Source organism: Giraffa tippelskirchi, chromosome 7 (assembly GCF_054371585.1).
Source record: "Giraffa tippelskirchi isolate mGirTip1 chromosome 7, T2T-mGirTip1v1.2.pri, whole genome shotgun sequence".
Lineage (NCBI taxonomy): Eukaryota > Metazoa > Chordata > Mammalia > Artiodactyla > Giraffidae > Giraffa > Giraffa tippelskirchi.
In genome coordinates, this window is record NC_137281.1 from 27,599,960 (window position 1) to 27,670,819 (window position 70,860).

The window sequence follows — 70,860 nt, forward strand, 5'->3', positions numbered from 1 at the left end:
GGGAGAAGAAGGGGATGACAGAGGATGAGATAGTTGGATGGCATCACCAAGTTTGGGTTTGGGTAAACTCCAGGAGTTGGTGATGGACAGGGAAGCCTGGCGTGCTGCAGTCCTTGGGGTCGCAAAGAGTCAGACACGACTGAGCGACTGAACTGAACTGAACTGGACAATGTTCTACAAGCATTGCACCCGCTAAAGCATGGCACATGCTGCCATCAGTATAAGCTTTCCTCAACTCAGTCTGGAAAAAAGGACACCCCTGCACTGCAGCCTTGGCACTTCCTTAGATCAAGCCACACCCTTACTTAAGCCCTTCAGTAGTTTCCTGTTGCTACAGGGTCAGGTCTACATTAGAAAGGACAGTCAAGATCCTTTCTGATATGGTCCATGCCTGCCTCTCTAAGTTCTACTTCAGTCACTTTCCCCCTCACCCCCTGGGCTCCACCCATCTCTAACATCTGAAAGCCCCCTTTGCAGTGGCTTCTCTGGCTTTATTTTCCCTCAGGTTGAACTGATATCTCCTTCATCTGAGGCCCTACAACACACTTCACATTTCAAAGTGATAGAAGTTGCATAAGATTTTCTTTTGTGTTTGTACATACACGCCGCCCTGTTTGTGAGCCTTTGGAGGGGAAGAACAAGAGTTACTCAGTATCGTGTCCCCAGCTCAGGGTCTGGCCCAGGGCTCCATAAACATATGTTGCACCAGTGGGGTTGGAGCATAAAGATACCTGCAACCGTGCTGGAACAGGGGACTGCCTCTGGAGCATCCTGTCTACGCTCGTGTTGTTCTAGTCCTTTTCCCTCCGTGTCGCGTCTCAGGGTATCTCTTCTAGCTTTCCTCCTCCTTCCATTTGATAGTTATAAGCTTCACAGAAGAACTGTAGGTTTCTTGAGAGAACAGTACCCTTGATTCCTAAATTAATATGCTATATTCACAAATCAGGTTTGGTGAGAATGATTGCATTCTTACCGGGACATTGCTGACCGCATAGCAGTCCTTTAGAAGTCAACCAAAGCATACTCTTTTTTTATTTAAAAAATAATTTTAGGCTTACAGAAGAATTGCAAACTTAAGAGCTCATGTATATCCTTCACCCAGATTCCCCTACTGATAACGAGTTATACAACCATGGTACAATGATCAAAACCAGGAAAGTAACATGGGTACAATATTTTCATTGTATATTATGTGACATTCTCTAGTTCTTACCTTATGTTCCTTTTCTGTTTCAATATCTGCTTCAGGATCCCAACTTGCTTGTAGTTGTGTCTCCTCATCCTCTGCTGGTCTATAACAGTTCCTGATTTCTTTCCTTGCTTTTATGTACTTGACATCTCTGAGGAGTACCGATCAGTTACATAGAAGCATTTTCTTTGTTTCTGGTTGGTTTCCAGGTGATTGAAGTTCCTGGGTGTGTGGTCAGCATAAGTTCTGGATAAGTGCTTCTTTTTCCTTTCCCTTAGCATTCTGCTTGATTCCCTTGGGATTCTCTGGAGCAGGCGTCAGGGAAAGAAGCCATTCTGTGGAGGTGACTAGTGTTTCTTGACCTTGGGTGGTCACCATCATAGTCAGAGTTCCTAATCACATCTGCAGTCAATTATACAGTTAACCATGCACATTGACTTTGGGATGGCACAGACTCCTTGCTCCTTCTCCTTCTCTACACATCTCCCCTCGCCCAGTTGTCCTTGTTGATAAGAGGTGAGAGGAGGAGGCTTCAGGACTGGCACACCTGTGCACACACTTTCCTGGAGTCACGCTCTCTGGGACACCTTTGCCAAGTCTGCTTGGGGACTGGCTGGTGTATAGAGTAAGGGGGACCATGTGCTGAGCCTTATAGCACCCCCTGTTACTCACCAGTGATGGGTTGTGTGGCCCATGAGGTTAGGGACAAGGGCAGAGGCCTGGGAGAGGAGGCAGCTGCGGTACCAAAGTGTCAGTCAGCTCAGCCCCAGCACATTCAGTCACAGCACTTTCAGTCAATCCTGGGCTTTTTAAGGAATGATGAAAGAACATCCTAGAATCCAGTAACTTAGGTCATTCACTCAAATTTTCATCTACCCATTTATTTGAACAGAGTAAGGCCTGGTTCGTTTTTATTGTTATTTTGGTTATTGCTGTCATTACGTAGGAGGACGTAGGGATGAATACAACTCAAGCCCTGCCCCCAAGCCATAGAAGACCTCAGCACCATGTGACAAGGGCTCTGTTGAAGGGATATGTTAAGTTTATGGGAACAAGGGAGAGGGAGTGACTTAATTGTGACATGATGTGCAGTGGATGGGGCAGGTGATGCTAAAGGATTTAGAAGAGTTAGGCCGACAAACAGGGAAGGAACTGATGTTCCAGCTAGGGGAACAGCCCGTGCAAGGGCCTGGAGTGCAGAAAGCCTGTGGCTAGCTGAAGAAATAGAAAACTCCCCACACCTTCACTCCTTCATTCATTCGTCTACCCATTTGTTCTGGGTCAGCTTTTCTGGGAACAAGGCCACCAAGGATCTGGCCTTGCCTAAGGGTCTCACAGCTGGGGTGGGGAGCTGTACAGTTATTGCTGCTGCTGCTGCTGCTAAGTCGCTCCAGTCGTGTCTGACTCTGTACGATCCCGTAGATGGCAGCCCACCAGGCTCCTCCGTCCACAGGATTCTCTAGGCAAGAATACTGGAGTGGGTTGCCATTTCCTTCTCCAGTACAGTTATTATGAGAGCACAAATATACATATTGCCTTAGGGAGGAGAGAGGGATGGATGGTAGGGAAGCCGTCTTGGAGGAGGATATCTTTGAGGTTTGATTGGAGAAGGAGTTGAGCAATAAAGAAGCAGAGATGGTCACTCTTTGTAGAGAGAGTATCATGTGCCAAGGCTCAGGGGTCATCTCTTCATTCACTTATTATATTTGTTCATTCAACAAATATGTATTGAATACCAGCTATGTGTCTGTACTATGCATAGAGATTTCAAAGTGAACAATTATGGATGTTACGTGGAGAGTTTTAGTTACTTTAGGCTAAGTTATGCTTAGGTGACAACCCCCAAATCTCAGTGGTTTATGACAGTCAAGGTTTATTTATTAATTTTTTTGTTTGTTTATTTTTGGCTGCACTGGGTTTTCTTTCCTGCTCTTGAGTTTTCTCTAGTTGTGGTGAGCAGGCTTCTCATTGAAGTGGCTTCTCTTATTGTGGAGCACTGGCTCTAGGCATGGGCCTCAATATTTGTACACAGGCTGAGTTGCTCCATGGCATGTGGGATATTCCCAGACTAGGGATCAAACCCATGTCCCTTGCATTGGCAGGTGGAGTCTTAACCATTGGACCACCAGGGAAGTCCCTTAAGTTTCTTTATTTTTCACTCAAGTTATGTATTCACTGCTGGTGGCAAAGAGGAGAGACGGTAGAACCATGAACTGGCTCTTAAAGATTCTGCTCCAAAGAGGCAAATGTCTCTTCCACTCTCATTTGGGAAAGTGCATCACCTGGCCAAGGTTGACATCAGTGGGTTAGGGATGGGTAAACCTCCCACAGAGAAGGGCAGTGCATATTTTGACCAATAAGGCAACCTGCCATGTAGTCTGAGGAAAGGTAGCTTAATATGACTGGAATGTCCAACATGAGGGCAACTAAGAAAATAAATTTTAAGGAGAAGCCAGATCATGCACAGCCTTGAGTACCAGGCTGAAAAGTTTGGACTCTTATGTCTGGCAGTGGAGAGCCATGGCAGGTTTGAAAAATTCTATTGAGGATTATTAAGCAAAGAAGTGTAAGATCTTATCTGCACTTTAGAAAAATCATTTCAGTATTAGCAGGAGAATAGCTGGCAGGGGTTTAGGCTAGAGATAGCAAGAGCAATTGGGAAATGTGGGGGGGTACCATAGTACAGAGAATGAAGTGGGTTCCAACTAAGGTTGGAACAGTAAAGAAGAGGAGGAGAGGGCTTCAAGAGATGTCAGGACTAGAATCGAGGGAGTTATTGTTCAACAGACAGTTCAGAGAGAAAGAAGGAACGAGTATGTGTTCCAGTGGTGCCTTGTGCACCAATGAAGTAACCAATAAATTAATTGCTTATAGAGTGAGACCCTGATCAAATATTTCTCCATTAAAATTTTTTTTTGATAATTAAAAAAAATTTAATGCTTACTTTTTTGGAGTATATGTTCTATGATTTTGACAAATGCATGGACTTGTATAATCACTACCACAGTTAGGATAATGAAAAATCTTTCTCGTGGAGCTTCTCTTTGTTAAGCTATTCCTCCCCTCCAACTCCTGGAAACCCTGGTCTGTTTTCTGCTAGTATAGTTTTGCCTTTTTCAGAATGTTGTATAAATGGAATCATATGGTATGTAGCTAGAGAAGGGCATGGCAAGAATACTGGAGTGGGTTGCCATGGACAGAGGAGCCTGGTGGGCTACAGCCCATGGAGTTGCAAGGAATCCCACAGGACTGAGTGACTAACATACACACACAGACACAGTAGCCTTTTAAGTCTACCTTCGTTTACTTAGCATAGTGCATTTGAGATACATTCAAGTTTTTGCATGTATCAGTGTTTCCTTTTTATTGCTAAGTAGTATTTAATTGTATGGCTGTACCATATGTATGCTTTTTTAAAAAATGCCCTGGATCACTTTACATTAGTCTCTACACTCTGCGAAATGTTGACTTTTTATGTGATACCCCAGGCAGGGCATTTCTGTTTCTTGCTGAACACCTTGTGTCTGTAGGTCTCCCTGTGCTCAGTCAGGAAAAGCCCTTTCCGGTTGGTTTCCTAGGCTCAAAGGTAGAGTTCTGCTTTCTTTCTTTGGTGTGAGAACTCATTTCCTGCTTAGAGTCCCATATGAAAACAACCCTCCCTTGCACAGCTTCCTGTGTAACATCATCAAACATCCCACCAGCAACCATTACTCAGGAGCATCAGAGGTTAACTGCACTTCCTACACCTTATGCTACAAAAGCATATTGCAAAGTCCTGTGAAGTCCCTGAGAGTTGGTGGACACTCAACTTTCCCAGACATTTCCAGATGGCCTTTGGATGGACTGTGGAAATTGATCTCAGCCTTTTCTCTTATATCTTTGAGTAATATAGTATAAGAGTAATGTAAGATTTTCTATGCATTGCAGAATCCTGTGGGGTCACTTGGCTAGAAAAACCATGTTTTCTTCATCCCACAGATTATAATAGTTCAGATCCAGAAAGTTGCTGGAGATTTGGGGTTAAACAGCTTCAAAGGCTTCAAAGATGCAGCTCCAAAGATGCAGGTCCCACAGGACAAAGTTCAAAGAAATGATTAAAAACAGCAACAACCATTTTGCTGAGTTCAAAAGCAATTACTTTAAAAAGCTATCCATTGCATTAGTAGATAGTAAACTAAAAAACTTTTTTTAAAAGTTAAACTTTAAATGATATGTGGGGACAAACTTTGCTTATCAAATTTACTATTTTTCAATGAGAAGAAAGTGTTTACAAGTTACCATTAAAATAACATTCTTTTCTAATTATAAACATAATCCATGCTAATTATAGAAAGTTAGAAAACATAGATTTAAGAAAAATTATTCATAATTTCTAATCCTGGAGATGGATATCTGCAAGTAAAAATGTTGAGATCTGACTGTTAACAATACACTGGGTTCAGCTTTTTTGTTTGACCTTGAATTCAGCTCAAGATGGCCATGTCACATGATTTAATGGCTGCCCAGTATTGTTTTATGGATCTGCCATAATTTACCTTACTAGTCTTATTGTTGGGTGTTTCTGTTGTTTCCTATTTTTTACTTTATATATGTATATGTGAAATTAACACTGTGGCAGATATACCCTGTGCTTGTCTCTTAGTCTATGACCTTAGAAAGGGGATTGATGGGTGGTCTGGGGTTTTGGTTGTAAAGATCAGAGATTCAGCCTGTCACTTTGAGGACAGTAGAATTTATGGTAAGGTTTCTTAACCTGGGAGATGCCTGGGACCAGGGTGCTCAAGGATGGCTGTTCTTTCTGGCCCAAGAGTCAATACTCCAGGATTGACTTGGCAAAAGTGGGATGCAACAGAGCTGGAGGGCTGAGTGTGGACACTGAGGGAGAGGCTCCTGGTGCATGAAGGGATATTGGGGTGCACATCCAGAGCCAGCTGCTCCCGCTAGTTGAGATTCTCCATGTCATCAGAGCTACTGGAAGTCACAGGTAACCATCTACTTGAGAAGGTGGGGAACCAAGTACTTGCCTTTCTTTTCCAATTAGAGACTGGCATGAGGGGAGATGCAGAGCAGGTTGTGGGGCCAGACCCTGTAGCCCCCTGTCTGATCTAGGCCCCTCAGAACCAGAGGTGTATGTTAGGATACCCAGGTGTTCCATCTCAGGGATGCTGGAGAGTCCTGAGCATGTTTTGAGGCCCTGTGCCCCCTGGTGGTCACTTTTTCCATTACTAGCACAATGGGCGTGGATGAAGTTTCCTGCAGCCTCTAAGCCCCCAGATCTAGGGAAATCTCTTGCAGATCCATACCTTCCTGGGAGCCAAAAGGCATGTGCTACTCCCAACTCTCTCTCAATTTGCTGTGTGACTCTGGCCACTTTTTATTTCACAGAGCCTTCAGGTCGGCCAGAGGGGAGAGCTTAGGGCCTCCCCAGAAAGATAGAGTTCCAGAAAGATCCCTTTCTGGGTCTCATTTTGCATGCATGCGTACTCAGTCGTGTCCGACTCTTTGCGACCCCATGGACTGTAGCCCGCCAGGCTCCTCTGTCCATGGAATTCTCCAAGCAAGAATACTGGAGTGGTTTGCCATTCCCTTCTCCAGGGTCTCACTTTAGTCATCTGTGAAATGAGGAAGTGATGCTGGCCTCATTTGACTTGAGGAAGGGCTCAGAACCTCTTTAGCTTCTGCCCACTTTGGCCTGGTGGGGGGGCCCAGAGTTGGCTGGAGCAGGTACGTGCAGTGTGGTAAGCAGATTCCAGGGAGCACTGGGTTTGTGCCCTTTCATGGCCTCCACTAAAGGCTGCAAATTGAGAGATGAGCTCTCTGGTTTCATGAGGATCACTCCTGCCACCTCAGGGTAAATAGGAGTCAGAGAGAATGTGGCCAGGGTGGCAGCATGCTCAGAGCCAGGCCTCTCTGGAAGGCTGGAGGGATAGGGAGTCCCTGGTTTGGGAGTGCCTGGGACACTTCTTGGAGAAGAAAGTAGTACACAGATCTCATGGGCTTCAGTGGTGGGACAACTGTGAGTTCAGAAGGCAGACACTTCCAACAGGAAAACAGAGCTCAAAAACCAATCTGAGGGGGTGATCTCAGCAGGAATGGCAGAATAAGGAAATCCTCTCTTCCATAAAAGCAATGAGAACACTGGAAAAAATGATCAAAACCAACCTTTTCAGAACTTCGGAAATTACCCAAAGGCTTGAAACAATCCAAGGAGTATTCATCGAAAACAAATAGCTAAGGGAATTCCCTGGCAGTCCAGTGGTTAGGAGTGGTTAGGACTCCGTGCTTTCACTGCTAAGGACCAGGAACTGGTCAGTGAGCCAAGATCCCCCAAGCTGCTTGGCATGGCAAGCAAAAACAAACATCAACAACGAAACAAAAAAGGAAACGGCAAAAAACAAATGGCTAAATTGTGATAAGAATAGTTAACTTTGCAGTGTTTTAACTTGCCTTAGTCCCATTCACTTCTCTCTAGCTGAGTAGTCACCTTGAAACCCAATAGCTCCACAGTTGTAGTGAAAATCAGCAACCTGGCAGCCACTGGAAAGAGCAGAACAGAATATAAACTCCTCCAAAGCTCAGTTCCTAGATACCTGGTGTCTTTTGACCTATCTGGTGCTTCCTTAGGTGAGCTCCCTTGAAAGGTTGTGTTTATTTGACCCAACTTGAAGCTTGCTTAATGCAAACAACCGTGTTGTTTTTTTTTCCTGAGAGCATTTGTTGAAAATGATCAGGGACAGTCTTTTAACATCACAATTGCCTTAGGCAGTGATAACAGGCAGGGTGAATAAGAAGCTGACCAAAAAATTTAAAGGAAAACTTAGGGAATAAGCTGTCCACAGAGGGCTTTGAAAAACTTTGGCATATTCCTAGGAATCTAAAAGGCCACTCATTTGTGTAGGGCTGTGCACATTCTCAAGGAAGACCTGGGAAGGCCCTAAGTTCTCACCTCTGGCTAATTTTGAAACTCTGTGCAATAGAAAGTGAAGGCTAAGACAGACTGCCTGAGCATTGAAAGACAGTAAACTGTCTGCCTGAGCATTGAAGGAGTTCCCCAACACACACAAAGAACCCCTTGGTAAATGCTGAGAGACTTCTTCATTCCAGGCATTTAAGGGACTCTGTCCAGTCACTAACTGACCACTACCAAAGAGAGTAGCATGCAGATGGTGACTGCAGCCACGAAATTAAAAGACACTTGCTCCTTGGAAGGAAAGCTATGACAAACCTAGATAACATGTTAAAAAGCAGAGACATCACTTTGCTGACAAGGTCCATATTGTCAGAGTTGTGATTTTTCCAGTAGTCATGTATGGATGTGAGAGTTGGACCATAAAGAAGGCTGAGTGCCAAAGAATTGATGCTTTTGAATTTTGGTGCTGGAGAAGACTCTTGAGAGTCCCTTAGATTATCAAGGAGATCAAACCAGTCATACCTAAAGGAAATCAATCCTGAATGTTCATTGGAAGGACTATTGCTGAAGCTCCAATACTTTGGCCACTTGATGTGAAGAGCCAGCTCATTGGAAAAGACCCTGATACTCGGAAAGATTGAAGGCATAAGGAGAACTGGGAAGTAGAGGATGGGATGGTTAGATGGCATCACCAACTGAATGGACATGGATTTGAGCAGACTGGGTGATAGTGGAGGACAGGGAAGCCTGGTGTGCTGGTCACAAAGAGTCGGACGTGACTTACCAACTGAACAACAACAGTCAAAGAGAGACTTCAGTAGCTACACAGAACAAATGAAAGTCAATAAACAAACTGTAACACCAAGAAAACCTAGCAACAACAAACTCTGGTTTCCACAGTTGCCATATTGTATTATTTAAATATCTAATTTTCTACAAAAATTATGACACATGCCAAGAAATAAAAATTGGCCCATTGACAGGAAAACAAGCAATCAACAGAAACTATCCCTAAAGAAACCCAAATGTTGGTCTTATTAGACAAATAATTTAAGCCATTTATTTAAAATATGTTCCAAGAACTAAAGGAAACCATGTCTAAAGAATGAAAGAGAAGTTTGAGACTGATGTGTCATCAAATAGGGAATGTCCATAAAGAGGCTTTAAAAAGAACCAAATAGAAATTCTGGAGTTGAAAGTACAGTGAGTGAAATAAAAATTCACTTGACAAGCTCAAGAGAAAATGTGAGTTGGCTGAAGAAAGGGTCAGCCAAATTGAAGATAGGTAAAATGAGATAATCTAGTCTGAGGAACAGAAAGAAAAAAAATGAATAGAAATCTAGATATCCATAGGAAATTAGCAAGTATACTAATAAAAGCATAATGGGAGTCCCAGAGGAGAGGAGGGCTTCCCTAATAGCTCAGATGGTAAAGCATCCACCTGCAATGCAGGAGACCTGGGTTTGATGCTGGATCAGGAAATCCCCTGGAGAAGGAAATGGCAACCCACTCCAGTATTCTTGCCTGGAGAATTCCATGGACAGAGGAGTCTGGCGGGCTCCAATCCATGGGGTCTCAAAGAGTCGGATACAACTGAGCAACTAACACACACAGAGGAGAGGAGAGAGTGAGATAGAATATTTGAAAAAATAATGGCCCCAAACTTCTCAAATTTGATAAAAATATTAATATATACATTCAAGAAGTTCAGTGGATTCCAAGTAAGATCAACTGTAGAACCTATCGTAGGCACATCATAATGAGACTATTGAAAATCACAGACTGAGGGACTATTGATAGCAGCAAGAGAGAAATAATTTATCACATAAAATTTTCCTCAATAAGATTAACAGCCAACTTCTCATCAGAAGCCAGGGAGGTCAGGCGGCCATGGGATGAAATTCAAAGGGCTGAAAGAAAAGGCCTATCAACCATTAATTCTGTATCTAGCAAAACTATCCTACCAAAAAAAAAAAAAGCGTGAAATCAAGTCTTCCCAGATAAAATGGAGAGATTCCTCACTAGAAGACTCTCCCTACAGAAAATATTAAAGGGATCATTCAGGCTGAAGTGATAGACAGTAGACAGTAACTTGAATTCACATGAAGAAATAAAGATCAATGATAAAAGTAACTATATAGGTAGATATAAAAGACAGTATATATATAGTTTGTAATTCTTTTTTCCCCTCCTATATGATTTAAAAGACAACTGCATAAAGCAATAAATGCAAATCTATGTTGGTGGGCGTACAATGTATAACACTGTAATATGCGCAACAGTGACACCACAAAGGAGGGGGAAAGGAAGTGGAGATCTTAGGGGCAAGGTTTTGTACACAAATTAAATTGAGTTGGTACAAATTTTACCTGGATTGTTCTAAGAATTAAGATTTTAGGTATAATCATTAGGAGAACCACTAAGAAAATAATTAAAAAATACAGTAAAAGAAATTGCAGGAGAATTAAAATAGTACACTAAAAGATATCTGTTTAACATAAAAGAGGCAATAATGGGATAACAGAGGAACAAAAAAGACAAGACATAGAAAACAAATAGGAAAATGACAGACATAAATCCTACCTTACTAGTAATCACATTAAATGTAAAAGGATTAAATACTTCAATAGCAGAGACTGGTAGGGATGGATAAACTGCCATGATCCAACTATGTTTTGTTCACAGAAGACACACTTTATATTAAAAGACAACATTGCAGAGACTGGTAGGATGGATAAACTGCCACAATCCAACTATGTTTTATTCACAGAAGACACTTTATATTAAAAGACACAAATAGGTTGAAAAGGAAAGGATAGGAAAGATATACCGTGTAAACAGTAACCAAAAGACAGCTGGAGGGATTGTACTAGTATTAGACAAATCAGACTTTAAAAATTGTGACTACATATAAAGAGGTACATTTTATAATGCTAAAAGGGTCAGGCCATCAAGAAGAAGATATAACAATTATAAGCCTATATGGCTCTAACAACAGAGACCAAAAATACATGAAGCAAAAACTGACAGAATTGAAGGGAGACATGCAATTCAACAATACTAGTTGGAGATTTTAGCGATAAACTTTCAATACAATTTAAATACTAGCAAGAAAGAAGATCAATGTGGAAACAAAAGACTTGAACAACCCTGACATACCACCATAGAACACTCCATCACAGCAGGACACATACTCCTCTCCACTGCACGTGGAACATTCTTCAGGATAAACTATATGTTAGGGTATAAAACTAGTATAAATTTACTAGTTTTAAATCATAAAGTTTACAAAGATTTAAATCATAAAAATTCTCTGACCACAGTGGAATGAAATTAGAAATCAATAATGGAAGGAAATTGGAAAATTCACCAATATTTGGAAATTAATACATTTCAAATAGTTAACTGATGGATCAAGAAATCACAAGGGAAATTAGAGCAAAATTGGAATTAAGATATATTGACCCCCTGAGAGCTCCAAGAAGTAGTGTTTATCCAGAGCACAGTTTGCAAAAATACCATCCCTGAGAGACACACTGCCCAGGAAACCCTGCTGTCAGGGGTAGAGGAGCCAGGGGCCTTGCTGAAGTGAGTTTCATCTCTCACTTCCCCAATTCAAGTCCTAAGTCTGGCAGGGAGGCTTCCTATTCTCATTTCTGATTTCCAGGCAGGACCTCAATGTTGGGGTTCACACACCCGAGTAAAGTGCCAGCTGCTCAGTCACTGTTGTTAGCCAGCTAGAGATTGATTTCCTCCCTCACTGCTGATTTATCTCACCCACTTGGTCCATTTCTCACTTGGAAAAGGTGTGGCAGCTCCAGCTGCCAGAGGCCCTGCCTGTTGTGTAGAGTCAGTGTGGGATTGGGGGCATGTGCAGGCTGAGGGAAGGCATGGGCCTTTGGGAGGAGACCAGGATGGATGAGGTGTCCCTTGTTATTCTCTGCTGCAGTCACTTTCCTACAGCGTGTCTCTGAAATCCTGACTGCAAGTGTCACCTTGCATTCTGGGTTCCTCTGATGATGGTGCTGGTGGTGGTGTGTATGTGCTTGTATTTCTCACGAGCTCACTTAGCTCTAGAAAGAGACGTATTTCAAGATTTTTCTTTATTTAGTTATTAAAAAAAAATACAGTATGTTCCATGCACCAATGTAGCCTATATATATATATATGTATATATATATATATATAGTCATTATTACTAGAGCAATTACAACAATGATAGGAAACAGATAGTTACAGGAATGTCTTGATCCAACTAAAAAACCCAAAATAAAATTGTTAACCTAAATAGCAACCTGCTAATTATGCAAATACCCTTATTCTATATGTCTGTGAGAGCTAGAAGTGTGTTAAGTATTATTAGTATAAAAAATATAAAAAAACTAGTTATTAGTTAAAGATTAAAAGTCAGTGTTATCTACAATCCCCTGAATTGAGGGGCCTTGCCCACAGCAGGAGCCTTGGTCCATGACAGAGGGTGAATTGGAGAATTTGCCTCCTTCCTCCCCTCCCCTCTCCTGTTGAGTGATGCCCCTTCCCCAAGACATGTTTCCAGTGGAAAGTTCCATATGTGGCGGAAAGTGGAAGAGACACAAATGACCACAGGACTTGAGCAGGGGCCTTGCCTTCTGCAGGGAGGGGGCCCTGCGGGGGTTCCCTGAGATGTGGCAGCAATGAGCTGTGAAGACAAAGGGCACGGCTCTGTTGTGCAGTCACGGGTCACATCCTCAGTGCCACTATGCCAAGAGATCAAGAGTAGATGGAGAGAAAGGAAAAAAGAGCATGAACAAGTGACCAGGAGAGATGGGGAGAGGTCTTTTGGTCTGGGAACACCTGCCCTGCTTCCCAGGCAAAACCAGAGGGGTGTCATGAGTCTGAAATTGGGGTCACAGTGACTCCCAGCCCCCTCCGGAGGGAATGGGTGTGAAGGTGGCCCTCACCCTATGATTTGTTGTCACACTTGGTCTCCACTGCTCCTCCAGGGAGAATTCACAGTTGCTTCAGAGTTCAACAAGCCACTTCCCTGACCTTGGGTGGATTTTCAGTACACAGTACAGCATAGTTACAGGCACGGCGGGCCAGCGAGGTCACCTCAGGACCCAAGACTGGGAGCTGTCAAGAGGCCCTTCCTCTCTTTCTTGACAGGCCTGGGGAGAGGCTGAGGAACGCGGGGGTACTTGCGAGCGTGTGAGGAAGCTGAGGTGGGACACGTGTGATGGGTGGTCCCAGTCTCTGGTAGGACAGGGCTACAGAGAGTCTTGCCCCACGGTCATGCTGTCCAGCCTTTTGCCTCCAGGCTGACAGGCCTCCCCAGGGCCTCCCCAGCCTCCCCAGGGTGTTCAGGGACCTCAAGGGAAGACCTCCCCCCATAACCTCTGCAGCAACTGAGCATAAGCTGCTTTGAAGAGCCAGAGAGTCTTTGAGTTGGACCCGTGATTCCAGGTGACAGGGTTATATGGATGTCTCAACCCAGACAGCATACCAGCCTTGATTTTCCAGCATTTAGGGAGTAACCATGGCTGAAATATGTTCTTGGACGTTTCAGGAACTTGGATTTTGCCAACCAAGGTGGTGAAGTCTCTGGGACCTGCCAGGAAGGGCTGTTAGGCTGGGACAGGAGTGCTACAGTTGGAGGGCTCAATGCCTCGTGTCCGACTAGCCTGAGCCGCAAGTGGTCTGGGTCCCAGGCCCGGAGGCCCGTGACCCCCTAATACAACAGCTCCTCCTGGGGGTCCGAGCCATACAGCTCGGCCAGCATCTTGAACCTGGGTCCCCAGTCATTGAGAAAGTCGTAATCAATGTCCGAGTCTGATGAATCTGTGCCCAGGGAGCTGAGGGACTCGGCAATGGACTCGGCGCCCTCGTAGCCGTAGATGTGCAGCGTGTCGTAGGGCGGGCCGCCGCCGTCGTGGTCCGCCTCGTCCTTCTTCACCTCGATCATCGCCGCCATCTCCCCGGGCGCATGCGCCCCGGGCGCTTGCCGCGGTGGCTTCTGCACCTGAGCGTAGAGGGACGGCCGCGCGTCCAGCGCCGGGCGCGGGGGCTTGGCCCCGCCGTGGCGCACGGAGTTGAGCACCGACACGTCGTAGCTGGTGGTGTCCATCTCGCCACCGCCCTCCTCATCGTAGGTGACCAGCTGCTCGTGGATCTCCGGCACGCTCTTGCCATGGGCGCGGGCCTGCTTCCGGAGCCGCCTCCGCAGAATGATGAGGAGGGTGATCACTGCGGTCAGTGAGCCAGAGCTGGTCAGGCCGGGCGGAGGCTCCCTCCCCTACCCACCAGGTTCACCTGCGTCCTCCCCTCCTCCCTGGGCATCCCTGCGCCAGCCCAGCTCCCAGTGACACCTGGGCCAACACAGAAGCTTTGGTTCCGTCTGGACTCATGGTGGATCCACCCTCAGCACCCTCACTCCCAGCCCAGAGCCATCTCCATTCCGCCCCCACCCCAGGATATGATCCTTGTTGGTGTCACTGGCCACAGTAGGGATGGGAGGAGAGGAACACAGTGGGTCCTCTCAAGTTCATTTTCTCCTGCCACTCTCCTTCCCATCAAACTATCCTCAATTCCTCCCACCTCTTAGCACTGTGACAAATTCTCTGTCATCTCCAAAGGCCAGGAGGCCAGAGGTTGGGGCAGAAGAGGGGAAAAGATGGAGTTGGAGTTTGGAGTGCAAAGATTCTGAGCCATGATGATGATGGTGGGTCATGACGGTGCTGGTGGACATGGCACCCGTTGCAGTAGCAGCAGCCACTCTTGAGCACACCTACTGTGTACATTCTGGCATGGTGGTGGCACGTTTTCATGTTCTTTTACTCAAGGTAGGTATTATTATCCCATTTTACATAAGTGGACTGATCTCAGAGAAGCTGAGTCACTTGCCCAGAGTCCCATGATCAGGCAGTGGTGTGATGCTGGCCCTGCTCAGATCTCTGAGGGGGTATGACTGTATAAGGGTTGCCAGCTCTAGGAGGGGTGGACCATGTGGGGCAGAGAGCCCCTGGAAGTAGGCTCAGAACATCCCTAGAGTCTATCCTTCTAGCCTGGAGTTACTTAACAAACTGTTAATAGGCAAGCCAGGATGGCCCTCTGAGTCTGTTTCCTTGTCTGTAAAATGGAAGTGATGACTCCTCTGCTGTTTACATCTGATAAGGTGGCTGCGAGGTTAAGTGCAATTCTATGTGTGGTGGGGATGCCAGTATCATCATTATTACAGATTTTTATTGAGAGGAGAATCTCAGTCTGGACCCTTTGCCACAGAAGGGGGTGCCTTTCAGGGGAGCCACTGGAAGGAAAGGCCTGGAGCAGATAATGTGGGTGCCTCACTGTGTCCCCGGTGCTGTCACTGTAGTGCGCAGGGTGACCTTTGACCACCCAAGGGCTTCCTCTGGACGGCTGGCTCCTGCCCCAGGTAAAGAGCAGGAGGAGCCCCAGCCATCCGCTGGTGGGTGTTGGTGGATGAACATGACCGTGAGCGCTGCCGCCCAGTCCCCAGGGAGAAGAAGCTCCAGTGACCCGTGGTGGCAACTTATGTGACAACTTGCCCTTCACCAGCTGCCTCCTTTCCCCATCAAAACTCCCACTGTTCCTTCTGGCCCTTCCTGGGATCACTTCTCAAATAAATCATGTGTACCCCAATCCTTTTCCCAGGGTCTACTTCCTGGAGAACCTACACTGAGGCCAGGTTTAAAATGCCCCTAAAATTTCTGAGGCCCAAACAAGGGGAAAAAAAAGAGAGACAGAGATCAAGGCTGGAGGAATCCTAAAAAAAGAAAGAAAGCGCCCCCCCCCGGTGATAATTTAAACTAGAAATTTTACACTTCCCATTTCTCTCCAAAAGAGAGACTGGATCCTCTTTTCTTCAAATGAGATTTTATATAAATAAGTGCCTAGAACAGTGCCTGGCACACAGTAAGTGCTCAAAATATGTCAGTTGAATGACTGAATGTTATATAAAGTATTTTAAACTGGTGAAGGGGTCTTGAGCCGTACCTCCTCCTCCCCTGTCATCCACTCCCACCCTTCGGCACCCAGGGAGGTGGACCTCACACCCGGCACAGGGCTGCACTTTGGGCTGAAAGCAGCAGGGTTGGGCCTGGATCCCTGGCCTCTTCCTTCTCCCCTGCAGTCCCCTCACCGTCCCCTCCCATCCTTCTGGGCACTGACCTGTGATGGTGAGGATGCAGAGGAAGATAGCAACCAGTGCCTGGATGCTGATGCCCACCTGGGCGGCCACCTCCTCACACAAGGTGAACTCGCCATGCTCGTTGCATTTGCACACGGTCACGTGCAGCGTGCTGGTGCCCGTGAGGCTTGGCCTCCCGTTGTCCGCGATGAGCACGGGCAGGTGGTGGACCTTGGCGCGCTCCCGGTCGAAATACCCGTACTTGACTATGATGTTGGCCGTGTTATCTGGAAACACCAAGGCCTCGGAGTCAGGCGCTGCTGTCTGGAGTGCCCATTCTCTCATCGGCACCGACAGTGTGGCCCGCCTCCTCCAGGAAGCCCTCAGTAACTGTACTAGCTCATGTGCTGCCTGGGCCACGTGTCTGCCCTTTATACCCCTGCCTCGTGTTTTAACCATTTGAGGGCAGGTCTGTTCCTCCAGAGAAGGGATGTTTTGGGCACCAAGGCCTCTAAGAAGGACTTGGCCAGTACTTAAAATCCTTGCTTTTTTGTTTCTATGGGTAACTGAAATAACTTGACCCCTAACCCTACTTCAGTAAGAGGGAACTCTCAGTTAATTAATTCATTGTTTCAAGCTTTGATGAACAATCAGGGGAAAACAAAGTCTTACAAAATTTAAAAAGTCTTTTAGCATTAGGCTAACTTCTAAGTCTGTTTTTGCTATCCCTGAAAATCCATTAGAAAGTAAACAATGCACAGGTCCCCTGGAGCACTGTGGGAATGATTATACCAGTAATTGAGGATTCCCTGGGCAGGCTGGAATTGGGACTGTGCTTTGGCCCAAATGTTGGCTCTCCCTCTCAGCTCCAATCAGTCCATGTACAGAATTCCCCAGGGAGATTTTTAAACATGTTTATTTTCAGACCCCACCCTGACCCACCTCCCCTCTACTCCTCCTTCCTTCTTTTTTCCCCCTCTTCTTTCCTGAATTTCTGATTCAGTGGCTCTGGGCAGGGGCCAGAAAATGTGTCTTTTAGTGGCTCCTGGGAGGTTGTGATGGTTAAAGGTGCAGGGACTCCCTACTCCAGGCTTTATGTAGCCACGTGGGCAAGGTTGGCATACTCAGGAAGCCAAAAGCAAAGAAGACCGTCCTATAGATTTCAAATGGAAGCCAATTACATTTCATTATTAAGTAGCCATATCTATTGTAATAGAAAATAGTAACACTATGGCCACTGAGACTGTATGAGAGAAATTAGAGGTTTCTCGCTATACTCATTTAATACTGTAGCAGGACATTCACATTATAAGTAGTCTGAGACCAACAAGCTTATCTCCTGATCACACATGGGGTATCTTTGGGGTGACACTTAAGCTTTTTACTCCATTGCCAACCTCCTGTGAGGTGGGTTTGAAGTGGGCACTGGTGATGGTTGTGACAGGTATTTTTTCCCACATTATTTACTACTGAAGATAATGGGATGTTGAATGGTGCGGCACTGTCAGCATGTCCTGGCCACCATCCCCATCCGTTAAGGATGAGTCTGTGGCTGGTCCCCTGGGTCTCCCTCTCACTCTCAGGGGTCCCAGTCCCTGACCTTCCTCAGAGGTGGCAATGGCTGTTTCTGTAGTGGGATCCTCACCAACCGCCATGTTGCTGGTTAGGGATGGCAGGGATTCCACCCCATTCTGGAGGAAGGATTGCTCTCTTTAGACCCAAGGGGGATTTTCTATGTTTTTTTTTTTTCTGAGGAGGGTGCAGAAAGCATGGAAGCCTGTCTGTTTTTGGCTGGAATCCAGCCAACTCATCCTCATCACCCTGGGAAGCACATCCTCATCAGAAGCTCTGATTGGCCACTGCTGACATCGCAGGACTGACTGGTGGACCTGATCCCATCCTGAGGACACCTGGTGTTAAGTAGTCATTGTGGCCAAATCAAAACACTGTACTCTTGGCATTTTGGTTTCAAATGTCCCATTTTGGCTCTTTGGGAGCAACCTCAAAGTTCCATGTCATAGAGTAATTTGCGGTTGTACTGACCACAGAGGTCCCATGGGAAGGAGTCCCTTAGCTGGTTTGTGAACCAGGCTGTCTACACCCCATGTCTATTCTGTGCCTATTCAGTGACCTGGGCATCTTAAGGGAAAAGGCAAGGCCATGTGGACTTGGCAGGGTGGCTCTGACCATTGCACAGACCAATAAGGTATGTGGTGGGAATTGTATACAATATATTGGAACTTGATAGCCCCAGGGAGGGCACCTGATTCATTGGCTTAGTCCTTGACCCTGACATCTCAAGACTCAAATAACTCCATCTCTGACCGCCACCTCCCCCCCCAACCCCGCCCACTCCAAGAGCCAGGCTGACTGCTTCAAGGCGCACCGTGATTATCAATGAGGGTGAAGTTGCTGTCCTCAGTGCTCAGGGAGAACTTGAACTTCACATCTCGTGGTGTTATATCCTTGTCTATTGCCGAGATTTGCACGACCAGCTGGAGGGTGGAAGACGGGGGATGGTCAGTGGTGGTGTTGACCTGGCTGGGGTTTCAGTGATGGTGCGGGACTTTGGCTTTAGACCTGACTGTGGCTGCCTCTCACCTGTAACACTAATCTCAATGGTCTCCAAAAAGTCACTCTTTCTACCACCTGCCTCCCCACCAATCTACTCACTATACATTCTCTCTGAGCCTCAGTTTCACCATCTGTAGGGGGAATGTCATCTTTCCTCAAGGCTGTTGTACAGGTTACATTAAGCTCATGAAGTGCCAGCTGACTGTGACCGGGAGGTGCTGTCCCTTTGGTCTGACCCAGGCAGGCGCTGCCTCACCCTCCCACCTGAGCCAGACTCACCTTGCCCTGGGGGGCGTTCTCACACACTTTGGGCTCATAGGGCTTGGCGAACTCTGGGGCGTTGTCATTCTCATCCATAACTTCAACGTGGACCTGCACAATGGATTCTTTGCCTGTGGGAGTCCCTGCAGGAGAAAGGACTCATCACTACAGTGGGCTTTGCAGATGTCTGCCCTGAAATTAGAAGGTGTATTGGTGGGAGTCCTGGAGGGGTGCTTTTTTTTTCTGGAAGAGGGGCTATGGACATTTGGAAGGAAGGCCAGGGATGGCGTTCTGGATGAAAGGAGCGGAAGAGGAAGGGGGGGTAAAGCCTCATGTATTAGGGTATTTGCTAGAGAATTACTTGTAAGAATCAAAAAGAGAAACAACATAAGTATATTTTTAAAGGTTTTAATTAAATCAATTAAGTAATTATTAAATCAATGCAGTAATTTAAGTAATCAAACCAATTTAAATAAATTAACTACAGAATAATTGAAAAGGTAAACAGTCTGTGTGAGATTGCTTTAATAAACAGGGCCAGTTGAAAAGAATGGACCATGTGGCTGTTTGCAATGCCCATGTAAATTACATTTTAAAAGTTGTAATCTCTTTAATAAAGACATTTTAGTACCATGAGAAAATAATTCTGAAATAAGGTTAAGTAAAAATTCAGGATATTATGATTTCACTTGTATAAAATGATGGATAGAAAAAAGACCAGAGGAAACACACTGCAGTGCTAATGGTAACTATTGCTGTATGGTGGGGTTATGGAGGCGGGGGATACTTTTCTTCTTTTTTTTTTTGTATTTTCTGTATCTTAAAATGCACAGCAAGCTATTGCTATCAGATTTAAAAATTGTATGAGTGAGATTAGATGGGGAAGAAAGGGGCAAAGATTGATCTGGAAAGCACTCAGAAGTCTGTTGAAGTTGGCCTGGCTACCATGTGGGGGACATGCTGCCAGCAGGAGGCAGGGACCCTCTTGGGTAGCACCAGTGGGACTTTGGCCAAGCCACCCCTTTTTCTGGGCCCCATTGGTCTCTGGGAAGGGTGGGGAATGTTGATCCTTCTCCTAGAGAGCAGTTGTGGTTTTTTCACATAGGCTAAGAATGCAAAGCTCCAATACCTGCCTTTCCCTTTGGCAACAGTTACCCTACTTTCTGGAGACTCTAACAATCTTAGAGTTGGCAAGTGCTTCAGATTTTGAATTCAACCCACTAACTGGCACATAAACAGTCTTCAAAGCAACCTTTCCCAAATGTCCATGATAATAAAAATCACACGGCACTTATTCAGTGCACATTCCCCGCTGTTTCTGACTCTCTGGACTAGGACCTCCAGAGAGGCATCTGAGAAGCTCTGTGTTTAAGAGGTGACTCATGTGATTCCCATCACAGGGACATATGGAAGCCTGTTTTGGAACAGTGCTTCTTAAACTGTAGTGTGCATGAGATTCTGACTCAGTCTGGGGTTGGGGCCTGCCGTTTTGCTCGTCTAAGACAGTCTCAGGTGACGTGGATATGGCTGGTCCATCTACACCTGGGGATGGAGGCACTGTAGCATCCCTGCCAAGAGGTGCATCGGCAGTGCTCATAGTACCTCTGGAGGCCGCAGATGACAGCTTATGCCAATTTTAAAAGAATGAGGAAAGGAGAGGAGCCCAGGTCCTCTGGCGAAAGGGGCCACTCACCACTAAGATCCACCTCTTTGGCCTCCACTGTCAGGTTGTACCAAGGGTACGCTTCTCTGTCCAGCTCTTTCTCATTGTAAATATCCCCTTTCTTGGTTATTCCGAAGAACTGCCCCTTGTCACTGGTTCTGCGGATGGAGTACCTGTGCAGGGGAAAGAGTTTCAAGGGGTTTCATGGCTTTCCATTGTTCTCTGCAGAGTCCAGACTCCCCAGAAGGACAGACGAGGCCCTTTAGGATCTGTCCCTTGCATCATCCCCCACCCTTCTCTCACTGCTCATTGCACCTGACCACCCAAAGGGTGTCAGAGTAGTTGGATAATCTCTTTGATCTGGGCACTGTTGCGATCACTGGGATGAACGTGGACCCTGAGACTCCATCAACAGTATTTTCAGAGTCAAGGCAAGTGGCACTGTAGTCAGATTTACTTCAGCTTGAATTGGATTTTGTGATTAATGAAAAGATAGTGAGCTGCTGCTGCTAAGTCCGACTCTGTGCAACCCCATAGATGGCAGCCCACCAGGCTTCACCATCCCTGGGATTCTCCAGGCAAGAACACTGGAGTGGGTTGCCATTTCCTTCTCCAGTGCATGAAAGTGAAAAGTGAAAGTGAAGTCGCTCAGTCGTGTCCGACTCTTAGTGACCCCATGGACTGCAGTCTACCAGGCTCCTCCGTCCATGGGATTTTCCAGGCAAGAGTACTGGAGTGGGTTGCCATTGCCTTCTCCGAGTTGGGTAAGAGCCAGGAAGAAATTAAAAAAGGAACCAGAAGAGGTAGGAAGTGATTGAAAGGAAATTAAATTTGTGAAGTAAAAATTTGAAAAGTTCTTAAGAAAAAAGGCATGAAGAGAAGAAAAGAGAGATTAAAAAAACCATAATATTCCAGATATATTTTTTCTAATACTAAGGAAAATTCCAGAACAAAGAGAACAGAAGAAATAACAAATAATGTAATAAAAGAAAACTTCTTGATCTGAAGAAAGACCCAAGTTTATATATTAAAAGAGGTCATTGATATCAGGCATAGTGGAAAAAGATCAATATTTAGCTATATTCTGATGATACTTTGGAATTTGAGGGATATGTAAAGAAATTGAAGAGAGTCCATACAGAAAAAAATACATCCTTATAAAGAAAGAGAAATCAGACTTAATCCTAGACATTGTTACAATGTTAAGTGCTAGAACACATTGATAATATTTTTGATTTGTAAATATGAAAGAACTCAGGAAGTATATCACCCACAATATGGATCCTTAAAAACTTTTTGTGAAAACTCACTTCATCTAAGAAATGTCTCAAAATAAAGTAAAAAGTCTGGCTTGGGAGGAATTAAATGGAAATTGTTGATTTCTTTATTATATATAGGAAAGCAGTGGTGGTGGTAGTATGTATGAGAGAGAGATTTATAAGTAGAAAATATTGGTCCAAGAATTATAAGTAGAAATATTGGTCCAGTTTAAGTTTTACAGATAGAAATAAATGTCACTAGCAGAAGTAAAAATGCATATATTCCATCCAAATACCGAGGAGAAAAAATATGAAAAAAATAGACAACAAAGATTGGGAAGAGAAAAAAGTCATTAATTTTGAGAAATAGCCAATGTAAAACAGGCTAAAAGAAATGAGATCAAACTCATCATTTATGATGAAAAATATGTAAATAGGTTAAACATGAAGCTTCTTAGTTTCAGTTGGAAAGCAAAGCCATCTGCATTCCAGTTTCAGGAGACAACTTAAATGCTGAATGACCTAGAAATATTAAAAGTAAAGAGTGGGGCTTGATGGCTCAGTGGTAAAGAATCCGCCTGCCAATGTAAGAGACATGGGTTTGATCCCTGCTCTGGGAAGATTCCACATGCTGCAAAACAACTAAGCCCGTGTGCCACAACTCTGAGCCTGTGCTCCAGAGCCTGGGAACTGTGACTACTGAAGCCCTCGAGCTCTAGAGCTTGTGCTCTGCACACAACAAGGGAAACCACTGCAGTGAGAAGCCCACACACAGCTGCTGGAGAGTAGCCCCTGCTTGCCACAACTAGAGAAAAGCCTGTGCAGCAGTGAATACGCAGCACAGCCAAATAAATAAATAAATAAAATTATCTATAAAAAGAGTAAAGGTCAGAAAATTTCAGGTGAACATCAGTAATATGAAAACAGGACTGACAAACCTTACATCAGGTAACATGGAGTGGAGGACAAAATATTTAAGCAGGACAAACTGGGTAATGTCTTAAGGATGAAGGAGAGAAGTCGTAATGAAGGTAAAATAATTATAAACCTTTGTTAACTGAATAGAAAGATTTAAAATACATAAAGCAAAAGTTTAGATATTACAGAGGAAAATGGACACAAGGACAGTTGCGTTACACCACAGAACAAGTTAAAACCAAAAAATGCCCTACCACTTGTAAATGGGAAAAAAAGTCTCTTAAATAAACCATTGGGTCAGTGAATAAGTAAAAATTATCATTACAGACTATTTAAAATAGAATGGCTATGAAAACAGTCATCCCCAAACTTATGAGATGTGGTCAAAAGGGAGGAACACATTTGTCCTTAATAGTGTTAACTCGCCCCAAACTGATATGCAAACACAATTCTCATTAGAATTCTAATGCTTTTTATAAAACTCAAGAGTTTTATGGTTCACAAGAAGGAACGAATGTTTGAGAATGCATTAAAGTTATATAAAGTGAAAAATTACTTGGGGGAGGGACTTGCCTTATACATACCAAGTTTTAGTATAAAGCTGCTACAATAAAACACAATGACTTTGCTACAGAACAAAGGATTCAAAAATAGATTCAGGGATATACAGGAACTCAGTATGTAACAAAGGTAGAAAGTGATGACTTATTTGATTAATGGTGCTGGCACAGTTGGCTACCAGCTCAAATAAAATGAGACTGCATGAACTTCATACTCTCAAATGTTATGTGGCCCTAGAAAGTATGGGCTGGAACTACATCTTTTGTCACAGAGGGTGAGGTGCTTAGTTGAGATGAAGGAACAAGTAGTGATGAAATAGTCATTATCATTGTTGTTTAGTTGCTAATTCACATCCAACTCTTGTGACCCTATGGACTGTAGCCCACCAAGCTCCTCTGTCCATGGGATTCCCCAGGCAAGAAAACTGGAGTGGGCTGCTATTTCCTTTTCCAGGGAATCTTCCCAACCCAGGGATTGAACTTGCATCTCCTTCATTAGGAGGTGGATTCTTTACCCCTGAGAAACTAGGGAAGCTGAAATGGGCATACTATGATCCAGAAAAAATTTAAAACAATCAGAAAAGTGAAAAATGAAAGTGAAAGTCATCCAGTCATGTCCGACTCTTTGTGACCCTATGGACTGTATAGTCCTTGGAATTCTCAAGGCTAGAATACTGGAGTGGGTAGCCTTTCCCTTCTCCAGGAGATCTTCCCAACCCAGGGATTGAACCCAGGTGTACAGCATTGCAGGCAGATTCTTTACCAGCTGAGCCACAAGGGAAGCCCAAGAATACTGGAGTGGGTAGCCTATCTCTTCTTCAGGGAATCTTCCTGACCCAGGAATCGAACCAGGGTCTCCTGCATTGCAGGTGGATTCTTTACCAACTGAGCTATGAGGGAAGCCCCCTGAAACAAATGACAAATCCACCATAAATGTCTGTAGGTGTTTGTGTGGTCATGAAGAAAAGCGTGATAGGATCACAGCACACCATGAACATGAGTTGTCTGGAAGTCAGGGTTACTGATGCTTTCTTTGTAGATGTTTGTGTTGTTTCATTGTGTGAAATGAACTTTTCCCTTTTGTGGTGTTGGGAAGACACATATAATGAAACATATTTAGTGAAGGGGTTTCGCGTATGTCAAGTTGGTTGTCCTCTTGACCATCAGATCTCCCCAGATGGGACCTGTGGGAACCTGTACCTCCCCTTCAAGGTAGAGCAGACAGTGGGCAGCTCTCATGTCCAGGACCATGCTAGGTGGGTACCTGGGCAGGACAAGATTATACCTGGCCACGTGGGTTAGTGGAAGAGCTTGGGCTTCTTGTCCTGCCCCTACCCATGCCCAGTGTCCGTGCTGGGAGCAGCCAGTTTCCCCCTTGGCATCCTGGGCTCAGCCCAGCTGATATAAGAACTTCGATGCCAGGGTGTGGTCATGATCATCACCGTCCTCACGACCTCTGCTCCCTTACCTGATGTCCCGTTGAGCAGCGTCAGGGTCCTTGGCCAGCACCGAGCCAATCAGAGACTTCTTCTGGTTCTCCTGCAGCTGGAAGTGGTAAAAAGGCTGCTGGAAGATGGGGGGCTCGTCCACGTCTGTGACGTTGATGATGACACGGGCGATGTTCTTGGGGGAGGTGCTGCCCAGGTAGCGGAGGTCAATGGTGGGGTCCGTGGCCTCGATGGTGAAGCTGTATTGCCGGATGCGTTCATAGTCCAGGGGCTGTGGGAGGAAACAGTGTGGTGAGCACCTGCTCTGAACCAGGCCCTGCACGATAGCGCTGGGATGACACCTGTTTAACAGATGAGGGGCCTGTGGCCTGGCTGTCTTCAGCTTCCTCCTGACCTTGGCTCTATTCTGAGTACTGGGGACACCCAGCGGATCAGCCATACTCGTGCTATGAGGGAAGTGCAAACTAGTGGCTCTTCCCACAGCTCCTCAAAGCCGTGCTTTTTCCTGGTGCCTTTGCTCAAGTCTCTTGCCTGCTTGCCATACTCCTCCTCACCCCGTCAAGGAGCCCATTCGAAGGTAACCAGATGTCCTCATAGAGCCTGTTCCTGCCCCTCCTGACACAGGTAGTTTTGCTCCCTGACTGGGTCGTGTGTGTGTGTGTGTGTGTGTGTGTGTGTGTGTGTTAGTTTTGCTCCCTGACTGGGTCGTGTGTGTGTGTGTGTGTGTGTGTGTGTGTGTGTGTGTTAGTTTTGCTCCCTGACTGGGTCGTGTGTGTGTGTGTGTGTGTGTGTGTGTGTTAGTTTTGCTCCCTGACTGGGTCGTGTGTGTGTGTGTGTGTGTGTGTGTGTTAGTTTTGCTCCCTGACTGGGTCGTGTGTGTGTGTGTGTGTGTGTGTGTGTGTGTTAGTTTTGCTCCCTGACTGGGTCGTGTGTGTGTGTGTGTGTGTGTGTTAGTTTTGCTCCCTGACTGGGTCGTGTGTGTGTGTGTGTGTGTGTGTTAGTTTTGCTCCCTGACTGGGTCGTGTGTGTGTGTGTGTGTGTGTGTGTGTGTGTGTGTGTGTGTGTGTTAGTTTTGCTCCCTGACTGGGTCCCCTGTGTGTGTGTGTGTTGTCCTCCCTACTGGCCAAGAGCCTTGGTACCATGGAGGCTGTCTGACTCCCCTGGGTATATCCAGTTCCCAGCACAGGGCTGGATCAGAGAAGGACTCCAGAGAGGTCTGCTGCAGGAGTAGTCTGGCTCAGGTACACGGGTTTGAGTGTCCCCTCAGAGGAGGAGGTCCCTGGCCTGGGCCCCCTAGGCCTCGGCATGGCCATCCTGAAGGCAGTTTGTGCCCCTGGCAGACCTTCTCTCCTCTTCTAGATTCAGCTGGTTTGACTGCTATCTCCGCAGCAGCCACTGCCAGTGGGCACCCCATCCCCACAGTGTTCACTGTTTCCTTATACACTGACTGCTTTTGGCCACAAGCACCTGTAATCTACCAGGGCTCTCCTGGCCGGCACCCAGGGCAGATCAGAAAGTGCTGGGATGTGAGCCCCAAAGGGCCCTCAGGCAGCCCACAGCTGCTGCGACTCAGAAGCATATTCCACACAGTTGCCCAGATGTCCCCAGTGGGACCGTGCCCCACTCACCCACAGTGATCACCTGCTCACTAAGGAGCCTGTCTTAACTCTCTTCCTTTTTTGCATCTCACTGCTCCTGGGGCTTCCTGAGATCACCCCCCAAATAAGCTGTTTACACCTAAAAGTCCTTGCCTCAAGGTCTGGTTCTGAGGTAGCCCAGCCCAAGGGACTGACCCTTCTCTCGTGGCTCCACATCCTAGCTCCAGGGTCACAGGATCCGTGAGCACACGGCCTGTTCCACATTGGCCCAAACATGGACCTTTGGTGGCCTCTGACCCGGCAGCAGCCCTTGGCTGAGTCCTGAGCATGCCAGGGTCCCCCAAACCCCCATCTGATGCCACTGCTGCGGGCCTGCAAACCTTTATGGGCTTGATGATGCCCTCGTTGTGCGTGGGGTCCGTCTCGATGGTGAAGGTGTCCCTGTACTCGCCCTGCACGAAGCTGTACTTGGTCTTCCGGTTTTGGGGCTCGTCTGGGTCCTCAACAAACAGAGAGCCCAGGGGGCTGCCCACACGGATGTCTTCTGGCACAGAAAATGTGTACCTGGCTGATGCAAAAGGGGCGCCCCAAAGGGCATTGGGTTAATGAGATAGACAAGGTAATTGTCACATATACTATCCCAGTATATTTTGTTACAAGAAATGGGCACAATAAAGTAGCAGCAGTAGTAGTAGTAATTCCTCTGGAATTTTGGGTCCCAAGGCATAGAGGTTCCACTCTATCTGTCCCTTCATCCCTTCGTCCATCTGACAAGTAGTTATTAAGCACCTCCTGTATGTCAGGCACTTTGCTAGGGGATCTGTCAACTGCCAAGAGAGAGAAGCCCTGCCTTTGAGGAGCTTTCACCATATACATTTGGAGGTCATTTCAGGGTAAACTGGCCTGTCCTTGCAGTGGCTGAGCCTCTGAGTGACGTCAGCCTTGGAGGTGCAGGTGATGAGACATTTATCTGGCTTTCCTTCCCAGCTCCCCCCAACGCGTGTGAAGAGCTCTTGTTGGACATTTTCCTGTGGGGAGAATCAGTCTGTGGGTGGGTCAAGGCCCAGCCCTGGCTCTGGCGCTCTGCTGAACCCTGGTTCCCCAGCTTGTGGGTTTTCCCGAGCTCATGGGAACTGGGTGAAACTGGTCCTGTCTGGTAGTGGGACTCTGGGCACGTGGGACACAACAGGGAGTGTGACCTGCTGCTGGCTCGTGAGGGCACCCTGGCAGGCCGGGTGTGCAGCCTTGGGAGTGTGTGCAGAGACGGGGAGCACCAGGAAGCCATCTCTGATGTAGGTCCACTCTGGGGTGGAGGCAGAGATAGATGGACGCCAGGCTCCTCCCTGAGAGCCCCACCCACAACCCCCCGCCCAGGGCCCGGGGAGAGGGGCTCACTCTGGGTGAAGATGGGGAAGTTGTCGTTGACGTCCTGCAGAGTGATGAACACGGTGGCTGTGCCCGACTCCCCCCGGCGGCCCTGGGCATCTTCTGCTTCCACCACAACTTCGTACTTGTCCTGCGTCTCTCGGTCCAGGTTTTTGTTCATGGTGACAATGAGTCCTGCAAAATGTGTCTTGTTAGGAGCCATGTTACCTAGGGAACTTCTAAAAAATACTGATGCCCAGATGCTACCCAGAGAGCTCTGACTTCAGAGCTCCTGGGTGACTTCCCTGTGCAGCCAGGGCCAAGAGCCAGGGGAGAACCGCCGCCCATCTCCACGCCCTGCACTGTTAGGCCAAAGCCACACAAACATGTTGGTCCACTATGGGCTGAGAAAGAGCCTGAGGCCACATCTAGGCTCAGAGTGAGCAAAGTGCTGTGATGGGTTATGCCTTGGTGCAGCATAGGTTGTCTGTGTATTTGCCATTGCCCTGAATGGTGGCATGCACCAGTCCTGACCACCTGGACTTCTGTCTTTCTCCCAAGACTCAGTCCTTACAGTTTTTTAGGTCACGTGGGATGGCTAATGACAATGAGCCACATGCTCTTTATACGTCATCTAATTCAGACTTCACAGCTCCTGTGAAGTGCATGCATATAACCTTCCCCATTTTCACCATGAGGACTCGCCAGTGCTCAGAGGTTGGTTGATTTGCCCAAGCTCTTTAGAAGCGGTGAGCAGCAGAGATGGGGTTGGAAACCAGACCTGTGTGGTTCCATAGCCAGAGCTGCTTAACCAGCCTTCTCGTCCGCCTCTCGTGTCACTGCTTGGGTCTGGATTTTTGTCCCCTGGACTTGAGTTCATGTCCTGGGCACCTGTCTGCCTCCTCCTGCCCTCACCAGCCCCCTTATCTTGATACGTGGTACCGACCGCCTCCACAGGACAGTGTGGGTCAGTGGTTGGTGACACCTGTCAGACTGGGCTTCCCTCTGTGCCTGCACCTCCACCCCCTCCAAGCCAGTGCTGCCCAGGGGGGTGAGTCACACAGACCAGGACCACGGATGTCGAAATTTTCTTTTCCCTTCGTGAGCTGGTACACGACAGAGGCGTGGTCTGCCACCGTGGGGTCATCTGCATCCATTGCTGTCACCTGGATGACCGAGGTCCCTGCCGGGAGAAATCCAGGGTTGCTGCCTTGTAACTACCAGCTCCTCACCCCATTCCCAGATGAGGGCAGATGGGGTTCAGGCTGTTCCCTGAACCCCCTCCCCCAGGTCCTGTTTTTTGAGGAGCCTGCCTGGCACTGAAGTGCTGGCAGTGGTGGAGGCCTAGCCCAGTCAAACCTGAAGGGTGAAGAGAACAGGTGGTTTTCATTTATGGGGGAAATGAGGGAAGGGGTGAGTGTTTGGGGTCATGGGGAGAAACAGAGGAAGAGCTGCTTTTTTTTTTTTTGCTCCTGGAAGCATGAGAACAAGAGAATAGGAAGGGTCCCAAAAGACTGGGTGTCACCTCTCTTTCCCCTTGAGCTTCAGGCTCCCCAGGCTTAACAAGAAGGTCTGGTCTTGAGCCCTGGCCAGAGAGCCTGGACTAAGGGGTGGGGATGGGAGCTCTTTTCTGGCACCCCCTGGAGGCTGGGAGTAGAATTGAGGAAGAAATAGTCCCCTCTGAGGGCCTAGGGTCTAGGCTGGTGACACACCTGGGGATGAGGTATGTCCCTCTCCCCGCCCCCGCCCCTGACTTCTGCATGGACCCTAAAGGTGACTCCTTATCTTGGTGGCAGAGTTGGCCTCCTTCATGTGTGAAGTCTATGCTCTCAGCATGCCAGCCCTGAGAGTCAGAGCAGTGGGTAGGTTTGGCTTCAAAGAGTAACAAGGTGTGTGTGTGTATGTGGGGTGTGTGTGGGGTGTGTGTATGTGGGGTGTGTGTGGGGTGTGTGTATATGTGGTGTGTGTGGGGTGTGTGTATGTGTGGTGTGTGTTTGTGGGGTGTGTGTGAAGTGTGTGTGTGGTGTGTGTGTGTGGTGTGTGGGGTGTGTGTGTGTGTGTGGTGTGGGTATGGGGTGTGTGTGTGGTGTGTGTGTGTGGGGTGTGGTGTGTGTGGGGTGTATGTATGTGTGGTGTGTGCATGTGTGTTTGTGGGGTGTGCGTGTGTGTGGTATGTGTGTGTGTGTGTGGTATGTGTGTGGTGTATGTGTGTGGTGTGTGTATGTATGTGTGGTGTGTGTGTGGTGTGTGTATGTGTGTGGGGTGTGTGTGTGGGGTGTGTGTGTGTGTGTGTGTGTGTGTGTGTGTGTGTGTATGTATGATGATCAGGGCTCTGTCTGGGGCCAGGTCAGAGTTTAGTCTTTAGGGACCAGAGTTCCTTTCAAGTCATAGAAAGTGGCACTACATGCATCCCCATCACTGCTTGGAACTCACTGAATCCTGCTCTAGGCAGTGAAGTTGCTGATGGAAGAGGTGCCTCTGGATCAGGGATGTGAGAGAGGAAAGGGAGAGGGACAGACCAGGCACATACCTATCCCCGACATCTCGGGCACAGAGGCATTGAACACCCGGTGGGTGAACACAGGCCAGTTATCATTGACATCGTGGACTTTGATGGTGAAGCTAGAAGGAGACTCCAGGTTCTTGTTGGTGTCCTTGTCCACCACGAGGGCAGTGAGGTGGTACTCAGAGATCTTCTCCCTGTCCAGCCTCTCTAAGGCATACACATCCCCTGTGTTCTCATCCACCCGGAAGACCTTGCCGGCAGACTCTCCTCTGAGCTGGTACTTGGTGTTCTTGCGGTTCACGCTCGATTTAATCTATAGGAGGAGAGGCACTGTGAGCTGGAGATGGCAGTGCTGTCTTTGTGTGTGGGCCTGTGTGAGTGTATGGGATTGTTGAAAAATCAATTATATAAGCTTACAATTAAATGAACTGTATTAAAAATGAAGGTAAGGTACTCAAAATTTATTGCTTCCTAATAATTTTACTACATTTCACTATGTTCTTGAGTTTTTATGTTGATCCTGTCTAATCATGGAAATACTGACTAATGGTGTGTTGATGCGCATCTCTTTCCAACTCTGCCTTCAAGTTGGTAGCTTGAACCAGATGTGGGGAAAATATTTACACCAAGGAAATTGGCAAATGCTACAAACTGGGTCTTTTCCCTTCAAAAGCCAGTTGTCAATGGTTTATCAGCACGTCACTGGGCCCCGGCCACTTAAGTTTTGGAACGATACATAAAATGTTCTCTTCTTGAAAAAAAAAAAAGTTCTCCTCTTAGATATTTTCAATATGTGGTCCTGCAGAAAAGAGCTCCAGCAAGCTTTGTTTAACTCAGGATTCCCTGTGCTTGTTAGACCGCTGAAGCCTTCTCCTTTGTAACGCGCGCTATTAGTGTCCTTAGGAGTAAGACTTGGCAAGTAATGTGTGTAAAGGAATTTGCTCAGGCTGTCAATAAATGCTGGTTGTTACTCATGCTACATCCATATGTTAAAGGATATTAGAAGGTTAGAATTGCTGAACATCATTTCATTTATAGAATCTTAGAAGCATATTTTTAGGAGCATAAACAAATGATATTTCATACATGTCGAATGCTTCTCTAGTAGATGGTTAGGATGTTCAAAAAACAGAGTTCAATTCAATAAAAGAAAAAAAAATCATCAAATCCCTATGAAGTGCCAGCCTGGGAGCACAGAGAGAGTGCAGACCGTGTTCTTTCTCTCAGAGCCTGGTTTGAAGCTGCAGAGGCTGAGATTTTGAGGACGGACAGCATTTAAGGGTCAGTTGGAATGAGAACCTTGAGTGAAGGTGTCACATCAGAAAGGCTGGAGGAGGACCGGAGAGAGAGAGGGGTCTCAGGACAGAAGAGGTGGCATCAAGACAGGCACGGTCAAGTCCCATGAGGTCTGGAAAGCATCCTTAGGCTTAGCAACGATGCAGTCATCAGAGCCCTTGAGGAGAGCAGTGTTAGGGTGGTGGACTGAGAAGCTGGATGACAAGGCTTTTAGAGAAGAGTCTCAGAGGTGAGGAAGGGGGAACTGGGAGTGAGGCTCCTCCCCCTTGGGGGGTGGAGAGAGGGGGAAGTGGGGCTGTAGCTAGAGGTGGTGAAGCATCTTAGAGCACAGGGTGCAAGTGGCAGGTGGTCCATGGGGAGGCCCCAAAACCCAGCAGCCAGGACATGTGATGAATGGATGGACTGGAGGCAAGAAGTGTTGCACCTGCTCTGGAACCTGTGACCTGGGCCGGAGAGAGTGGGGATCAAGGAGGAGGAACAGTGTGGGGCCCTGTGAGTTACTCAAGGTTAAGATAGGATGGTCGTTCCAAACCTGGCTGGCTGGGTGCATTAGGACCCAGGTAGGGAGAGGTAGCCAGGGGGGTGTGAGTCTGCTTGGATATGTCATTGGAATTCTAAGATTGTGGCAATGGAAAAATGTTGGCTGCCATATTAGTAGACAAGGGATGTTACAGCTGTCAAGCCATCACATTACAGCTCTCCCCGCCCCACCTCCCAGCAGATGGTGCACCAGAGGAGATTCGGGATGAGAAAGCACAGGATACTGACCCCAGAGAGCTGAGCTGTGCATCAAAGGAATGATTTCAGTGAGCCCTGACCTTGGTATCTTCTCATACACAGAAGAAGGGCTAAGTTCCTTGAGATGTCTGTTTTTCTTTAATTAACAGTAATCTTTTGCAGTTCCGACTACCCGATCTTTGTTGCAAAAGCTCCTGTATATCCTGGCTCCCCACCTTGCCTCTTTGCAGACGTCCCTTAGAGGGACGTGAGAGTGCTGTCTCCCAGGCTTGAAATCCTCAGAATGTCCACCAAATAAAACAGGACTCTCAACTTTTAGATTGTGCTTTTTTTTTTTTCAGTTGACAGTTGTATCTGACTCATACTTAAACAACTTTGGTAAAAATTTCTCAATATTATCAAATCAGTAGCATTAAAAAAGATATCCCGTGAAGGTAAGTTTCTGTTTTCCTTCCCTCTAACTTTTCTTAGGTAGACTTTATATATTAGAACAGTTCTAGATTTATAGAAAAACTGAGATGATAGTACAGAGGGTTCCCATACGTCCTGCTCCCCGTTTCCCTGTTGTTAATATCTTACATTCGTAAGGTACATTTGTTGTAATTAATGGACCAGTGTTTATGTATTATTATTAACTAAAGTCTGTAGTTTGTGCAGATTTCCTTAGCTTTTACCTAGTGTGCTTTTTCTGTTCTATGATCCCACCTAGGATACCACATTACATCTATTACTGGTTGTTATGTTTCTTTAAATTCCTCCAGGCTGGGATAGTTTCTCAAACTGTCCTTGTTTTGTATTTTTTTTTAATTGAAGCATAGTTAATTTACAACGTTGTGTTAGTTTCAAGTATACAGCAAAGTGATTCAGTTATACATACATACATATTCTTTTTCAGATTATTTTCCATTGTAGGTTTTTACAAGATGTTGAGTATGGTTCCCTGTTGCTATACAGTAGGTCTTTGTTGTTTACCTGTTTTATATATATTGGTGTGTAGATATTAATCCCAAACTCCTAAGTAATCTCCCCCACACCTACCCCACTTTCCTCTTTGGTAATAAAAGCTCATTTTCTCTATGAAACTCTCCTTGTTTTTGATGACCTTGAGAGTTCTGAGGACTGCTGCTCGGATGTTTTGTCAGATGTCCCCATACTAGAGTTTGTTTTGCTCATGATTAAACAGACTGAGGTTATAGGTTTTGGAGGGCCCTCTCCTTTTTAAAATTATCCCTATATTTGGATGTAACATCTCAACGCCAAAAGCTATGCTGACCCATATTTGTGGATTCAGAAGGCTGCTCAGGTCTCATTCCCATTGTTCAGCAAACAGCTCTGTAAACAAAGGCTCTGTGGCTCTGATCTTGATAAACAGGGACTTCCTTCCCTCAGATGACGTCTTTGGAGTGAGGAGGTGAGCCATGGAGCCCTCTCCTTGCCTTTTCCAGGCAGCCTTCTGCTTCCCAGAGTGGGGATTGCATGGGGCTCCCTCCCCGCCCCCTGTCCCATGCCAGGTGCCAAGTGCCTGCTGATGGCAGGTGACTAGCAGGCCTGACGCTCTTCCTGCTGGGCAAAGGACCTCAGGCAAGCCGTTCAGAGTCTGTCAGGGCTGCTGGTAGCCCCGCTTTCTGCTGACTGTCCCTGACTCAGCTCAACGGTATTCCTTGGGGGCAGCCATTCTCTTTGGAAGCTGATTCATGGCCCAGTCATCCCACTGGGGAGGAGTAGGTGGTCTGACGACATTTTCCCTAGTGTGGGGAGTCATGAGCCCTACGCTTTCCTGGGGTTCTTCTGGTTTCCCTGTGTGACCCTGGGGCAAGCTTCTTCCCCTCTGAAGGCAGACTGAAAGATCTAAATTTCCCAGCCATCCTTTGTGGCCAGTGGAGGCCTGGGCCCAGGGAACCGGCCTTGGGTGGGGCTGCGAGTGGAGATTCCCCAGCTGGCCCCCACTGCCACCTTCTGTGGCGTTTCTGCTACCAGGGCCAGAGTGGACCCTCCCCCTTTTAAGGATCCTTTCTGGCCTGTTTCCCTATAATCACAGGGAGCCCCCATCTGGCGTGTGTGTGGCTCTTTGTCCAATACATACCGCCCTTCTAGACCAGGGTGGGCAAACTGCTCCTGGGAAGGGCCAGATAGTAACAATTTTTGACTTTGTAGGTCATATGGTCTTTGGACAGTTACTCAAATCTGCCATTGCAACATGAAGGCAACCACAACTTCACTGTCAAAACCACGTGGTGGGGCAGTTCTCTCAGCCCCTGTATATGTGTATATACATATACACATACATGTATATGTGTTTGTTTAATTGAGATATAGCTGATTTACAATGTTGTGGTAGCTTCTAGGGTACAGCAGAGTGATATATATATATATGTATATACACACAATATATATATACACACACACACACTTTTTCAAATTCTTTTCCATTATAGGTTATTACAAACTACTGAATATAGTTCCTTGTGCTATACAGTAGGACCTTGTTGTTTGCCTGTTTTATGTGTGATAGCTTGTATCTGCTACCCCCAAACTCCTAATGTCTTCTTTTCCTCTTTCCCCTTTGGTAATCATAAGTTTGTTTTCTATGTACGTCTGTTTCTGTTTTGTAATTAAGTTCATTTATATCATGTTTTTAGATTTAACATATAAGTGATATCATATGATATTTGTTTTTCTCTGTCTGACTTCACTGGGTATGCTAACCTCTAGGTCCATCCATGTTGCTGCAAATGGCAATGTTTCATTCTTTTTATGGCATACACACACACACACACACACTTTTTATGGCATACACACACACATACACACACACACACGCATATCTCCACATCTTCTTTATGCATCCGTTGATGGACAGTTAGGTTGCTTCCATGTCTCGGCTATTGTAAACAGTGCCTCTGTGAACTTTGGGTTGGATGTATCTTTTTGAAATAGATTTGTCATATTTTCTGGATATAGGCCCAGAAATGGGGTTGTTGGCTCATATAGTAACTCTGTTTTTAGCTTTTCAAGGAACCTCCATACCTTTCTCCATACTGGTTGCACCATTTTACATTCCCAGCAACAATATAGGAAGCTTCCCTTTTCCCCATCTCCAGCATTTTTGTTTGTAGACTTTTTGCTGATGATCATTCTGACTGGTATGAAGTGGTACCTCACTGTAGTTTTGATTTGTATTTCTCTAATAATTAGCGATGTTGAGTATCTTTTCATGTGCCTGTTGGCTATCTGTGTGTCTTCTTTGGAGAAGTGTCTACTTAGGTCATCTGCCTATTTTTTGATGGGCTTGTTTGTTTGTTTTTATACTGAGCTATGTGAGCTGTTTATGTATTTGGGAAATTAAGCCCCTGTCTGTCACATCTTTTGCAGATATTTTCCCCCAGCCTATATGTTGTGTTTTTGTTTGTTTATGGTTTCCTTTGCTGCGCAAAAGCTTGTAAGTTTGATTAGGTCCCTTTTGTTTATTTTTGTTTTTATTTCTTTTGCCTTGGGAGACTGACCTAAGAAAACATTGCTGTGATTTATGTCAGAGAATGTTTCGCCTACGTTCTCTTCTCGGAGTTTTATGGTGTCATGTCTTATATTTAAGTCTGTAATAAATCATTTTGAGTGTGGTGTGAGGGAGTGTCCTAACTTCACTGGTTGACATGTGACCAACCCCTGTTTTAGATCACAAGCTCCATGAGGGTGAGGACCAGGTCTGTCTTTGCTCCCCATTGTCTTCTAGAGCCCAGTCTGTGCTTGGGACCACCCCTCTTCTCACCAGGGCACTGATCTTTCTTTAGCTGACCCTGCTTAGCTTCCAGGAAACTGACAGGGTGAGATTTTAAAGCACTTGAATGGAGTTTTTCTCCTCAGTGAAAATTCTTGGAATACCTAACCCATCTCCCTGTTGTCATGTGTGAAATTCCACCACTAGGGCCTTTCCTTTCAATAGAGTGGTTTTGACATCAGCTGTCCTTTGACACAGGAAGATAGTTCATTAGTGACTCAGTGTAGCTCCAAGCCCTAGGAAGGTGACTGAGGATGTACATGTTTGCCAAGGGGTGAAGTGAGGGTTAGAGTCATAGACACTGCCCTGGAGGGCAGGCTTGGGTCAGGCACCTTGTTATGCCTGTCTTAGAATCTGGTTAAGTGAGTGGTCTGAGAGAAAGGGTTTTTTGAGGAAGTTCAAAGGCCTTGACTAGAGATGGCAAACTGTGGCCTGGATGATGAACTTTGTCACCAGCACAATTTTGTAAACATTTGGTCAGGTCCTGAAGGCCTCTCAGGTGGGCAGATTTAAAGCAGCCTTGACTGGTCCCACCCTAAGCCTCGAACCCTCACTGGCCTCCTCAGCTGTGCATGGGGTGGTCCTTCTGCCAGTGATATTCAGGCCACAGACCAAAGTCTGGGAGAAAAACGAACCCTTGTGTGCACCATTATTTCCACCACCACCGTCATCACCACTACCACCATCACCTCCATCATCATCATCGCCCCCACCACCTTCCCCTTCCCAATCACCGCCACCTCCACTACCTCCACCGTCTCTCCCACTATGACTGTCACCCTCACAGCCATCATCTCTAACGCTACAGCCACCACCCCCCCATCAGAGTCTTTCCCATCACCACCAATGCTGTGGGCCGCCTGCTGCCGAGGCCTCTCCTGCTCCAGGGCCCGAGGCTTACCTTGCCCACGTAATGGGGCAGTGAATCATTTCTCTCTTCGTCGATGTGCATCTGATTCCAGATCCAGTCTCTCTTCTGGCGCCGGTGAGCGGGCAGTGAGCTGGGGGTGTCGGGTCGGCAAGGGTTGACAGCCGCTGCAGCTGCTGCCAGCAGGCCCAGGTAGTAGGTGCCCCCTGCGGCCAGCAGCATCACGAGTGCCTGCATCTTCCCAGGAGGGAGGGCTGGGTCTGAGGGGAGAGGGGAGATGCCATCAGGTCTTGTGGGGTGCGAGCATCTCCCAGGGAGCACTGAACTGTTTAACCCTTCGTCCTCCACTTTCTGCTCAGGCCAGCAGAACCAGAGCCTGTTCCTGACCCCACAGAGCTCACAGTCCAAGAGGGGAGGGTGGACATGGAAACAACTCCTTCTTAAGGGTCGCATGTGCTGGCGGGGAAGCAAGCGTGGGTGATAGGGAGCCCAAAGAGGAGCTGTAGGAGAGATTTTCTGGAGGAGAGGGTGATGCTGATGTGAGTGAGAACTTCCAGGGACGCCCAGCTTATCCTCATTTTACATGTGGAAAACCTGAGGCACAGACATGTGGTGTTCACGCTGGACTAAATGGTGGGACTGAGACTAGAGCCCAGTTGTCAGACCTCAAGAGCTGACATTTATCAATAAATGTCATAAAAAAATAAAAACGTCACCAGAATGATAAATATCAACTTTATATGTGTTATCTCACATAATCCTCCCAATAACCCTGGAGGTGGGTGTGTATAGCCCTCACTTTATAGATGAGCTGAGGAAAAGAGAGGTATAGTAACATTTTCCAGCTCACCCAGACTCTAAGCTGCAGAGTCAAACTCAAACTGAATTGGCCTGGCCCCAAAGTTCCTGCTTTTTCTTTCTGCTCTCTCTTGTCGTAGCACCTGCTGTGGAGTGGGATTTAAAGGCTTGTCTGAGCAAATATGCCCCCTGGCCAGCCCAAGAACCCCTGTGGCAGCGCTGCTTTGATGCTGTCTTCAGAAGGCTCTTAAGAAAGCCGGATGTCTTAACCCAGAGGGTTAGGCCCTCACTAGACCCCGAGCTCACAGTTGGTGATCAGCTTACGGGCTGTCACGAGAGCAGCGGTGGGGTGGGGTGGGAGTGTTGAGAGGCTGAGCTCACAGGACCAGCTTCATAGTGTGTGGGGTCCAGTACACAGTGGAAACACAAAGTGGTCCTTTTTACTAAAGTTATTAAGAATTTAAGGACGGAGACAGAAGAACATGAAACCCAGCGCGAGGTCCTTTTAAGCAGAAGATCCCGTTGAAGGCGACCCTTAGGGCGTGGGATTAACCTGGATGGGGAATCTGGGGTCACGCAGAGAGAGGGCCTGGCTTCACCGAGTTCCAGAAGGAAGGGGGATTTTCTCACTGCCCCACGGGGGGTCACTGTGCCCTCTCAGCCCTGACCCCTCAGCCTGTACCCAGGCTGGGCCCCATGTCACTGACCTGCGGCTCCTGGGAAGGTTCAGAAGAAGAGGGGTGCTGCGTGGGAGAACCAGGGCTCCCATCTGGACAGAGGGAGGGACCCACTGGGTGCTGGGTGGGAGGCCGCCACTCTGGCTGTCCCCCGCCCTGGCTGGAGGGAGAGGCTGGATTCTGCACAGCACAGGAAGTTTCTAAACTCTAGTAACATTTTCTCTGAGACGGTGGCGCCAGGCTGTCCTTAGTGAGGGCCGAGGGTGTCTGTAGACTGGCTCCTGGACCTGCTGATCTTAGCACCCAGCATCCCTGTGGCCCCTGCTGCCAGCCTGGGAGGAATAGGGCTTGCAGGGTTGGGGTGGGACAGTGCCTGGAGAGCAAGCGCCATGTGCCTGGGAAGGCTTTTGGGTCCATTTCCTCAGTCCTAAATGTGGCGGTCGAACCGAAAGAGACCCGATGCCCTTCGAGGTGGGCTGTGAAAAGGGCAGCTGCTCCGGGGGGAGGAAGGCAGTGAACAAAGGCACGGGGAGCTGAGAGTCCTGCCAGGAAGCTGTCCTAACTCAGAGGCAGCGCAGCTGTGACCCTTGTCCAGCCTCATGGGGTTCAGGCCCGGTAGGTCATTTCCTTCTTTGCCTGGAAATGACCTGCGTGTCTTGCTACTTTCTGCATCCCTCAAGTGAGAAGTGACTCAAGAATGAAAAAGTAGGAAAGGGTGGGGGGAAGGGAGAGTTAGGGAGTTTGGGATTGATGTATATACACTGCTGTGTTTAAAATGGATTACCGGGCTTTCCTGGCGGCTCAGTGGTAAAGAATCCACCTGCCAAGGCAGGAGACACTGGTTCAATCCCTGATCTGGGAGGATCCCACATGCCGTGGAGCAACTAAGCCCATGTGCCACAACTATTGAGCCTGCACTCTAGAGCCCAGGAACCAGAACTACTCAAGCCCTGTACCCTAGAGCCTGTGTTCAGCAACAAGAGAAGCCACCGCAATGAGAAGCCTGTGCGCTGCACCTGGAGAAAAGCCCGAGCAGCAACAAAGACCCAGCACAGCCTAAATGAATAAATAAAATCAAAAATAAATAAGATGGATTACCAACAAGGACCTACTGTATAGCACAGGGAACTCTGTTCAATGTTATGTGGCAGCCCGGATGGGAGGGGGGTTTGGGGGAAAATGAATACGTGTATACGTATGTCTGAGTTGCTTTGCTGTCCACCTGAAACTATCACAACATTGTTAACCAGCCATACTCCAATATAAAATAAAAATGTTTAAAAAAAATAAAAAAAATGAAACAGAAGTGAAACTGAGAAAGGGGAAGAGAGAATTCTCAGGCCCCTGGGCAGGACTAAGTCCTGAGGCCAAGCCCAGAGCGACTGTGAATGGCTCTTCTGCTGTGTGCTCGGCGTTAGTTGCAGCAGTGAGCAGGGCAGACAGGACATGTCCTTGGGGAGTGCGCACTGTCATGGAAACCCCAGGAAACTAAGGGCTTGAGGAAAAGCACCAGCTGCGGATCAGAGGCCTTCAGGGAATTACGCTGGGGGGCACGGAAGAGGGCGATGGGGCAGCTGGCTGAGACTCCCAAGGCCAGGGAAGGCCTCTCAAAGAGATGACTGCTGGGCCAACATCGGAGTGTGAGCCCTTGCAATACCAGAAGAAGGGAGGGAATTCCAGGCAGAAGCACCAGCAAGTGCAAAGGCCCCGAGGTAGAAAAAAATGGTTCATTTGTCTGAAGAAACAAAAGAGAAGACCCTTGGGTCAGATAGAAATGAGCAATTTGTGGGGGCTCCAGAAGAGGTGACCAGCTCAGGGTGGTAGGCTGAATGATGGCTCCCCAAAGATGTCCATGGCCCCCCTCCCTAGTTGCCTTTCATGGCAGAGGACTTGTAGCAGATAGAGTCAAGTTAAGGATCTTAAGATAGGGAGGTTATCTGGGATTATGTGGATAGACCCAGTACAATCACAGCGTCCTTAAAAAGATGAAGGCAGGAAGATCAGAACGAGAAAAAAGCTGTGATGATGGAAACAAAGCTTGAAGAGATATGGGGCCCCAGGCCAAGGAGTGTGGAATCGAGGCCAGCTCCCCAGTCTTTGGCCTGAGCAGTTGCAGGGCGGGGCTTTTGCTGAGATTTGGAAGATGGGTGGGTGGTGGTGCCACAAGGTCTGTGTGGGCTGTGTCAGGTTGGAGTTGCTATGAGTCGTCTGCGTGGCCATAGCTGGGAGCTGCCAGAGATCCGATCTGGAGTCGGAGAGAAAGCGGGGCTGGAGTGGCTACAGAGGGTTATGTCGTGTGGCTGGTGCTCAGACTGGGAGGCTGGAACGTGAAGGAGACTAGGGAGAAGTGGCCCAGGACAGCCCCACAGGTCTTCCCTCTTTTCTCTGTCTGGTGAGCTCGTCATCTGGGATTGAGCCCAAACAGACTCCTCTGGGGAGCCATCTCTGGTCTCCACCCTGCACCTCCTGCATCCGTGGGCATCTTCCACTACATCATTGCCTGGGGTTGGTCACAGGGCTGGGGACCAGTTCCCACTGCTGTGCTCAAATCACAGCTTCCTTCCCTTCCTGGAGAAGAGCTTTCCACCTGCCCTGTGTCCATCCTCCCTGCTCTCCAAGGCCCAGTCACGTGTGGCACATGGCTCTCTCCTCTTTCAGGTGATGCGGAGCAGGGTGATGGTTGTGACGGCAGGCTCCATGGTTTAGAGAACATCAGTTGCGCCGCTTTGTCATTATACGACCGTACACATGACACTTCACCTCTCTGAGCCTCAGTTTCATTATCTGTACAATGGGAACACTAGTGTCTGCCTCTCAGAGTTGTTTTCAGGCCTGAATTAAAAAAAAAATCGTAACATGGCCAAAACAGTAGGTAAGGATGAAACTAAGCCTATATGAATCCTTGCTGACACTCCACTGAGTAGTCAGCTTACCACTCTCGTTCCTTATTACTCAGCCACTTGGCTGGGGGCTTTGCAGGTTCCCACTCTGCTGGATCCACCCCCTCTGTCCCTCCCTGACCTCTGCTCTGTGTCGAGGGGACTGACCCTGGGCTTTCTGGCTTGAGCTTCAGATATTTGGCCAGTAGGGTCTCCAGCAGGCGTCTTGAGGATAGGAGGAGAGAAGTCAGGAACTTCTTCCCCACTGCTCTCTGCTCTGGTTCCTATTTCCTCCCGTGGCTGCATCTCTCCATCCTGCTGGCCTCTGTTATTCCCATCAATCCCTCACTGGGTTCTGGAAACACCTTCCCCTCTTCTTTGTCCCCTTGGTGCTGGGGTGGCCTGCTTCCTGTCTCTACAGGCCTCAACATCCCGTTTGTTCCCATGATTAAGCTCACAGCTCTATGTTTCCTTCATAAAATCTCTTCTTTGGAATGCCAGGGGTAACTGATGTTTCCAGCCAGGACTCCATCTGATACAGTGAAGAGGATGCGGCTTTCTCTTTGTTGCAGCCTCTTGGATAGGGTAGTAGTCCTGGGGCTGACAGCAGGCAACAGCCAAACAAACAAATAACCACACTGACCTTCAGTACAGCAGAGGCTGCTAGTCAGAGACTATGGCCACATGGCTCACGGGAGACATCATCTTCTCGGTGGCTTTGGCTGATCCCCAACCCTGGAATGTTCTCTGAATGTGCAGAAAAGCCCCTTGGATCCTATTGTGTGGCTAGAAGAGGAATCTCTCTCTGCTGTGAGCCCTGGAGAGAAATCCCTTGCAGAGAGTCACCTCATGTCACTGGGGTATCACTCGCTAGGCTCTGCATACTCAGCTCTCTGAGCAGTGAGTGAGGGGCCAGGACTCTGGAGGTGGGGCCTTTGGGAGAGGAGGACCACGTGCCCCATCTCACTCCCTTGCTGGACCCTGGTGTGCTTGCCCAGGTCTGCCTTCTTTGCTGGGGGCATCATTCCTGAACACCCCCTCAGTGGCATACTGAAACTTCGTCTCACTTGAACCTTGCAAATTGTGAGATAGTTGTCAGTAATCCCGTTTTGCAGATGAGGCTCAGAGAGGTAAAGGGAGTCCTCCTGGGTCACACAGCAGCAAGTGGTGGAGCCAAGATTTGAACTTAGGCTGCCTTTCACCCCAAGTAGTGTTTTTCCCGCATGGCACTCTATCTCTATCATGTAATCATCATCATCATCATCATAGTGGTAATAATAATAGTAATAATAAGAAGAAGCTGTTCTCCATGCTGGCTTTCATAGATTCTATCTCATGTAGTCTTCACACTATCCCCAGCATGTAGGCATTATCACCCCCCACTTCACAGAGGGAGAAAGGGAGGCTCAGATAACAACTTGTAAGCCATACATCTGTGTGACACGCACATCTGTCTTTTTTTTTTCTAAATCCTGGGCTTCTCTTACACCCAGTCTCAGAGGGCCCTGAGGGACTTTTCCTTCTGAAAAAGCCCCGTGTATTTCTGTCTTTTGCCTTTTGGGTTAGAAATTTACCTAAATGGGTGCCGAGGGGAAGGGTTTGTTGAGAACTTGTTCCTCCTCGTCCTACAGTTGGAGAGGAAGTCAGGTGGCAGGATTTGTTGGACCCACAGCTGGAAAGAGAATTGCCCTTGGCTGTGCCTCTGGAGGTGCGGTCAGCGCACAGCTGGGGTCAGGTTTATTTTAGCCCTTTCCTTTCCTATAAGCAGAAGGCATGTCTCTTGGTATTTCTCACAAGTTTTTGGAGAGATCAGGCTGCTGCTGGCTGGGTTTGGGTACCACAGATATGCAGAGGGACTGAGGAGTTTGAAAGTGATGTCTGTGCTGAGAAATGCCCACCAAGGAGCCTAGGAGCTCGCCTGATGACAGCCTTTGGGGTGAGGGATTTGCTTGGCTACTCAGAGGTGCCTGCTGGGCACCCAGGGGCCAGGTTCCGGCCTTTGTCCCTGTTATCCAGGGTCTGTGAGGATGCTCCATCCCTGGAGCTGTGACAGAGGCTTTAGGGGCAGCTTCCAATGTACTGATGGGTGAAGGCAGGGCCTCTGTGCCCTTGGTCAGCCTGGGAAGGTCCAGGGCGCCCTCCCCTGCTGCTGCTGCTGCTGCTAAGTCGCTTCAGTCATGTCCGACTCTGTGTGACCGCATAGATGGCAGCCCACCAGGCTCCTCCGTCCCTGGGATTCTCCAGGCAAGAATACTGGAGTGGGTTGCCATTTCCTTCTCCAATGCATGCATGCATGCTAAGTTGCTTCAGTCATGTCCAACTCTATGTGACCCTATGGACAGCAGCCCACTAGGCTTCTCTGTCCACAGGATTCTCTAGGCAAGAATACTGGAGTGGGTTGCCATTTCCTTCTCCGGGGGCCCCCTAGTAGCGGGTGTATGGAGCCCAGGAGAAGGAGTAGGGGAGCCCTGGAGCATGTGGGGGCTGGCTGGTCTCAGTCATACTTGGATGGGAGGTCATGGCCTTGGAGTATTCCTGATCTGGGTTTGTGTCCACAGTTTGTGGGACCACTGAGCTCAGAACCTGGATGCCTAGGCCTGAGGACAGAGGTGTGGCTCTGAAGGCTGAGCCGAGTTGGTGGAGATTGGGCTCAGGGGGATGGCTGTGTGCCTCTGCTCCTCTCCAATTCCCTATCTGGGCCTTGAGGGCGCTTGGTGAGCCTCCAAGAGTAGCCCCAGCCTGGAGGACAGTGACGCCCATCAGGCTCAGTCACAGTCTCCAGCCTTTGCCCTTGATGTTCTCTTGCCTCTGCCTGGATTTGGATCACATGTCACCACCTCTCTGAAGCCCTCTGTAGAGCCCAGGGGTTATACAGTCATTCAGCAAACATTTATCAAGCATCTACTACATGCCAGGCACTGACCTACATGTGGACAGCAAACAGGCTGCACCCTTGAGTAGAGACACTGATCATTTAATAAGGAACATAGTTTCAGGTTGTGGTGTGTGGTGTGATGGAGGAGGAGAGGAAGCTGTGAGAAGGTAGGGGTGGGGGCGCCTGATTCCTCAGAGGGTCTCAGCCCAAGAGTGACCCCGCCTCTCTCTGACCTGCTGTGGGACAGCAGGCAGAACTCCTTCTGGTACCTTTCTCTTTGTGGCCTCCATCTGTCACTAGGGTTTGGCCTTGAAGGGGCTGGGAGGTCTGCTCAGCTCTGTGCTCTTTACAAGGAGGGAATACAGAAAGAGATGGGGCAGGCAGAGGCTGTGCTTTATGTAGCTGAATGGACCCTAGGAAGCCTGGACCAGCTGGGAGCTGCTCAGCAGATAGCCTGGCAAAGGCCTGGGCTAGTTCTGTCCCGACCTGTTCAAGCCTTAGGTTTCAGGGGTTGAGTCTGGATTTGGGGGTTTATTGAGCAGACTGCAGGGCCCTTGGGTGTGGACTAGAGAAAGACTCCAGGTCAGGGATAACACACATATCATCCTCAGGCCACACGGACACAGACATGTGCTGCCTACGCAAGCACACACTTGTGTCCCCTGAAGAGTCTTCTCTCTGCGGGGCTGGCCCCCTCTTCTGTCCTCACACCTGCTATGAGCTGGGACAAGACCTGGCGGCAGAGCCCAGCCCCAGGCAGAGCCTCAGAGGGTGCACTGGACACTCCACCCCAGCCCAGCCTCCTGCAGGCTCTGGGCTCCTGCCCAGGGACCCTGGGTCAAGGGTGAGGGGCTGGGAGGTGGGAGGAGAGGCCCAGAGCATGCAGGGGGTGTGCCTGCAGGGTGGGGCGCTGGAGCCCCTGCTCCCTGTGTGGCCCTCGACCACCCTCCCCACTGCCCTCTCACCACCTCAAGCCTCAGTCTAGGGCAGAGTTTGGAGCCAGTGATCCCCAAACTCATTCAGGGATTCCCAAATTGTCTCCTTGAGCCCCAGCATTTACAGCTGGGCCTTGGCAGTCACCCACACTGGGAGGATGAAGGGTGAGGCCCCGGGAACCACAGGGATGGGATGCGTTGGAGGTGGGGCCGGGCAGCTGTGAGCTGGCCCCTGGGGGCTTTACCCTGAACTGGGGGCTCTATTCAGCCCCATGACCTGCTCCTGAGGGTCCCAGACCTGCTCCCCTCCCCTCGGGGTTCTGCCAACAGCCCGCCTGTCTCGGCTCCCGTTAGAGCTGCCCACGCCGCTCCCCTGCTGACTGCTCCTCCCTGGCTCCCCACTCCCTGCAGGACGAGGCCCCGCTCCTGAACATCCCTGCCCACCCACTGGCTCTCCTCCCCTTCCCCTCCCTGCCCCTCCCTGCCAAGAGGAGAATTGGATGTTTCTGGAGTACACAGTGCTCTTCCTCTCTTTAACAGGCTTTTTGCCCAGGCTGTTCCCTCTGCCCTGAATGCCTTTCCTTGCTGTGGCCCCGGGGTGAACGCTCCGCTTCTTTTCAAGCCCCAGTCGGTACCCTGCACGGCGTCTTCTGACAGACTCCCGAGTGTCTCTGACCAGGCAGGTCCTGGGCCAGTGTCCCCCTTCATCCCAGCATCCAGATGTGTGAACTCGAGGCCCAGAGGACCCTGAGGAGCCAGTGTCCCTACCACTGACTGTGAGCCTGCCTTGGTCTCCTGCTCTGATCTTGTCACTCCTTCCCTCCTCACTCATAGAATTTCAAACAAATCTGCACACCTGCAGACAACACCTTGGGTGCTCAGAGCAGGCACAATAGTTGAAACAACTCAGAGAAGCTCCTCCCTGTCCCCAAATAGCATCTCTGATAGCCCATCACTTTGTCAGACACACAACCCTTTGAGGACAATCAGATTATCCTTCTTATGGGTCCTTGATGAACACACACCCATGTGCAGGGCCCCTCTGAAGGCAGCACTGACAAAACAGAAGTCCTGGAGTGCCACTCAGCCTTTTTCATACTCACGGCAGACATCACTGATAAATCACAGTGTTCATTCCTACTGAACTCAAACTTAGCTCCTGAATCCTCAGTACAATCTTTGAGCTACAGACTACCAATTCACCAGAACTAGTTTGTGATTTGAAACAAATGTATGCTAGGGTCTCTGGGTCACCCCATTATATCCTAAAGGGGCAGCTCCAAGCTTCAAGGAGAGGAAACCCACCCTTGGGAGAGCCTTTTCCAGCCTCCTCTGGGATTTCTGACTTTGCCTGGGGCTCTGAGGCAGTCAGTGGGGGCAACAAGTATTACACACTTGCCTCTTTGCTCATGGGCTTTGTAGCCTTAGGCCCGTTCCCCTTGCCTTCTCTGAACTCTAGCTTCCTCATCTCTAATGGAGAATTGATGAGGTCATGGGTGCCGAGCTCAGCACACAGTAGGTGCTTAGTAAGTGTGTGGGTGTCCCAACTCTCACCTTACCCACTCAGCCTGGCCTGGCAGCTGAGGGTGTGACCTCATTTCCTGGTTCTGCCCTGGGCACTCACGCCTGACCTCATTTCCTGGTTCTGCCCTGGGCTCATCTCCTGCTTCTTTCTGTTTGCCTGTGCAAGGAAATCTCATTCACCGCCTTCCTGGCCCAGCTCCATGGGCCCTACTGTCCCCTCCTGCCAGGGTCTCCACCTGCCAGAATCTGACCTTTATGCTGTGGCGCATGGTCTGGTGGTCCTCATGTGAGTTTAGGGACCATGCAGTCCATTCCCTGCCCTAGAGAAACGAGAAGACTGAAGCTCAGAGAGCACACCCAAGACCTTCCAGCACCTTCTGGGGCTCCTGCTCTTCCTCTAGGAACGCTTCTGTGATTTCTCCACCCAACATCAGCTTGGAGCTGGATTAGGACGGGCTTGCCAGTATTTCTCCAGCAAGAAGCCGGTTACTCAGGGCAGCAGTTGTCTCCTAGAACATTCCTCCTCCAGGATCGCTGGGCTCCTGGCTCAGTCTGGTGCCTGATTCTGTGGTTTGAACTGTCCAGTTCAATCCCCACCCCTGGCTTCTCGCCCTCCAGGCTTCCCTATGGAGTGTGGCAGGGCAGTGGGGTCAGAAGGGGCTGGCCTCATTCCTATCCTGCTTTCACTTCAGAGTAATTGTGTGACCTTGGACTGGCTGCTCAGTTTCTCTCAGCCTCTCTGGTTCTGTCTCTCAACTGGGAATTCTTTTAGTAGCTTCACAGATGCCAAGGAGGTGCAGAGAGGTGATGGAGGGAGCAGGGATGGATTCCATGGGCAAGGGGACTCGAAGATTTTTTCCCCTGAGCTAGTGGCCATTGTGTCCATCGTGTATCCTCGGGGTAGCAGCAGAGCTGTGAGTCATCCGGCTTTGGGAGAATAAAAGCACGGCCCCTCCGGCTTCCTGCCCCCGTGTCCGGCCCTTGTTCAGCAGCACAATCGCTCAGGTCCAGACTGTGGGGCGGGCAGCTTAACCCCTGCCAGGCCGGTGGGCGCCTCACCTACCCCCTCACCATGGTAAGCCAGAATTAGCGGGGCTGCGTGGGGGCACAGCAGCTCCTGGTCCCCTTGATCTCCTGCTGCCCTCCAGGCTGGGACCCACATGTGGCTGGACTCAGGTCAGTCAGGAGGGTCCCACTGCTCCCCAATGCCTGAAGATGAACCAGCGCTCTCAGTCCTGGTACTTACCCCTGGTCTTCAGCGTCATTTGCCCTCCCACCACTCCCTGCTCTTAAAACCTTCTGGCCACATTGGCTTCTCCAGGTCCGTCAAGCTGCCCAGGCTCCCTGCCTCCCCTGGAATGCCCTTCATCTCCTGTCAGGATCCTATCTTCCCCCCACCCATGGCAGAAACGTCCACCGGGTGGGGGGTGAGGAACAGACACAGTGCTCGGCGCAGAGTCTCTGCCCAGAGTGCCCGCTGGAAGACGAGCTGACGCATCCCTCACCTGCTGGGGACTGACCAACCCCAGGGGTCCTAACCTTAACGACATTCCAGCCATGGTCAATCCCAGGTGGCAGGTAAATTCAGCTGTGACTTCTCAAAGCTCTTCTCCTACGATCCATTCCCAGTGCCAGTGTATACATCACCTCCCTTGACTCATGAAAACCCCTTTCTTCCGGTTTACAGATGAGGAGGCTGGCACGTGAGAAGCTGTGTGGTTCTGGGAAGAACCTGGGCTTTGGGGTACGAGATCTTGCTTCACATCTCAGTTGCCTTGACTGAGAAATGGAGAAGGGCTGTGTCTAACTCATCAGCTTGCTGGTGTGATATACAGTAACGGGCTCCAGTGCCTCAGAGCCTTCTGTGGCCCCCATCTCCAGCCCTCATAATGAATTCTCACGAAAGAACCAGCATCTCCGTTGTTCCGACACACAAACTGAGTTTGGGAGATGCTGAGTAACTTAACCAAAATCACAGAAGCGGATGGTCGAGCTGGGACTTGTACCCAGGAAGATGGTCTCTAAGCCAGGCTCTCACCCTAGACTGCCTGCCTTCAAGTCTTTTGGGAGAACTTCTCTAAAATATGAGGGCTTCCAGGTCTCTTGGCAACTGATCTACGGGTACCTGGATGTTGGGGGGAGAGTCCACAGCTCCCGCAGTCTGGGGAGGCAGGAGAGAGGATTCCACAGGCAGGGCCTTGAGTACCCAGAGCCAAGCCTCAGCGTGCCTATACTGAGAACGGGGGCAGGGGCTGGCAGGGAGGGGGCCGAGGCGCTGAGCTCCCTTTTCAGGGCTCCTCACCCACTCCCAGCACAGAGCCTTCGGGAGAGGGGGTGTGTCAGCCTGGATAAGTCCTCTCTCATGGGAGTAGGGGCACGGACTGGGTGCCAGTCTACCGCTCCTGGTGTGCTGGGAGACTCAGGTGGAATCCTGTCCTCTGAGTATCTGAGCTCAGCACCCATGGATGCCTGTGGGCCCTAGAGTCTGGGAGTCTACCCGTGGGAGAGCCGAGCCTCCTCCTCCCCGAGAACATCCGTCTGTACCCAGCACACCAGCATCAGGCGCCCCTTCCCTGCCCCGCTCTGACCAGGAGACGCAGGCCACCTCAGGAGTGGCTCTTCCTGGGACTCAATGATGACCATTCTACAGAGGGGGAGGCCAAGGCCCCTCACTCACCGTGTCCGTGGGCTCAGAGTGTGTCTGTTCTGTCTGGCTGTGGCTGTGGCTGAGTGTGCCGTGGAGCGCTGCAGAGCTCGGCCGACAGCCTCTGGAGGGGAGGCCCACCCAGCGGCGAGGGAGGCCTGGCCGCCGCCCCTGCAGGTTTTCCAACTGGCCCCAGCCCTTGTCCCCCCCGCCACCCCCCCAGGATGGTTTCCTGTTATTGTTCATTTGTGAGGGCCGAGCTGGCTGCAGGGAGGCAGGCTCCGCAATGGTCCTGCCCAGGCGGGCTGCCCCCATGGAGGCCTAGTCTCAGATTTGGCCTCGGATATGTAACCCCAACCCCAGGCCTCAGCTCTGGGTCTTTGAGCCCAGCACCTGCCGAGGGCCTTCGTTCATGCTCCTTGTAATCCTGAGGGCAGGTGCCATCACCCGCCTTTTATAGCTCAGGACACAGACTCAGCAAGTTTAAGGTGCTTGTCTACTAAGCTGGGGCATAAGCAGAGCCAGAAATCCAGCCTGGGTCACCCCAAGCCCAGAGCCAGACTTTCCCAGGTGACCCCATGACATGCTAGGGGAGGGCCGACTGCAAAGGTGCTGGGGAGGCATCGGGGGAGCCTCAGAGGCGAGGGGGGTGGGGTGGGGGGAGGCGGATGGCGGGAGAAAGGAAACAGACCGTAACTCTTGGCTGTGTGCACTGAATCGGCTTCTTCCGGTGAGGGTGGACCTGGGCTCCAGCTGTGAGGTGCCAGCCTGTTTGGGTTTAGGAATACCGAGTGGAGTCAAGTTCCTTAACTCCACTTTTGAGCTGACCATGGGCCAGTCATGCACCTCTACCCCAGCCTCAGTTTCCTCTGCTGTAAAATGGGGATAATCAGAAGTTCAGCCTCACATGGCTGTTGAGATAAACAGGAGTCCAAGATAACGTGGAAGACAAGGGAAACTGAAGGCAGGACCAAGGACTATTGGAACCAGGAAGACAGGGGCAGGAGGTGCTCAGATTCTGTCAGTTGTGAGAGTTATAGGAGGAGATTTTACCAACTGCAGAGACCGGGGCCCCACGCCAGTGCAGCTGACTTTGGAATCTCCCAGGGCAGCTAGTGGAAATCTGTGAATAGTTGCCCCTATTTTTCCATGGATGGATGAATGGCTGGGAAGTCCCGAACGGGATCCCTTATTCAGCTGGACAAACATGAGACCTCAGAGGGAGAGAGCCTTGCCCAGGGCCACTAAGTCAGCGGCCACTGGTGTGGAGATGGGGAAGGGGGAGATAAAGATTTCTCTGTTCCAGGCCTGTTTGAGATGGCTTTTAGACCTGCAAGTGGCTGGGTCAGATTGGCAGCTGGAGAGAGAGGTGGGTAGTTGGATACAGGTGGATGTAGTATCAGCCCTGAAGGGAGGTCTGGAAGCCCTGAGCTTATTATGTCTGGCACTGGAGGCAGTGGTGGTGGATGAGCTTACAGGGAGGGAGGCCCCGGCCTCTGAGATCTGTAGGTTCATTAGGAGAGAGCCCAGGGAAGGAGCAGGGAAGCCAGGAGGTGTGTCCGAAGCCAGAAAGGAAGAAGGATGGTGTCGGCTGGGTCACCTGGGAAAGGTGAGGACTGAGACTTGACCACTGGACATTAGAGGTCATTGATGGCTGTGACCAGAGCAGGCCCAGGGAAAAGGAGTAGGCGTGAGGGACCGAGGGGACTGGTGCGGGGGACCAGGAAGTGGGGACGTGCGGTCACCGCTCCTTCCCCCAGACTTGCAGTGAATGGCACAGAGAGATGAGAGGCTTTTAGGTTTGGTTTTAAAGCTCTGCTGGGATGTTTGTGCGCTGAGGGGACTCCAGAAGCAGGGAAGGGAAGGCAGATGAGCCTGGTCCCGAGGTGGGCCTCAGTGCGGGAGGGCTGCAGCCCATTCGCTCCCTGTTTGTGGGATGCACAAAGAAGGCTCCGCACTTCCTTTTCCAGCAGGATTAACTCTGCCTTCTCCTGCCGGGGGTGGGGTGGCCACAGAGGAGCCAGGGCTGGCCAGGGCTCAGCCCCTGGTGCCCCAGCCTGAGTGCTCTTCACCCCCACCCATGCCTGCTGCCTGCCCTAGTGGTTGACCTGCCTGCGAGGTCAGGCCAGGTCCTGGCGTCACTTCCTGCTGGGTCTCAGACTCGACCCTGGAGGCAGACAGAGATGGTGTCTGTCCTGACTCCACCCACCAGGACCCCTGTACTCTCAGTCCGTGGGGATGTTGACTCTGCCCTGAAGCCCACTGTTCCTGCTGTCTGTAAACAAGGGAAGGGCTGACCGGGCATGTGCCCCCCTGGGACGGGCATGGGGCCTCCACACAGAGGTGGTCCAGGCCACGGGAGGGAGGCTAGTGCCTCTGAGGATCTCCCGCCTGATTTCTGCCACTGCCCAGCCCCGATTCCAACCCCCTCTGGAGGCAGATCGAGGTGACGGGAAGGCACAGGCCAGGAAGGTACCGTCAGGAGCAAAGGAGGCAGCCAGTCGACCTGCAGGAAACAAGATGGTCTGTGAGGCCTGATTAGTAGCTGGAGAGGGAAGCAACAATGGAGGTGGCGGGGATGGGCTGGGGAGTGTGACAGCAAGGCCTGGGGACACGCCCTGGCCTCTGCCAGGACAAATGCTGACCAGGGAGGTGGCCCCATGACATCCTGCTGCAAGAGGTTCTGGCTTGGGGACGCACAGACCCAGTTCAGATCCTGTGCGGGCCCCTTGCTGGCTGTGTCACCTGGGCCAGCAGACTTGCCTCTCTGAACCTCTTTCCTTACCTGTGATCTGAGTTACAAGTTCAGACTTGGCAGGCCTGTCTGAGCAGCAGATGAGACAATGACAATAAATGATGGTAATAGCACGCATTCGCTGAACAGGTATTTCTCCAAGTGTGGCCACCTGTCTCAGAATCACCCGAAAAACGTGCATTGAAAATGCAGGCTTCTGGGCCCCACCCCAGGGCAGTGGAGGCAGAAAGGCTGCCAATGGAACCCCGAGACCTACGCGTTTGTGGCTCCCAGGCCCTGTGTTTGCACACTCACACTGGAGGGCCATGCCTTCTCAGGACAGCCACGAGGATTGCGGCGGGGTGGGGGAGGAGGGGGCTTCATTGTTATTCCCACTACACAGATGGCGAAGCAGAGCCTGGGAGCCGAGTGCTCCCAGAATCACAGAGTGGCACATGGGAAATTCCCAGCCAGGCCTGTGTTTCCAGAGGCTGTCTCCTCGCCCACCAAGCTTTCCTGCCCGTCTGGGTCTGGTGCACAAAAGGGGCTTATCAACAGGTGATCCTGTTAATTCTTCCCCACAGTGTGGGAGGCCCAAGGAAGGCACAGGGAAGCCAGGCCACTGGGCTTTTGCCCATGCTCAGATCTGCTCACTGGACTGCCTCCTCGCCTGCCTGCCTGAGGACCAGCCCCCCTACCCCCCGCTCCATCCGGAGCTGTCTCCTCTGCCCTCTCCTCTCTTCTCTGCCTCCTCTGGGCGCCGGAGACCTTTTACATGGACCCCCTTCACCGCCCACCGCCTTTGCTCATCTGCTCCTCTCCCCTCCCTGCGCTGCGATGGTGTCTCCTCTGTCAGTTCCTGGTGGGCGCCCAGCACAGGGTGAGCACTTTGCACATGTGGAGTTGAAACCGTGGACTTGTGGAAGGGCAGTCAGCCCGCTGCGGATCAGACCTGCGACTGCTGCAGGGCCTTTGGGAGTGCGTGGTGGCCCCAGACCAGTAGACAAAGCCCTGAGTGAGCGTGTGAGCACAGCGCACGTTATCACAGAGCACGAGGGAGGCATGAAGTTAGCATGTTCTTGGGAGAAAGTTCCTGGGATGTATGCCGAGATTCTGTCTGTAGCTTGATTTGTCTGCTGAAATATTTTTCAATCCCTTCCTTTTTTCTCCAGATAATTGCTTGAAATCTGTGGCTGATGAAGAGTGTGGGGACCCGAGGCTCAGACTTTCTCCGGGCTGGGGGGGTCAGAGGGGACAGTTGAGTTCTTTGGGCTCCCAGGCTGCCTGATGGGGCGGGGTGGAGAGGGCTGTGTTAACCGACCATGCAGGGTGCAATGTGAGCCACCTGCTGAGAGGTTTGGATGAAAGGAAAGCATTATGGCCTTTGGCGCCCTGGCTGCGGAAAGGGGAGTGAACACAACCTTCACAGAAACAAACGAAGGGTTAGTGTATGGTAGGCTTCAGGGGCTCAGGAGCGGGGGAGGGGGTTTCACCCTCAGCTGTGGCTCCACAAGGACCAGGGAGAGCCACTTCCATCAGGGACTGGGCTAGGCTCACCTCTGGGTGCTCAGAGCAGAGTTCAGGGTGGGCACAGAGCCAGGTTGTTAAACGAAAGAATGCATGGACGAGTATGTGCATGAGTCCCTGCTGCGTGGAGGCAGACACGGGCGTGGGGCCCGTGTACCTGGGGTCCGTGGTACCTCCCAGCACATAGGGCACAGAGTCAGTCAGGCAGCCTCTCAGCCTGCTGGGTGCCCAGCTCTGTGCCATCTGTGGGTGAGGACCCTGGGAAGTGGGAGAGATGGTCCCTGAATAGATGCTGAGACTGGGGTGGCTTGGGTTACAGCCAGCAACCCATTCTGTGTCTTCCCCGTCCCAGGCTCTGTGTCTTATTTTTAATACTCAGGGTGACCTTGAAAGGTCATATGACTCTGTCCCTCTAACAGCACTGAGTAATAACCCAGTACACTGCCCACCTCAAGCCAGGGCTCCCGTGAACGTGCTGAGCCCCCCTGGACACCCCAGGGCAGCTCAGGCTGAGTTGCTGCAGCCGCCTGCCTCTGGGCCTTTCCCTGTGCTGTCCTTGCACCCAGGATGCTCTTTCTTCCTGCCTCTGCCAGCCCAATCCTCCCACACTCCCAGCTCCAGCGCACCGCCCCTCCACCCAGCCCTTCCAGATTCCCATTCTGGAAAGCATCTTTCCCATGGAAGCTCCCACCCCGCCTGCACCCCATTCATTCAGTTCCAAAGCCTGCCAGGCTCCTCCCCTCTTACATAATGATTCCTCACTACAGCTCTGAGAAGTGTAGGTACTATTCATATTCCTGTTTCCCTGAGGAGGGAGCTGAGCCTCAGAGAGGCTGAGTAACTTGCTCAAGGTCACACAGCTCCTGAGTAGCAGGGCCAGGATTCCAACCCTCGTCTTCCAGTTCCCAATTGAGTGTTCACTCTGCACCTGGCAACATGTCATTGTTTGACAATATTTTGTGCTTGTATATTATTTTAAAAATACACTTAATGATATGCAGGCTTTGCCTCGCTCTAAGCCGGGGGTGGGGGGTGGGGGAGCCAGTGGGGAGGGTGTGAAGACACAGACATCACCCAGGCCGGGTTCCCTGCTTTTGACATGTCAGGCCAGGGTGAGCAGCACTGGGTAGGGTCAGACTGGCAACAGAGGTGTGTGCCCCATGCTGGGGGTGCCTGGAGGAAGTAGCCTGGAGAGCTGCCAGAGGACAGGGTGTGCAGGCTGCTCTGAAAGGAGGAGCAGGGCAAGAGGAAAGACTGACCAGGCAGAGAGAGGGCAGGGTTGAAGCAGGGAGGCCTGTTTGGAAAGTGAAAAGTGAAAGTCACTCAGTTGTGTCTGACTCTTTGCGACCCCATGGACTATAGTCCATGGCATTCTCTAGGCCAGAATACAGGAGTGGGAAGCCGTTCCCTTCTCCAGGGGATCTTCCCCACCCAGGGATTGAACCCAGGTCTTCTGCATTGCAGGCAGATTCTTTACCATCTGAGCCACCAGGGAAGCCCAAGAATACTGGAGTGGGTAGCCTATCCTTTCTCCAGCAGATCTTCCGGACCCAGGAATCCAATCGGGGTCTCCTGCCTATTTGGGAAGGAGAAGCCATTCCCCAGAGGGAAGTGTTGAACTGTTGGAAGAGGGGGAGTCAAGGACTGGCTGGGGTGAAGCCAGGCAGCCGAGGCCTCAAAAGCTGCAGGGGGGAAATCAGGCAGGGCCTCTGAGAAACTGAACGCCAGGCAAATCGTCCATCCAGTCTGACGGTCTGTGGCCTGGCTGATGAGCCACAAGCCATGGCCGCTATGTGTACAGTTTCTAGAGCTGGACTAAGTGAGGCCTTTCCTTGGTTAGGAAGGGACCACTGGAGCAGGGACTGAATTCCCGACAGTGAAAACAATGGGTTATCTGCACAGCACTTTCCCAGCTGTTTCTCACTTTTCTTCCACCGTATCCGGGCAGGCTCTTAGGAAGCTGTGTTCACACTTGAGGCTGAGGGGTACCCAGGAGCAGCCCACCCCCCCGATGTGAGGGTTCAGAGTGATGCTTGTGGTCATGTCCCAGGCATACCTGCTGCTTACTGTCCTGCTGATCCTGGACAAGACTTTGGTGCCTCAGTTTCCACTTCTGTAAAATGGGAGTGACCATATGCCTTCCTTGTAGGGTTGCTGGAAGGAGTCATTGAGAAGATTCAAGTAAAGCTGCCTCTGGCATACAGTAGGTGTTCAATAAGTGTTAGTATGACAGTGATGCTGCAGAGAGGTTGATGGTGAGGCTGCACGTGTGCACAGGTGAGGATCTGAGCATGTGCACGCATTGGTTTGGCAGCTGTGTGGCTACATGTGTACGTGCCAGAGCTCGTGTGGACCATGCTAAGGCATCCACATCAATGTGACATGTGTGTTTATGTGCACAAGTGGGCCGAGGGGTACAGCTGGGCTAAAAGAGGGCCGTTCCTGGGGGCAGCCCCTTCCTCCTCTATTAACTGGAAATCATCTGCTTCTATCACCCTGTTGACCAAGCCTTCTGCACCCTCATCTCCTGCAGAAGCTCAGAGAGCTCAAGGCTCTCCTCCAGGGTGGCCTAGGGAGCTGGGAGTGGCAGGATGGGACCAAGGGCCCTTCCTCCCTGATTGGAGGGCAGGCCTGAGTCTGGCAGAGAGCTCGCCCACGCGGAAGCCAGGACTTCCTGCCTCTGGCCCCCACATTCCTTGCGCCCTCCATCAACTGTCCCAGAGAACAATGGGTCAGAGGATTTGTCTTCTACGGGGCAGGAAAATGGGTCAGGGGCTGCCTCTTGATGGGGTAAACAGACTCGGCTCAGGCGACAGCCCCAGGCAGTGTGGCGGCAAGGCCAGAACCTAGCCAGCCTGGGATGTCTGCCTCCTGCCTGTGCTGGCCCAGCCTTTCTCCAGGCTGTCTCCAGGCCCTTCAGCCATCTCCAGAACCTACCCCTTTGGCTTGAGGCAGGTCTTGTGGGTCCAGTCCAGCCGGGGGATGAGGCGTCTGGGCTGGCCCTGGGGAAGGAGCCTGCCAGGGAGAGCTCAAGGCAAATTGGGTGGAACCAAGGCAGCTGGTGGAGGTCTTGGGGGTCCTACAGCCTCACCCACCTGCCATGCCATTGAGAACCACGAGGGAACCAAGAGAGGCTCTGCCAGCCCAAAGCAACCCTCCCCAGCTCCTGGGCTCACGCTGGCACCTACAGGGGTGTCTCTGAGCCTGTTAGCTCTCAGTTTACATCCAGTTCTAACAAGGATGCTGGCGGGAAAGGCAGGGCGGTGCTGTGGCGGTCCTGCCACTGGAGAGGAGGAAATTGGGGATCTGTTGGTCTGCGTGGACAACTCTTCAAAGGCTCTGGCTCTTTCTGTAGCCCCTTGTGTCTGAGTATCTGGCCATTATCAGGGGTTCCCCTGCCCTGCGCTGAGGAACCACCCCTGAGAACAGCTCCTCCCAGTCTATTTGTACTTCTGGGAAAGTTTCCTTCCGCTTGTGAGTCCCGGCCGGGGTCACTCACAGGAAACATATGGCTGGAGAGAAGGAAGACTGGAGTCAGGGTGGTGAGGTTTGTGGGGCTGGTCTAGACTCCTGGTGACAAGGGAGCCTGGGTGGGGGTTGTGTGCCACCCCCGCCCACTGTGTAAGCCTGCAGGGCTCAGCTCTGGGACGGTCACTCTGGCCCTCCCTCACTGTGATGGGGGAGGGTCGTACACAGTCTTACCACATCGCACCTCCGTTCTCACTAGTCTGCTGTTTGGTGCTAGTTCCTGCTTGATGACCACCATCTTTTGCTCTTTGGGACAAGGTCCAAGCTCCTCAGCCTGGTATTTAAGGCCCTGCTGCCCCCTCCTGCCCTGCTCCTCACCCTGCAGCTCCAGCCCTCTGCAAGCACAGTGCTCTATCAGGCCACAGGACCTTGGCATATGCCAGCCCCGTGGAATTCCACCTCCCAAAGCACCTCTAGATCTTCCAGCTCCCTGAAACTCAATCTGAACTTCATCTTCTCCATGACAAACAACAATAAAGAATAGAGTTTCCTTCTCTTTGAAAAAGCAAAACAGCTTTATTGAGCTTTGTTTATTTTTTAGAAGTTTTATTGAGGAGTAATTAATGCACAATAAATTGTGTACATTTTAGATATACAGTCTGGCATTATTTGACGTATGTATGTGATGGTGGAAACATCACCGCAATCAGAATACTGAACATGTTTATCACTTCTGAAGCTTGTCTTATTTCCCTTTGTACTCCCTGCTTGTCTCCTCTCCTCAGACACCTGTTTGATTTGGATTCTGATGGTTTAGATTTGTTGGCGTTTTTCTAGGACAGTTTATATATATAAGAATCTTTATTTAGTGGGTTTTTTCTTTTTTTTAGTATTGATATATTCACAAAGTTGTGTATCAGTCACCATTATCTATTCCGAGAACATTTGCATCACCCCAAAGGAAATCCAGTACCCCATTAGCAGTCACTCCCAGTTCCCCTTTCCCCTAGCCCAAGAATCTGCTTTCTATCTCTGTGGGTTTGCCCTTCCTGGATATTTTATGTACATGGCTGGATTCTTTCACTTAGCTTCATGTTTTTAATGTTCATCCATGTTGTAGTATGTATCAGTACTTTGTTATTTTTTATGACTGAGTAATATTCCAGTGTGTAGATATCCTCATTTGTTTATTCATTCATCAGTTGATGGACATTTGGGTTGTTTCTGCTTTTTTGACCACTATGAATAAGACTTCTGTGAACATGTGCATAAGCTTTTGTGTAAAGATTTGAAAAACATGAAGTATAGTTGATTTACAATAATGTATATGTTTCAGGTGTATAGCAGAGTGATTTGGATATATATATACACACATATATATGGGCTTCCCTGGTAGCTCAGCTGGTAGAGAATCTGTCTGCAATGCAGGAGACCCTGGTTTGATTCCTGGGTCGGGAAGATCCCCTGGAGAAGGGATAGGCTACCCACTCCAGTATTCATGGGCTTCCCTGGCAACTCAGACAGTAAAGAATCCGCCTGCAAGGCAGGAGACCTGGGTTCAATCCCTGGTCCCTTCCGCCATGTTGGGAAGATCCCCTGGAGGAGGGCATGGCAACCCACTCCAGTATTCTTGCCTGGAGAATCCCCATGGGCAAAGGAGCCTAGTGGGCTACAGTCCGTGAGGTCGCAAAGAGTCAGATACGACTCAGTGTCTAAGCACACACACACATATACACACATATATATGCATAATTAACCTGTTAATCTTTTACTTCTAATTTATCCTCCCTCTTCCCCTTTGATAACCAGAAATTTGTCTTCTGAGTCTGTTTCTGTTTTGTAAATAAATTCATTTGTACCATTTTTTAGATTCCACATATAAATAAAATAGTGTTTTGTCTTTCTCTGACTTACTTAATATGACAATCTCTCAGTTCATCCATGTTGCTATAGATGACATTATTTCATTCTCTTTTATGGCTGAGAATTATTCCATTGTGTGTATATACCACATCTTCTTTATCCATCTGTTGATGGACACTTAGGTTACTTCCACATCTTGGCTATTGTTAATAGTGCTGCTGTGAACGTAGAGGTGCATATATCTTTTTGAATTGAGCGTTTTTATCTTTTCTGGATGTATGTCCAGGTGTGGGATTGCTGGCTGATGTTATAGCTCTACTTTTAGTTTTTTGAGGACCCTCCCTACTGTTTTCCATAGTGGCTGCACCAATTTGCATTAATTATCATCAACAGTGAAACAGAATTCCCTGTTCTCCAGCATTATTGTAGACTTTTCGATGATCACCATTCTGACATATATGAGGTGATGCCTTGCTGTAGTTTTGATTGTATTTCTCTAACAGCGGTGTTGAACATCTTTTCATGTGCCTGTTGGCCATCTGTATGTTTTCTTTGGAGAAATGCCTATTTAGGTCTTCTGCCTTTTTTTTTTATTAGGTTGTTTGGTTTCTGGTACTGAGTTGTATGCGCTGTTTGTTTATTTTGGAGATTAATCCCTTGTTAGTTGCATTGTTTGCAGATATTTTCTCCCAGTCTGTGGGCTGTCTCTTTTTTTGTTTATAGTTGTCTTTGCTGTGCAATAGCTTGTGAGTTTGATTACGTCCTTGTGTGAAAATGTTTTGAATTATCTTGGGGTATGTATTTGGGAGTAGGATTTCTGGGTCGTATGGTAACTTTGGTCTTCTGCAATGGCTCAGCAGGTAAAGAATCCTCCTGCAAAGCAGGAGACACAGATTTGATCCCTGGGTTAGGAACATACCTTGGAGGAGGAAGTGGCAACCCACTACAGTATTTCTGCCTGAAAAATCCCATGGATAGAGGAGCCTGGTGGGCTACAGTCCAAAGGTCACAAAGAGTCGGACAATAGTGAGCAACTAAGCACACACGTACACATGTGGAACGCTAGATTTAATCTTTGAGGAATTGTTAGACTGCTCTCCAAAGCAGGTCTACCCTTCCACATCTCCACCAGCCATATAGAAGGGCTCTAATTTCTCCACATTCTCACCAACACTTGTTAATATTTGTCCTTTTGAGTCTAGTCATTCTAGTGAGTGTAAAGTGGTATCTCCTTCTGGTTTTTATTTGTATTTCCTAAATGACTAGTATTTTTGAGCCTCTTTTCATGTGTATTGGCTATTTGTGTATTTTCTTTGGACAAATGTTTGCTTAAATCATCTGTCGGTTTTTAATTGGATTGTTTGCCCTTTTTTCCTTTGTGTTGCAAGTTTTTTGTATGTCCAAATATAAGTTCATTATCAAATATGTCTCACATATCAAATATGTGGTTGACAAATGTATTCTTCCATTCTCTGGGTTGTTTTTTCACTTTTTTTGGGGGGGGCGCTGTGCTGTGTCCTATGCAGGATCTTAGTTTCCCAACCAGGGTTTGAACCTGTGTCCCTTGCGTTGGGAGAGTGGAATCACTGGATCATCAGGGAAGTCCCCTACTTTCTTAATAGTGTCCTTTGAAATACAATAGCTTTTAGTTTTCATGAAGTCCAGTTTATAGTAATATATATATTCTCCTTTAGTTTATTGTGCTTGTGGCATCAAACCTAAGAAACTGTTGCAGATAAATAGAACAGTATTATGGACTCTGTGGGAGAGGGCGAGGGTGGGATGATATGGGAGAATGGCATTGAAGCGTGTAAATTATCATATGTGAAACGAATCGCCAGTCCAGGTTCGACACATGATACAGAGTGCTCAGGGCTGGTGCACCGGGATGACCCGGAGGGATGGGATGGGGAGGGAGGTGGGAGGGGGGTTCTGGAAGGGGAACACATGTACACCCATGGTGGATTCATGTCAATGTATGGCAAAACAAATACAGTATTGTAAAGTTAAAAAATAGATAAATAAACTAATTAAAAAAAAAACAAACTGTTGCCTCACCTAAGGTCATGAAGATTAGCCACCATCTTGAGATTTCCCTGTGCCACATATGTATTCTTTTTCCTTATCACATCCTGGCAAGGCAGGAACTTTTACTCCCATTTGACAGATGTGAAGTTGAGGCTCAGTTCCTTCCTGGGCGTATAGCGAGTAGATGGCAGGATGTCTAGCTTCAAATATGGGCCCAGATTGGTGCCAGGGTGACCCACAGATAGCCTGGAACATGGCAGTGGGTTAAGGAAAAGAGTAACCGACATTCATTGAAGGTCTCCTTTGTGCCAGGCGTGGTGCTCGGTGCTGTAGATACATTGACTGACTCTCTCTTCGTGGCAGAGGCTCTGACAAAGTAGGGCTCTGACCTGCAGCGTCAGCTGATTCTCTGGCCGCAGGCAGACTTGCTAGATAAGGGACTCTGGGAGTGGGGCCCAGCGACCTGTGTTATTTAAGAGCATCAAGCGATTCTGACGCACTCAAGCTTGAGAACTGCCGCCCTGGAGCAGTGCTTCTCCCCAGGCTGCACACTGCAATTACCTGGGGAGCTTTTGTCTTGTTTCTGTCCTAAGTGCTAGTTTGAGGAGAGGCACCCATAGAGACTTTGATTCAATTGATCAGGGTGGGGGCTGGACTTCACTATGTTTTAAAGCTCCCCGGGGAGACCCTAATGTGCAGCCCTGGACTCTAATCACTGCCTTAGGGGCAGCTACCACCACGAGCTCCATTTTATAGGTGCAGAAGCTCGGGAGATTAAAGGCCCTGTTCAAGATTACACAGCCACATAGCGGGAGGGGGAGCTGGAATTCCAAGTCCCTATCTTTTCACTTCCTCTCCTTTCTCCTATTCTTTGTGTGCTCAGTCGCTTCAGTCATGTCTGACTTTTTGTTTAATAGAGAGCGCCTGTGTTGTTTCTACAGTTGCACGATATCTCCATCTAGTGGCCGTTGGTGAGAACTGATGCGCATCTTCAGGACTTGAATGACTGTTCTCAGGGGACACAAGCGGGTGGAGAGGTGACCATTCACATTGCTTAGACAGAAGTTTTGAAGGGATGTGGGCCTATGTTTCCAACGGGTTTTTGTGTGTGTGTGTGTGTTAAAAAGAGAGTGGCCTGATGGCAGGTTTTATGGGTAAGCACTGCTGAGTAGATTTCATTCACAAACCCCAGGAGAGGCTGGAGACAGTCATTTTTTTCCCCTAAATTAACTTATTTTTTAATTGAAGGATAATTGCTTTACAGAATTTTGTTGTTTTCTGCCAAATATTACCATGAATCAGCCATAGGCATATATATGTCCCCTCCTCTTCAACTTCCCTCCCATCTCCCTCCTCATCCCACCCCTCTGGGTTGATACAGAGCCCCTGTTTGAGTTCCCTGAGTCATACAGCAAATTCCCATCAGCTATCTATTTTACATATGGTAATATAAATTTCCCTGTTACTGAGACAGAGTCTCTTGATCAGACTTGAGTCAGGTTTCCTAACTTTCTCCTGGGCCCATCTGAGCACGTCCCTGTAAAATCTAGTTTTAGCCAGAACTCTGCCAAGTCAGTTTAACCAGAACCCTGAAATCTGATCGGGTTCCTCATCCTACAGTACCCTCCAGGTGATGCCTGAGCTCCCTGGCCTGCCTTCAGCAAGAATCCTGGTTAGTTCCTAATTCACCAAGAACTCAGTCAGTTTAACCAGAGTTCCCTCTACCCTTGGTGTTTCGTCTGAGTAATTTTCCCTCCACTGACTCCCACTCATCCTGATCCTTGGTTATAAATTCCCGCTTGCCAGTCTCCTTCCCCACAAGTCATATTGCAGTCATCCCCACACCTTCGGTGATGGTCCTGAATAGAGCCTGCCCTGCCATCTTTAACACGTTCCATAAATACATTTTTTCCTTTAACGCTGGGGAGGCTCAGTCCCAGGCAGGGCTGGAAAGGGAGGAAGAGAGTAATCTGAAAGGGTGGCTACTCATTCGGACAGGAAAACTCAGCTCGCCTCCATGGGAGCATTCATTCATTCAACAAAGAGCCACTGTGGGTCAGGTCTGAGGCAGGAAGGTGCTGACTCTCAGACATCAAGGAGATAAGCATAGACTGTTTAGGGTATTCAATCTCCTGTGGTCTCATCAGATCTATTCTCGGTCCTGAGAGGGCCTCCAGGGGAGGCTGGTGAGGTGCCCCAGTTTGGGGCATCTGAGGTGGCTGTAGTTGGGAGCAGCTCTGTGGTTCATTGGTAAAGGATCCGCTGGCAATGCAGGAGACCTGGATTTGATCCCTGGGTTGGGAAGATCCCCTGGAGGAGGGAAAGGCTACCCACTCCACTGTTCTGGCCTGGAGAATTCTATGGACTGTATGGCCCCTGGGGTCACAAAGAGTTGGACACGACTGAGGGACTTTCACTTCACTTCTTGAAGCTGACGCCCAGGGTTTGAATAGGAGCCCACAGAGATGAGTCATAATTGATGGCTGCTGCCTAAACTGCTGGCTGCTGTAGAACCAAACAAGAGTCCCCGGGGAACCAAAGAACCAAACAAGAAGCTCTCAAATGCTGGTGTGGCTGGGGTGCTCACCCAGGGCAGGAGCACTGAAAAAAATAAAGTGTCTGAGGAAGGAAGGAGTGATTGGCCATGGGGAAGGCACTCATAGGAGGTACACATAACAGAAGATTTACCATCTTACCTATTTTAAGATGTAGAGTTCAGTGGCATTAAGTATAACCATCACCACCACTCTTCTCCATCTGCCCAGCTTGCAAAGCAAAACTCTGTACCCATTAAACAGCTGCTCCCATTCCTCCCTCACTCAGCCCCTGGCAACCTCATTCTACTTCCTGTCATTACGGTTTTGACTACTCTAGGACCTCATCTAAGTGGGATCAAACAGTATTTGTCTTTTTGTGACTGGCTGATTTCACTTAGCTTAATGTCCTCCAGGCTCATCCATACTGTGGCGTGTGTCAGAATTTCATTCCTTTTTTAAGGCTGAATAATAATTCATTGTATATACACACCATTTTTTCTTTTCATCTATCGAATGATACTTGGGTTGATTCTACCTTTTGGCCTCTGTGAGTGAGTGCTGCTATAAACATGGCAAATACAGACAAATATCTGTTTAAGTTCCTACTTTCAGGTCTTTGGGGTATAAACTCAGAGGTAGAATTGCTGAATCATGTGGTAATTGTATTTTTAATATTTTAGGGGCCACCATACAATTTTCCATAGTGGCCGCACCGTTTTATATTCTTGTCAGTAGTACATAGAGCTTCCAGTTTATCCACGTTCTCACAAAATTTGTTACTTTCTGTTGTGTTCTAAATAGTAGTCATCCTTATGAATATGAAGTGAGATATTTCATTGTGGTTTTAATTTTCATGTCTGAAATGATTAGTAACATGAAGCACCTTTACATGTAGCTTGAAATTCTTTTAAAAATTAAATTTTAGTGGACAAAAGGGATTTGAATACCACCTCCCATACTATTGGAAGGTAAACCATCTAGCCTGGAAGCTTACCATTAGATGTCATCATATCTTTGCTTTTTCGTGCAAATGCTGTTATTATCTGTGTGTGTCAGCCTCATCTGTCTCCTTTATTCCCAAACACACATTTGCATCTCATGGAAGAGAAGAGTTCTGTGGAACACAATTTGGGAAACACTGACCTAAAGAAAGATCTACAGTGGTATGCCACAGGGCTCCACCTCAGGCCCATCTCCATCAGCATTTTTCGTCAGTAACTGAGAAGAAGACACCGATTGTCTGCTAATCAAATTGATGGGCTGTTCAGACCCTGATGGGATGGAGAATGCCTTGGGTGACAGTGTTGGGATCCAAGATGTCTTGACAGGATAAAGAAATGGTTCGAAGTAACAATATGTGATATTACAAGGATGAGTTCGAGACCCGGCACCTGGGCTTAAAAAAACAAATCAAGGGCAGCTGCCCAGAGACAAGGGAGACACATAGGAGAGAAACTGAGGACACTTCATCATCAGTTAGGATAATAAAAGTAATGTTGTTGTTGTTCAGTCACTCAGTGGTGTCCGACTCTTTGTGACCCCATGGACTGCAGCACTTCCCTGTCATGGACAGCTGGGCTTCCCTGTCCATACGTTCATGGGGTTCCTGCAGCAAGAATACTGGAGTAGTTTTATATTCCCTCCTTGAAAGTAATGTTAGCTAACAGAGATTACCTTATTTGGCCTTTTCAGCTGGGTATGATGTAGGTACTATTATCAGTGCCCATTCAACAGATGGGGAAATGGAGGCTCACAAAAGTGAAGTAGCTTATCTAGGGTCACACAGCTTGCTGGGGACAGAACATTAACCAAAGACAAGATCCCCCTGCAAGGCTTCCTGGCCACACCCCGACTAGAATGCTGTGCTCATTCCTTTCAAGCAACTGTAGGGTACGGGGAACAGTGACAGGAAGGTTAGCCTACAGTAGATTAGGAGGTTGTGTAGGTAGTGAGCTCCCTGTCTCTGGGGGGTATTCAAGCAGAGGCTGGAAGACCCTGGCAATGCTGTTGTAGTGAGGATCCCAGCATCAAATGGGAGCTAGGATAAATAAAATTTAAGGCCCCTCTTTCTCCTGCAGTTCTGTACTTCTGCTATAGCACCCATTACTTGAAAGTCAAGTTTATGGTATGAGAGCACTCTGTTTTTTACCCACTGTATGTATGCATTATTTATAATACTTCAGGGTTTCTACTATGACAAATATGCATGCTGTAGTTATTCCCAGGTCCCCTGGACTTGTGACAAATTTTACATGACCATTTAGGGTTTATGTTTTGGCTGATTGTTAAGACATTTATAGTTATAGTACATTTATATTTATGATGCAGGGCTCGTCATATTTATGACATACTGGATGCCCAGCCATTGATCAGGATCCCAGGCTGAATACCTTGCAGAGTTCCCATGGGGAAACGTGTTCTGCTTCATGACGATTCATTTTATGATGTGGTTATAGAAACTCAGCAAATTTACTTTGGGGAAAATCTGTCCCCAGGTTCAGAGAAGTCTCATGTATTTAGAGGTAAGTAAACCTAGCTCGCTCTGCTCTGTGACTTGGGCGAGTTCCTCAACATTTCTATGTCTCCATGACCTTCTTTAGGATTTGGAGGGGAGGAAGCATGCCCTTTATGGCGGTGGTGTGTGTGGTGGTGCCTGGTTCAGTGATGCATCTTCCCTTCTTTTGTCCCCCATGGCGTTGATGGCACTGCCTTGGGACCTGCGAGCCTGGAAGGGTGGCAGCTTGCCCCGAGGGGCTCCAGCTTTTGGGATTCTTCCCAGGAATCCCCTTGCCAAGCACTACCTTTTCAGCAAGCATGAGGATTTTGCTCAGGGCCTCAAGCTAAACTAGTTTCATCTTAAGTAAAAGAAATCAATCCTTGCATCTGAGCTGTTGCTACGACATGGATTTAGCATAAATTTTGAGGCAGCCTGGCTAATAAATAAGTGGAAAAGCAGTAAACATTAGGGAGAATTATCTGTGAGGCAATCTGGGCAGACAGCTGGGGGTTCTGGGTGGCAATTTCTGTCTCCCTTGCCTGCCTCCCTTTCAGTTCCTGGTCGAGGACCCTTGTCAGTGGTAGGGTGGCTTGATGTGTGTGGTGGAGTTGGGGAAGTGAGGGAGGGCCTAGGGGGCCTCCCCAAGACTTGGTTTCTCAGAGCAACCCAGCAGAACAAGGAGGGGCCAGCCCTCTTGCCCTTGGTACACAGCCACTTAAGTATGAATCTTGGTCCCCAAGATGTGTAACCATGGGAAGGTGAATTAACCTCTCTGTGCCTTATTATTATTATTATTTTACCTGGAAAACTGGGAATACTTTGTCAGGTGTTGTGTGAGATGCAGAGATAGCCATCCCGCCAACACCTGTCAGCCATGGCTATCACATTAGGTGCTGTGCAAATGCCATGAGTTACTGTTCTGCCTTGCACCAAGGAACTTTGGGGCCCCCATCCTCCAGTCCTGGGCCCGTTCTCCTCCTACCACATTTGTGTCCTGCTCTGAGCCCCACTGCAGCCTCAAGATGTTCCATCATCACCTTCCCGGGTGCCCCTCAAATCAGCAGATTCCCAGTCTCAGAGTCGAGGGTCCTCGACCTCTGTTGGACATACCTCCAGCCTCCTCACCTTCTGCTGTTGGTCCCCCTGGTTCCCTGGGTCACCGTCCCCACATTGCGGGAGGGTAGCAGGGTTTCCAGCCAACTCAGCAGCCAGGCTTGCCCATCCCAAAGAGGATGCCCTCACCTGGATAATTGCATTTTTTCATAGTGTGTTAGCAACCTAATTACCGGTTAATAGGAACCTCAGATAAATAACCCTTACCCACATCTGCTTACTGGTAGGTAATAAGGAAGAAACAAGTATGCATTTGAAAAGTAATATATTTCTCCAGTATGATTTCTGTCTCTGGTCATAAATGCCAGAGATAAATGAGATAAAACAGAGATAAATGAATCTGTTTTATTAAGAATTAGCACATTGGTACAAGGAAGCATCTGATAGGCCATGAATCATAAGCCCCTGACACCCACCCCAACCATCACCCCCCCTCCACCCCCCGCTCTGTATTGTCTGCATCTGCCAGCATCACTTCCTGTGGAGTGTTAGGAGCTTTGAGGGGCTGAGTCAGCCCCCACCAACCAGCCCCACCAAACCCAGACCCTTCCAAGTACCCTACCTGTTGGTGCAGATGGCTTTGCTATCCCAGTACAACCTTCCCTAGGACCCTAGTCATACTGCCCACCCCATCCCCCACTTCAGAGGTAGGCGATCTCAGCTCCAAGCTGTGCAGCCTCTCATGAATTGCTTGCACTCTCTGAGCCTCAGCTTGCTCAGCTATGAAGTGAGAACAGTAATGTTCAGACCCAATTTACGCATTAGGCGCAGTACCCAGGGCCCAAGATACTGACTGATGGGCTGTGGTGGGCACAATGAAGGCCTCCCAAAGATGTCCACATTTTCATCCCTGGAAACTGTGAAGATGATGTGCTACATGACAAAGCGGAGTTAATGTTGCAGATGAACTAGTGTCGTTTATCAGCTGACCTTGAACTAGAGGGATTAGCCTGGATTATCCTTGTGGGCCCAACATGATGACCACAATCCTTACATGTGGCAGAGGGAGTCAGAGAGGGAGCGTCAGAGTGATGCTACATGAGAAGGACTCGAGCAGCTTTAAAAACGGGGGAAGGGGCCGTGAGCCAAGGAACGTGGGCAGCCTCCAGAGACTGGAAAAGGCAGGGAAAGGATTCTCCCCTAAAGCCTCCTGAAGAGGAAGCCCTGCCGATACTGTGATTTTAGCCCAGTGACACCCGTTTCAGACTTCTGACCTCCAGAACTATAAGACAATAAATGAGTGTTATTTTAAGCTGCTACATTGATGATAGCTTGTTACAGCAGCAGTAGGAAACAAATACAGGGGCCCACAACAACATTCTAATTTCTTTTAAGATCAGAAGAAAAATAAATGTAATCTCGGAGAAGGCAATGGCACCCCACTCCAGTACTCTTGCCTGGAAAATCCCATGGACGGAGGAGCCTGGTAGGCTACAGTCCATGGGGTCACTAAGAGTCGGACACGACTGAGCGACTTCACTTTCACTTTTCCCTTTCATGCACTGGAGAAAGAAATGGCAACCCACTCCAGTATTCTTGCCTGGAGAATCCTAGGGACGGCGGAGCCTGGTGGGCTGCCGTCTATGGGGTCGCACAGAGTCGGACACGACTGAAGCGACTTAGCATAGCATAGCATAGCATAGGCTGGATTATATTCTTCTTTATAGCAGTTCAGTCATAAGTAGAACTTTTAATGCTTTTTTTTTGTTTTTGATGGAGAAAGGTGCCCACAACGGTGGAAATGCTGAGGACCTGTGAAAGTCAGATTGTAACCCCAAGACTTCTTGCCTCTCGCCTGCGATGGGCTTCAGTGAAAGGATGTTGGCAAAGCGCCTCCCCGGGTGTGTGGGTCACAGAGCGAGAGCCAGGAAAGGTGGCAGTAGTTGTTTCTGTGGTTGTGGCCAGCTTCCCTTCTGAGCACCCAAGGCTCCCAGTTGGGGGCTGCATTGTTCCGCAGATTGTACCCCACTCTGGGACCCCCTCATAACCTGTCTGGGACCTCACTGATTTAAGAGACCTGAGGGGGCCCAGCCTTGGCCCTGCTATTTGTGTTTTTCCTTCTGGTCCCTCCTGCCTGGATCCGTTGCTGAGTCTCCTGCAGTAATACAACCATCTGAGCACCTACTCTGTGCTTGGCCTTGAGGGTGGGGGTCTGAGCGCAGCGCACACCCCCAGACCCCCACACCCATCTTCGAGTTTTTGAAACCATCAGATGAGGCAGGTACCAGCATTCCACCTGGAGTCTGTGTGCCCCCATCCTGCCTGGCAGAGTTTCCCTTATGTCTCCCATGTGAGAGTCACTGGGAACTCATGAAAAGCACAGTGCCCAGCCCTGCCCAGCCCCACTGCACCCCAGCCTCCTGGGAGGGTGTGAGACACGCTGTATGGTCACTAGGGCTCAGGGGATTCATCAGTCTGGAGACCTCGCCACACTGGTCACACACTCAATTTACCACAGCAAGGGAAGGGGGCAAACAGAAGGGGCAGACATATGGGCTGGGGTGGGCATGGCCACATTGTGTCCCCACAGCCATCCTTCAGGGTGATAACAACCCCATTTTAGAGATGGGGAAAACTGAGGCTCAAGGAGGCAGCCCAGGAACTTGAGTCATAGAAACCGAGGCAGGAGGAGGCAGACTGCCATGTCAAGGGGCTGATGGAACTGCTCCAGGACACAGGCCCACACTGCAGTGGCCCGGCCTGAATGTTGGGGGTGGTAAGCTCGGTTTCTCCTGACACGGTCACACCGATGCTCAGCGAGACGGAGCCCACATTCTCCCTTCTCCAGGCCACGCTCCCCTAATGGGTGATACCTATGCTCTGCAGTTCAGCTCCATTAGGGCTGTGTGTGTGTGTGTGTGTGTGTGTGCACGTGTGCATGCAAGAGAGAGAAAGGTGGGGTGGGGTCCAAGCTGATTTGAAATGGCTCTTACAAGACCCCCTTTGTGAGGTCTGCTGGGGCTCGGGTTCACTGGCTCCTGGGGCCGGCTCAGCAGGTGCAACACCCGCTCTCTTATACAGGGAGCCCTCCCAGCCTTGCTTCTGACAAACTTGCCTGCTGGCCATCACGTTGCCTTCCTCTTAAAAAAAAAAAAAAAGAGATTGAAGCATAACACACATGCAGTAAAGGCCATGCATCTTAAATGTACAGCTCAATGGAAAAACAGATAATTCCAGTAGCTCACGAATTCCACCTCCCTCCCCACCAGAGGGAACCACCGTTCTGGCTTCTCACTGCACAGATTAGTGTTGCCAGTTGTTGAGTTTAAAGAGGGTCTGCAGGATTTTCCCCTCTGTGCCCAGTTTTTCACTCTGTGTCATGCCCCTGATGTGTGTCCACATTGTTGAATGTCAGTGGTTTAGTTAATTATTCATTTAATTCCCGAGTAACATTCCATTGAGTTCTACATAGAATGTGCCCTGTCTGTTCCTTCATGGATGGATCCTGTTGGGGGCTGTTGTGGGAAGTCAGAACATTTCCTTGGCCTGGGTGTTTTTGCAAATGTTCGCGAGCTCCAGAAATTCACCCCATCCTAACCTTCCTCTCTCCTCCTGGTGGCACCTGTTCAGCCACTGACGTTGAAGAGGCTTTGATGGGCTCCTGGCTGCGTGGGGGAACTCGTAGCTCACTGCAGGGGGGTCAGGAGGCGGCTCTCTCATCCTCTCGGTCTGGTCCACATGCCAGACTGTTTCCCTGTGTCCCGTCATTGC

The 70,860-nt window shown here is 49.2% G+C and overlaps 1 protein-coding gene across 1 annotated transcript; it reads right to left on the bottom strand.

Annotated features, from left to right (window-relative positions):
* Positions 1-12,187: 12,187 nt before the first annotated feature.
* CDH5 (cadherin 5) lies at positions 12,188-49,535 on the bottom strand. Its single transcript, XM_081513317.1, has 12 exons — positions 49,416-49,535; positions 37,084-37,310; positions 30,398-30,686; positions 28,934-29,050; positions 27,898-28,062; positions 26,883-27,070; positions 24,925-25,175; positions 20,750-20,892; positions 19,075-19,199; positions 18,608-18,716; positions 16,263-16,508; positions 12,188-14,321 (listed from the first exon to the last, which is right to left on the bottom strand). The coding sequence occupies exons 2-12, from the start codon at positions 37,285-37,287 to the stop codon at positions 13,807-13,809; spliced, it is 2,352 nt and encodes a 783-aa protein (XP_081369443.1). The 5' UTR covers positions 37,288-37,310; positions 49,416-49,535; the 3' UTR covers positions 12,188-13,806.
* Positions 49,536-70,860: the final 21,325 nt, after the last annotated feature.

Excerpts from the sequence above, each read along its gene's own strand:
- CDH5 (XM_081513317.1), bottom strand. The coding sequence starts at position 37,287 with ATGCAGGCACTCGTGATGCTGCTGGCCGCAGGGGGCACCTACTACCTG. Across the intron at positions 25,176-26,882 it reads GCATCATCAAGCCCATAAAG|CCCCTGGACTATGAACGCAT; the intron begins GTTTGCAGGCCC and ends TTCCTCCCACAG. Across the intron at positions 14,322-16,262 it reads CTGCATCCTCACCATCACAG|TGATCACCCTCCTCATCATT; the intron begins GTCAGTGCCCAG and ends CACTGACCGCAG.